Source organism: Pongo pygmaeus, chromosome 7 (assembly GCF_028885625.2).
Source record: "Pongo pygmaeus isolate AG05252 chromosome 7, NHGRI_mPonPyg2-v2.0_pri, whole genome shotgun sequence".
NCBI classification, from domain to species: Eukaryota; Metazoa; Chordata; class Mammalia; order Primates; family Hominidae; genus Pongo; species Pongo pygmaeus.
In genome coordinates, this window is record NC_072380.2 from 77,599,964 (window position 1) to 77,672,052 (window position 72,089).

The window sequence follows — 72,089 nt, forward strand, 5'->3', positions numbered from 1 at the left end:
CTTCATTGCAACAAAGTTTGTTTTCATTACCCAAAGGTTATTTTATAAATTTATTACAAGTATTTCACAACAAGTAATTTATTACAAGTATTTCACAAGTAATTTTGTACAACAGATGTTTTCCCCTCATCCTTGTCCATTTAACAGTTGTCCTCTATGATGAGTTACTTCATTCTATGTTCCCAGTAATTGCAGGCCAGGCAAACCGAGTAAGGTTGCTGAGCCATTGTAACCAACCTCTTTACCTCTCCACTGGCCTCCAGCAAGCAGCAATTCCCCTTAATCTCCTATTCTTCTCCCTGTAAAACATTTCAATAGGTTTTTTTTTTTGCTTTTTTGTTTTGTTTTGTTTTGTTTTTTTGAGACAGAGTCACTCTGTCGCCCAGGCTGGAGTTCAGTGGCGTGATCTCGGCTCACTGCAACCTCCGCCTCCCAGGTTCAAGTGATTCTCCTGCCTCAGCCTCCTGAGTAGCAGGGATTACAGGCACCCGCCACCACACCCAGCTAATTTTTATATTTTTGGTAGAGATGAGGGTTTCACCATATTGGTCAGGCTGGTCTCGAACTCCTGACCTCATGATCCGCCCACCTCAGCCTCCCAAAGTGCTGCGATTACAGGCATGAGCCACCGCGCCCAGCTCTCAATAGGTTTTTTAAAAACAAACTCATAAGTTATTTACTAAATACATACACGTTAAGTCCAGAAGAAGGCACTGGGTAAAGGTATTGTCTGTGTAATACAAATTCGCAGTCCAGGGCAGTCTTCCTCAGGAAGCCATATTTGCAGCACTTCAAAGCAAAGACTGAGCCATGCAGGCTTCAGTTCCCATCCTGATCCCTCCATGCATGAGCTGCACAACTCAGGAAAGACACCGTATCTCTGAACTTCACCTCCAGCCACTGGAAAATGGAGTATAATAGCAGTAGTTACTTCTCATGATGTTTGTAAAGGTTAAATGCAATAGGTGCAACTATAGCTCTAAGTTCTGTGCCCATACACAGTAAAATGTTTGATAAGAATTTATGAAGTATACTAATAAATAATTATTTGTATTATTATTATGTAAGAGGAAGAAAAAGCAGCAGCAATATAAAAATCAATCATCACTCTTGAAGTGGGGAGATTAAATTTTAAACTGCACCCTTTCACTAACAAACTGTGAGTAGGAAAAAAACTGCTTAAGAATTTGATCACAGTCTGAGCAACATAGCAAGACTCTGTCTCTACAAAAAATTTAAAAATTAGCCAGGTGTGGTGGTGCATGTCTGTAGTTCTACCTACTCAAGAGGCTAAGGTGGGAGGATCCCGTGAGCCCAGGAGTTCAAAGTTGCAGTGAGTCACGATCATGCCACTGCACTCCAGCCTAGGTGACAGAGTGAGACTCTGTATCCAAAGGGGGAAAAAAAATGATCATCAAGAATTTGATTTTCTTTCTCCAAAAATCAAAGCTTTTACCAGTTCTTCATATCACATTTCCACCACGCCCAGCTAATTTTTTTATTTTTATATTTTTTTAGTAGAGATGGTGTTTCACCATATTGGGCAGGCTGGTCTTGAACCCCTGGCCTCAGGAATTCAAGAACTCGATCTCCCAAAGTGCTGGGATTACAGGCATGAGCCACCACACCCAGCCTAATTTTTGTATTTTTAGTAGAGATGACGTTTCACCATGTTGGCCAGGCTGGTCTCAAACTCCTGACCTCAAGTGATCCGCCTGCCTCGGACTCCCAAAGTGCTGGGATTACAGGCATGAGCCACCTCACCCAGCCCCTACAACTTTCCTTACAGTCTGTTGTACACATTTCCTTGTCGGTGGTGCATGAGGCAATGAGGAAGCAGGCGCTGAGGCCGATCTGGGGTCATGTGGGCAGGAAAAAGCCAGGAGCCAAAGGACAGGAGATTGGTAAGGAGAAAATGAAATAAAAGAGCTAATACGAATTATGAGTTAAAAAGGCAGGAGAGAATAGAAGCTCTAACAGGAATCCTAGAAAGTACTGGGGAGGGCACTAGACAGACAACATGTGATGGGATGAAAGCTTCAGTTATGCTGTTTGGAACAGATGTTAAAGAACAATAGGAAAGCTAGAGGACTCGGGGATGCTATGACTACAATTGTTAATTCACATATCTGCTACTAACTTAAAATTTTATGCAACTGTTCACTTACATTTGGTCAGATCTAATTACAAAATGTTAGCTAAGAATCATCAGTTAGGAAGTTAAAATTTACAAGGATATTTTACTTAAAACATGTGGACCAGGTGATTATTTGATCAAAACTCTTACATTTAAATAAGTGCAAAAGTACAAATCAGTAACTATTTTAAAATATCATATAATACATTAAAAGCATGCCAGGCGTGGTGGCTCACACCTATAATCCCAGCACTTTGGGAGGCTGAGGCTGGAGGATCGCTTTAGCCCAGGAGTTCGAGACCAGCTTGGGCAAGTCTCTACAAAATTTAAAAATTAGCCAGGTGTGGTGGTGTGCACCTTTAGTCCCAGCTACTCAAGAAACTTGAGGCAGAAGGATCACTTGAGCTCAGGAATTCAAGGCAGTGAGCTGTGATCACGCCATCACACTCCAGCCTGGGCAATAGCAAGACCCTGCCTCAAAAAAATAAAATAAAAACTAATATGCATATATATGTGTGTGTGTATATACATGTATTTGTGTGTGTGTGTGTGTGTGTGTATATATATATATATAGAGAGAGAGAGAGAGAAAGCAAAATTGATGAAAATTGCTGTAGGAATCAGCCTAAATCAATGCAAATTTCAGTTTTGCTGCTTTGTGTGAGTTGGAAAACTCACTTAAGCTGGGGAACTTCCATAAGTCTTATCTGTCAGTGAGTACAAGGAAGCCCTGGTCTGTCAGGCTGGACATACACAACCTTCACACCTGACCCCACCATTCAATCATCAGTGGGCTCTCTCCATTACTGAAGCTGCCATCTCTCCAGCCCTCTTGGATTTTTTTGGAATCTCCAAAATCGTCTGTGGATTTTTTTTAACTTGAACATCCCTTAAGAGTCTGGGCCTGGCTCATTCATTCAGTTTCTGCAGCTCCTTCACTCCACCCCTCCCCACTGCCTTGGACGTGGACTTCCTACTGCAGACACCATTCCTTCCACGGCACCTGCTCATGCCCAAGAAGCCCAGCCTCAGGAAGTAGACAAGATTTTGACAATAACACCCACCACTAGGTTCCCATGATAATCAAATGAAATCATGTCTACAGAAGTTTTGTATAAAAATAAGGCTTTAGAACATGATTTTGTATTAGTCGTCACAAAAAGATGCCTAAATACCCCATGTTTTATATTAAGTCCTTCCAGCTTGGATTTAAATATATATATGCTAATCTAGATAGTGTGCTTTCAGTTGCTATTTCTCTTGTGATGACATTCTCAACAGAATCCTCCTTAACTAAGATTTTAGCACCTTAGTCCAGGACATAAGTTCTACTAGATGGTTCCCGGTGCCAAGTCATTTGGTAGCTGTAACTGAGCAACCCATCATCCCTGAGGTTTGTGTAAAGTTGATGTACTGGGGTATTCTAAGTAAGAAACAGAATTTTGCCAATCATTGAAAGTTAAAATAGCTGAGCATGGTGGCTCATGCCTGTAATCCCAGCATTTTGGGAGGCTGAAGGAGGCGGATCACTTGAGCCCAAGAGTTTAAGACCAGTCTGGGAAACATGTCAAAACCCTGTCTCTATAAAAAACACGAAAATTAGCAGGGCATGGTGGCATATGCCTATGGTCCCAGCTACTCAGGAGGCTGCATTAGGAGGATTATTTGAGCCCCGGGAGGCGGAGGTAAGGTGAACTGAGATCTCACCACTGCACTCCAGCCTGGGTGATAGAGTGAGACTCTGTCTCAAAAAAAACAAAAAAAAAGGTTAAAATTATTTTAAAATTGTCAAGACATTTAGTATTAAATTCATTACTGAAGAAAGAAATAGTCAGCATAGCATTTGTGGAGGGCAGTTACGAGCACTCTCTGGGAAACTAAGTCTATTCTCACAGACTCTGGTTAGCCGGTTTCATTAAGGCTGTCTTTCCTACCCAAACACTGTCCCGTCTGTCAGTTACAGTCACTGGCTGACTCAGCCACAAAAGCTCCCTGTCATTTCTGGACAGGATTCCGACAGCTTCCAGAGCATCAATTCTGTCACTAACACTTATTTCTCTCCAACCTACATAAGATTATATTAACTTAACCAGGCTAGAGACCTTCTTGTTCTGTTAAGATCAACCTTTAGGCCAGACCTGTCCTCGCTCTGAGTTTTTCTGCAGGGTCCACTTCAAGGCCTCTCCTTCCTGCTCCCTCTCAGCTGCCTCAGTCAGTGACTCAGTTCGTGGTAGTCACGCTCAAGAACACACAAAAAAAAAGTTTCCCTCAGTTAACACTCCATTAGCTTTGGAGGTGGATTACTTTAGAGGTGTGCTTCTGCTAAATTATAACTGGCACATTCAGGTCAATTTCCCCTCCTCTATCTATTCTGACATATTTCTCTCTGGGGCAGTAAGAACTGCCACTTCTCTCCCAGAACCACCCGCTGTGCAGAGAATTCCTCAGCCAGGTGACTGCCAGAGCTGCCCAGGTTGGGGAGCATTCCAAACTATCTCCCTTGAAGAACACTCATGCTTCCAAGTGTCCCTCATGTATGTCATGAAAACTCACGCTGAAGATGCATCATGGTTATTTTCCACACAGAGGATACCCCGGGACCTTTCACTGATTTCTGTAGAAATAACACAATATGCGTTAGTGTTTGTTAATAATAATTAAGCTCAGTGAACTAGTCCATATAGGATATCATGTAAAATTGACTGGACTTGGAAACTAACTGGAAATGGAGATGAGAGAGGTTTTACGTAAGGTTGAGTAGAGTGAGGAGGCAGGTGGTGAAGCCTTTACATGAAAATGGAATTTCACGAGTGGGAGCAGGATGGGAGAGGGATTGAAAGGTGGAGGAGCAGAGGAATAGCAGGGAATGAAATTGATTTTAGATATGTTGTGTTTGAGATATCTACAAAATAAGAATTGAGAACTGAAATGTAAAAGAAAGGTAGAGGCTGGAGAAACTGATTTAAGAATGATCATCATAAGAGATTATTCCTGAAGCCAGGGAAGTAGTTGAGCATTGCAGAAAAAAGAAGACAGAGGAAGAAAAGAGAAAGCTAATCTGTAAGACATGTTGCCATGCTTCTTTTGTCTGTCCCCTTTTGGGCACAAGTCTATTTATGGAAGAATGAGTAAGTGTTGTGACTAGAGAGAGCTTAGGATGGATGGAGATACAGAGCACGGTACAAGAACAAGACTGAGGAGGACACATTTCAGTTAAGGAAGTCCTTATTTTCTCAGCTTTATCATTAGAAGTTAAGCCATTCTCTTAACACTAACCAGGAATTCAGTAGTAAATTAATTCCCAGAATATGAATCAGTCAGCATAGCAATTGTGGAGAGAAATTGCAAGCACTTTATGCTAAGTCTACTCTCATACCCAGTAAAATACACAAGTCCTGCTAAAACTGTCTGCATCACCCATGCCCCCACAAACTTATTTATTCACACTGGACAAGGAAGCTTAGTAATCTACTAGAGAGATCTAGAAAACAAAACTCTACTCTGTCTGTGGTTAGACAATAAAAACCCAATTTATTTTTTTTCTACAAGATCTCAGAAAACTCCACCTAAAATTTTGCATGCAAGCATTGATTTGTTCAATCAAAATCATTATTTTCCCCATGATAACAAAATCTGGATTGGAAATGTTAACTTTCACTTTAAAGTTATTCAACTGTACTCGATACTAGCACCAAGGAACATGGTTTCTACCTGCTATTATATCAATCATACTGTAAATTTCTAGAATTATAACAGTCTTTTGTCTAGGTTAAGTCTGTACTAGTATTGCCCAATAAAAAACACAGATTACTGGTTCAGTAATCTGTGTTTCATCTCACTGGACACTCAAGGTTCTCCCACATGGGACTTTTGCCAAGCCCTACAACAATTCGGTAAAGTCTCACTGAAAATTGCTATTCTGTGCATCTCCTTTTGTTAACATGACTATAACAGAAAAGAAGAGAATGAAATACAGGCATGAGGCCAGGCACGGTGGCTCACGCCTGTTATCCCGGCACTTTGGGAGGCTGAGACAGATGGATCACCTAAGGTCAGGAGTTGAAAACCAGCCTGGCCAACATGGTGAAACCCCATCTCTACCAAAAATACAAAAATTAGCCAGACGTGGTGGTGGGCTCCTGTAATTTCAGCTACTTGGGAGACTGAGGTGGGAGGATCACTTGAGCCTGGGAGGTTGAGGTTGAAGTGAACCGACATTGTGCCACTGCATTCCAGCCTGGGTGACAAAGTGAGACCCTGTCTCAAAAAAAAAGAAAAGAAATACAGACATCAGATACATCTATTGTTTTTCTTGCCCTCCTCTCTGCTTCATCTTCTCTCTCCTTGAATCTGACCCACTCACACTCCCAGATTTTCTTACTGGGCTGGTTTGTTATTAATAGTTTCAGGCTCAGCTGTTTAGCATAGAGACTCCTAAACACAACTCTTTTTTTTCTCTCTCTCTCACACAACCTGATGATGGACAGTCCTGAGAGTCAGCAGCTCTGCTCCCTGAGATCATGCAGGGACCCACATTCTTTCTACCTTCTTGTCCCCACTATATCCACAAGTTGCTGTTTACATACCCATTTTCAAAGCTAGCTAACCACCACCATGGCCTGCAAAAGGAGGAAGGAGAAAGTGGAGGTAGCACATTTCACTTCTGCTCACCCCCCACTGGCCAGAGGTTGGGAAATATAGTCCCTAGCCAGACAGCCTGTGCTCACCGAAATTAAGAGGTATATAGGGGTTTTTTAACTGAAGGAAGAAGGAGTGAACGGACTTTGCAAGACAATGAGCAATCTCTACAGCAGCTAGTTCAGATTTAGGCTTAGAAATGCCAGGCTCAGCTGGGCACGGTGGCTCACACCTATAATCCCAGCACTTTAGGAGGCCAAGGCAGGTGGATCGCTTGAACCCAGGAATTCGACACCAGCCTGGGCAACATGGCGAAACCCCATCTCTACAAAAAATACAAAACTTATCTGGGCACAGTGACGCACACCTGTAGCCCCAAGTGAGAATCGCACCTCAGCCCCCTGATCCCCGAGAACAGGGGCCCGAGTACAGAGGACAGGGGTCCAAGTACAGGGGTCAGCAGGCCAAATACAGAGGTCAAGGGGCCGAGTACAGGGTTCAGGGGGCCAAGTACAGTGGTCAGGGGGCTGAGGTGCAAGGATCACTTGAGCCCAGGAGGCAGAGGTTACAGTGAGCTAAGATTGCACAACTGCACTCCGGTCTGGGTGACAGAGTGAGAAACTGTCTCAAAAAAAAAAAAAAGAAAATGCCAGGCTCACCCAGTCAGATCACAAAGACATAGACATTTTTCATATTAGATCTTTGAGAAGCCTCAGCTATGGGTGCAGTATTAATCATGTCTCCAGGAAAGATATTATGTCTCGGGTATTGTGCCAAATACTTTATATACATGAACTCATATAACCCTCACAGCAAACATGGGATGTGGATACCCTCACAGCAAACATGGGATGTGGATACCACCATTCTCATTTTAGAGATAAGAAAAGATGTATTTGGAGTGGTAAGGCAACTTTCCCAAGCTCAGACAGCTAAGTGGCAGCATCACGGGACAGGGTAGAGGGAGGTGGTAGATTTGAAATAAACTAGACAATTGGGCAAAGCTTAAAGCTAATAGGAGTGGGATTGAAAGTCAGGCCTCCATGAGGTACTACAGTGTGGACCAGGAACCAAGGACAATGGCAGAAGGCCATTCAGCTTGAATGACCCATGATGCCAGGATTAAATAAATAAGCCCTGGCCTGATTCTCACTAAGACACTGAGCAAGGGATGTGCTTACCCAGGGGCCCACCAAACCCTGAATCTAGTAGTAACTCACCTCTTCTGCCCCAGCTCACTGGGTGGGGAAACTCCTGCATGGTGCTATGATCAGTTTCCACATTTCAGAACCAGGAAGGGACTCTGCCCCTATTCAGTCATTCAGCACATGTACTGGGTGCCATCCTTTGATCAGACCTTGGGAATATAGAGGTAAACAAGAACAGAATCATGCCTTCTCTCACAGAATGCATGGAAGAGAAAGCAGACACTAGATATTGTGCTCACAGTAACGGGTAGCAAATGTTGTGGTAGGGAAAGTGCTGGGCCATGGCCTTTCTGATGTGAAGAGAGAGGTGCCCTCCAACAGGGGGGAGGGGCCCATTCACAACCAGGAGAGAGGGATCGTTTCACAACCAGCAGGGAGAAGCCCATTCATAGCCAGGAGGGAGGTGTCCATTCACAACCAGGAGAGGGGCACTTCATCAGGAGGAAGGGGCCCATTTATAACAAGGAGGAAACGGTCCATTCACAACCAGGAGGGAAAGCCCATTCTTTCCAGAGAACTAAAGGAGAATGGTTTAAGCAAGTGGCCAGGAAGACTGTAAAGACTGAGAACAAGGATGAGCTGAGACAATAACCAGAGAAGTATTCTGTGTAGACCACAGAACACAAGTACTGCTGCTTTAAGCCACTGTTCTATGGTTGCAAAAAGAAGATGGCATAAGAGTTTTTAAAAGGACCCAATAATCAAATTATTGTACCACTGACTTTCTTCTTGAAACCTCATTTCCAAGATCCTGACTCTGATTTATTTTAATTTGATCTTTTATCAAGGACTATCTTTTTCTGGTGACCCTTGCCTCCCTGGTATTGATGCTTTCATTTAATCCCTTCAGCTTCACGGATCTGATTCCTTTCCCCTACCACTTTTTCCTGGGGCAACCAGTGCTTATGACAGACAACATCCTCTAAGCAAACAGTTGCTACAAAATGTTAGTGACAATCACTACTGCTGATGAAAGTAAACTACAAGAATATTTGTATCATCAGTCTAACTGTCAGAGGCGTTCGAAAAAGAGCAACTCCATCTTGAATATGGGCTGGGTAAATTAAGGCTGAGACCTACTGGGCTACACTCCCAGAGGGTTAAACATCCTAAGTCACAGGATAAGGTAGGAGGTCTGCACAAGATACAGGTCATGAAGACCTTCTGATAAAACAGGTTGCAGTAAAGAAGCTGGCCAAAACCCACCAAAACCAAGATGGCAATGAGAGTGACCTCTGCTCTCCTCACTGCTACATACTCCCACTAGCGCCATGACAGTTTACAAATGCCATGGCAACAGCAAGAAGTTACCCTATATGACCTAAAAAGGGAGGCATAAGTAATCCACCCCTTGTTTAACATATAATAAAGAAATAACCATAAAAATGGGCAACCTGGGCCAGGCGCAGTGGCTCACACCTATAATCCCAGCAGGTTGGGAGGCCGAGGCAGGCGGATCACCTGAGGTCAGGAGTTTCAGACCAGCCTGGCCGACACAGTGAAACCACATCTCTACTAAAAATACAAAAATTAGCCGGGTGTGGTGGTGGGCGCCTGTAACCCCAGCTACTTGGGAGGCTGAGGCAGGAGGATCACTTGAACTCGGGAGGCAGAGGTTGCAGTGAGCCGAGATCACACCACTGAACTCCAGCCCAGGCAACGGTGCGAGACTCCATTTCAAAAAAAAAAATGGGCAACCTGCAGCACTTGAGCTGCTCTGCCTATGAAGTACCCATTCTTTTATTCCTTTACTTTCTTAATAAACTTACTTTCACTTTATGGACTCGCCTCAAATTGTTTCTTGCATGAGATCCAAGAATCTTCTCCTGGGGTCTGGACTAGTACCTTTTTCCAGTAACACAACTATAGCACTCCTTGAACACTTTCAGTTTAAAGTATCTTTCCCACATGTTCTTAGGATCAGAAACATACACTATTGTAAAGGAGAATTAAGTGACATAATGAACAGTGTTGGTGTCATTACCCACACGAGCTAAGAATGCAGGCTGTTAGGTAAAGAATGGGGAAGACAGCCAGGCTCAGTGGCTCACTCCTGTAATCCTAGCACTTTGGGAGGCTAAGGCAGGCGGATCATTTGAGGTCAGGAGTTTAAGACCAGCCTGGCCAACATGGTGAAACCCCATCTCTACTGAAAATACAAAAAATTAGCCTAGCGTGGTGGCGGACGCCTGTAATCCCAGCTACTCAGGAGGCTGAAGCAGGAGGATGGCTTGTACCCAGGAGGCAGAGGTTGCAGTGAGCCGAGATCGTGCCACTGCACTCCAGCCGGGGCGACAGAGCGAGCTCCGTCTCCAAAAAATAAAAATAAAGAACGGGGAAGGCTACATAGTGTGTGTCCTGGAGTGTGGACCCTCATTATTGACTAGGTCCAGAATTAACTCAGTTCAAAGAGCAATGACAGAACAAAAAACCCCTTGGCAAAAAGTAAAAAACAGCAAAAAATTTAAGAAGCAGTGTTTGCAACTTCAGAGGGTGCTAAGATTTGAATATTTGTCACCTCCAAAAACTCATGTTAAAATTTAATCTCCAATTGGCAGTATTATCAGGTTGGGCCTTTAAGAGGTAATTGAGCCATGAGGGGTCTGCTCTCATGAATGGACTTGTCCACTCATGGATTAATGGGCATCATGGGAGTAGGACTGTTGGCTTTATAGGAAGAAGAGAGAAGAGAACCAGCACTCTCAGCCCCTCACCGTGCAATGCTCTGCACCACCTTGAGACTCTGCACAGAGTCCCCACCAGCGGAAAGCCCTCACCGGATGTAGCCCCTTGACCTTGGATTTCTCAGCCTCCGTAATACAAGAAATAAATTTCTTTAATTTGTAATTTACCCAGTCTCGGGTATTCTGTTATAAGCAACAGAAAATGGGCTAAAACAGAGAAGTAAGTTCTCCATTTTGGGGTACTTTACACCTCGGACTGTGTTGCTGTATACACCACAAATATTTCATCCCACAAGTACTTATTGAACACCTACTATGTACCACACCATCTGATGGGTACTGAAAATGACACAATAACAGATGCAGTTCTTGCCATGTGGACAGGTAGACATTCAAATAAATCTATGATCGTAAACTGTGATAAAGGCTATGGAGGAAAGTTAAAGAGTTTGATGAACAGTTTGAAATGACAGTAATTTAGATTAAGAAGCCAGGGAAAGCATCTATGGAGAAAACATTGAAGCCCAAAATAAATAGGAACAGGCCAACAAAGTGACAGGAAGTGAGAATGGTGGAGAGCATTGAACACAGATGAACACAGAATTAGACGACCTGGGCTCCCGCAGAGGGGAGCAAGGCTCCTGTATTCTGCAGCACCTTCGCTCCCTGGGCTGCAGCAACCCAAGAGGGCTATAAAAGATCCTTTTCTAGGCCGGGGGCAGTGGCTCACACCTGTAATCCCAGCACTTTGGGAGGCCGAGGCTGGTGGATTACCCGAGGTCAGGAGTTCGAGACCAGCCTGGCCAACACGGGGAAACCCTGTCTCTACTAAAAATACAAAAAAAAAAAAAAATTAGTCAAGCGTAGTGTGCATGCCTGTTGTCACAGGTACTTGGGAGGCTGAGGCAGGAGAATCACTTGAACCCAATAAAGGGAGGTTGCAGTGAGCCAAGATCGTACCACTGCACTCCAGCCTGGACGACAGAGCAAGACTCTGTTTCAAAAAAACAAAAAATTAGCCAGGCATGGTGGCATACACCTATAGGCCCAGCTACTCAGGAGGCTGAGGCAGGAGAATCACTTGTACCCAGGAGACAGAGGTTGCAGTAAGCCGAGAGCATGCCACTGCACTCCAGCCTGGGCAACAGAGTGAGACTCCGTCTCAAAAAAAAAAAAAAGATCCGCTTCTCAACCCAGGTCACCAGACCTTCAGAGGTAAGTTGTTCTCTGCCTTTAGAGACAAGATAGGAGGAAAGAAGTTACAAACAATTTGAATTCTGACTGTGAGGTTGTCATTAAGTCAATCCTTGAACTCTCAGGTAGAATTAATCGTTAGATATTCTGAGTTCCCATAATGTTTTGACTGCATTTTTCTGTCTCACTGCTGCTGTATTATAATTACATCTTTACACATTTTTCTCCATTTTAGCTTTTGAGGTTATAGAGCATAGAAATATGTTACTTCTATTTATACTCCTGGAGTCTAGCACACTGCCTGGAAAAGAGTAGCTACTCTATAAATGTAAAATAAATAAATGCTTGAAAAAACGAATCAATTCATCAATCAGTTGTTAGGCTCTATAGAATTTTTTTTATAATTCGAGTTGATATAGGTTTACATACATTATGTATTTTTATGTGAAAGTGTCTAAAGATAATAGTTTAATAAGAAATAGCTTCTTTATTGAATGTTTCTCAAAATCTTAATGAAAGAAAAGATAATGGAAAAATATGCTGACCCAACCATTGGGTATGCTACTAGTTATTTTCTTAAAGAAATGTCAGTGCAGGCCGGGCACGGTGGCTCACACCTGTAATCTCAGCACTTTGGGAGGCCAAGGCGGGTGGATCACTTGAGGCCAGGAGTTCGAGACCAGCCTGGCCAACATGGTGAAACCCCATCTCCACCAAAAATACAAAAATTAGCAGGGCATGGTGGTGCATACTTGTAATCCCAGCTACTCAGGAGGCTGAGGCAGGAGGATGGCTTGAACCTAGGAGGTGGAGGTTGCAGTGAGCTGAGATCGTGCCACTGCACTCCAGCCTGGGCAACAGAGCTGGACTGTCTCTAAAAAAAAAAAGAAATGTCAGTGGATTATGAAGGTAAGTCAGCTGAAGATACAGAGCCCTCCACATCACCACCTGACTCCAAAAATAAATGCATCCAGCTGCAAAAAAGCAAGTCAGCACTGAGTTCTTTTGTGCACTCATTGAAAATCTGATGATTTTGACTAAGAAAAGACTTATATTCCAAACTAATAGCCTATGAATGCAATTATTCACGAAACGTCCTATTTGGAATCATTACATTTTGCACAACAATGCCAGCCACCCACAGTTGCTGAAACTCTCACCACCAACAATGGCTGGATATCAAGTGTAATAGGACCCGACGCAGCAAACAAATTAAAATGTGTGTTTTTGTTGAATGATAATGTTTCAAGGAGTGTAAGTGACATGGCAATTAATGTCTGTGAACAGCTGGTTTTAAAGATTAAAGAAAGTGATTATTTTGCCCAGGCAATGGACAGATACACCTAAATGTGCTGAGATGCTGGCATTTTAAGTCATATTTCTGTGAAATACTATGGATAAGAGCATGCTGTTTAGAAAAATTAGTCCAGTATTACAACAGAAGACCATTTTGAAATATTTCAAGAGACAACCGAGAATTTCCACATGCCAGCTGGGAATTGTGTATTGCTGTTTACATGGTTCAGAGAGTAATTACAGACTTCTCAAAGCAGGAAATTATTTTATTGCAAAGAATGATTCAGATCCTTTTTTTTTGAGACAGTCTTGCTTTGTCACCCAGGCTGGAGTGCAGTGGCACGATCTCGGTTCACTGCAGCCTCCACCTCCCAGGTTCAAGTGGTTATCATACCTCAGCCTCCTGAGTAGCTGGGACTACAGGTGCGTGCCTCCACACATGGCTAATTTTTGTATTTTTAGTAGAGATGGGGTTTTGCCATGTTGGCCAGGCTAGTCTCGAAATCCTGGCCTCAAGTCATCCACCCGCCTCAGCCTCCCAAAGTTCTGGGATTACAGGTATGAGCCACCACGCTCGGCTGATTCAGATTCCTATTGGTTTTTAAAAGGGAGAGAAAGAGAGAGAAAACATATTTCCCCATATCGGGAGGACTATCATCAGTTTTAACAGGAGCAACCCTCAAAATGGCTATGTAATAAAGAAGCACCAAGGCCATGAGTGTAAAGAATATCCAAGTCCAGTTATCAGTATCTCTTTAGACCAAAATGTCTCCACTAGCAAACTGGCATGGTAAGCATAGTGATCAAACCCATAATAGTATAGTCACAAATCCCAAGGGACACATCCTGTGAACTTCCATATCTTAAGAACATTCTAGAACAGTAGCACAGACTAGCAATAGATTGTGGGGGGTTTTTGAGGATTTTTTTTTTTTTTTTTTTTTTTTTTGAGTTGGAGTTTTGTTCTTGTCTCCCAGGCTGGAGTACAATGGCGCGATCTTGGCTCACTGCAACATCTGCTTCCAGGGTTCAAGCCATTCCTCTGCCTCAGCCTCCCGAGTAGCTGGGATTACAGGCACCCACCATCACGCCTGGCTAATTTTCAAGAGTTTATTCCTTGGAAAATGAGGCCAATTCATTCACATAACAAATATGTATTAAGGTCTTTCTTTTGCAACTCAGATGCCTCCAAATGACAGTTTCACAATGTTCTTGACTCCACACTCCGGCAAATGTACAAACTGGGGAGTTGCTTCCACACAGCCAATGCCCATGTTATTCTTTCATACATATAAACATTTGTAGAAGATTTTTAAAGAGATGATTACACACTTTAAATTTTCCTGAATTTTATTCCTTATTTGGAAAAATGTGACAAATGCATTGCCCTGAGGCCAGTCAAGACCTAATTTCAGACAGCATGCATGACCTTAAACAACCCTCTTTCTTGCCAAGGCAGGCCCTTTTTAAATTTTTTTAAAACAATTAACCTTTGCTTCTCCTCTTCATAGAGATATATTTATCTCAGGTCTCTCAGGGGCCCAACAATAAGCCCACAAGCTGTCTTCACTGCAGAAGACCTAGGAGACTCTAGGACTCCTAGTCTTGTTATGGGAATAAGTTGTCTGCTATTAGCACTGTTATCTCAGATTTCTTAAAGACACACTTGCCAATTAGGCCTCATCCATGCCCTTGTTTCATAAGAAATAGCTGAAGAAATGCAAGTAAGTATATGAAGTGAATTAGAAATTAAGTCTTTGAGACAATAAGTCTTGACCTTAATCATGAAGAAGGTGTCAGGGCAATACCTCAAACAAAGGTGGGAACAAGCACCTCTTTATTGTAAGCCTTGCCTGAAAAGAAGAGGCCATGACAGAGGAATGGCAGGCATAGGTACAGAGGCAATAAGCTGGTCGGTCTCCCTTAGTGTAAAGCAAAGGAACTCAGATTTGATCAGGCAGGTAAATTCTTCAGTAGAAGAATAGCAGACTAACAAATATCTGAGAAAATTTGATCTATTAAAAAAAAAATCCAAGAAAATGAACCGAAAGGAAACTGAGTTACAGTATTATCTCGATAATTTGAACACACAGGGATGAAAACTGGAAAGGTCTACAGTTTTGCAAACAATGAGAGAGAACCCCATCTAAGTGATACTGTCCATAGTGAATCAGCAGACACTGGAAACTGCCCAGATAGAAGCCTGAAGCAGGGACTAGCACCAAAATAACTCCAAAATGTTGACCCAGGAGCATACTGTAGAATTTAATACAAAAGGAGGTTGAACCAGATAACCTCTAAGGTCCAGTTCAACTCTTACTGTTACGATTCCAAAAAAGGCGAAGACCTCACGTTTTTAAAAAAACAAGGAAGTCATCAAACTTTCTTAAAAGTATTTACTGAGCACAAACGATGTACCAGGCACTGTCCAAAGCCCCAAAAATACAATGGTACATAAGAAAGGTCTTTGTCTTATACAGACTATACTCTAAAGGGGGTGCACGTAAAAAAAGTCACTGAAGGGCTTAAACAGAGATTGATCCAATCCAATTTATGTTGTAAGATTACTTTTCTGCTGGGTAGAGAGTAAGTTAAAGGGATCAAAGGCTAAAGAGGTAAGATTTTTTTGAAGGCAGTTAGAGGGATAAAGGGGGTCATATTGAAGATGTAAAGAAGTAAAACTTTAAAGATATTTACAGATAGAGTTTCTACTTGGACTGGATATGGTCAATGAGAATAATGGTGGAATCTTGAATAATTGCTGTATTTCTGGCTGAAGTAATCAGGGGTATGTGATACCTTTTACTGTGATGTGGAAAATTAGGGGGAAGTTGGAAGAATGGAAGTTTAAGGGGGGAAAACAAACCTCCTAAGGAAAACATTAGTGTTGAAGAAGGTATTATTGACTGACAAGTAAGTAAGAAAATGTGTGTCAATTCGTCCGTCAATGGACATTTAGGTTGTTTCCTATATATCTTGACTATTGTGAATAATGCTGCAATGAATATGGGGGTACAAGTGTCTCTTCAAGATCCTGATTTTAATTCTTTTGTAGAAATACCCAGAAGTGGGATTGCTGCATCATATTGTAATTCTATTTTTAATTTTGTTATACACACTGACTGGCATATTATTCAGCCGTTAACTAAAGGAAAATCTGTGAAATGCAACAACATGGATGAACCTTAAGGATGTTATGCTAAGAAAAATAAACAAGTCACAGAAGGACAAATACTGAATGATTCCATTTATATGAGGTATTTAAAGCAGTAAAGTTCACAGAAGCACAGAGCAGAATGGTGGATGCCAGGGTCTGCAGGGAGGGGAAAATGGAGAGATGTTCAATGGATGTAAAGTTTCAGTTATGCAAGATGAATAAGTTCTAGAGATCTGCTGCACAAAATTGTGCTTGTAGTTAACAATACTGTGTTGTACATTTAAAAATTTGTTTAAAAAAGAAAAAAAATGCTGCTGGGCACGGTGGCTCATGCCTGCAATCCCAACACTTTGGAAGGTCGAGATGGTAAGATTGCCTTAGCTCAGGAGTTCAAGACCAGCCTGGGCAACATAGGGAGACCGCGTTTTTACTAAAAATAAGAAATAAAAATTGGCACAGCGTGATGGCCTGTGCCTGTAGTACCAGCTGCTCGGGGGGAGACTGAGATAGGAGCCCAGGAGATAGAGGCTGCAGTGAGTTGTGATCATGCCACTGCACTCCAACCTGAGTGACAGAGAGAAACCTGTCTCAAATTTAAAAAAAAAGAAAAAGAAAGAAAAAGAAAAAGAAATGCTGCATTATTGATGATCTTGATGGTCCAGAGACTGATACCCTGTGAAAAAGATAGGATTTTCACATGTAATTCAGAGGGATAAAATATAAATGTGGAGTCATTTTAGGAATATTTTAACCAACTTATTGAATTTATATTTTACTTCTTTTGAACGGAAATTAAAGCTCTAAATAATAAAAATCTATTTCCAAGTTGTTTTTTTTTTTAAATAAAAAGAAAAGGTGTATTAAGTGTCAGGTATTTGAGCCATGCCAAAGGAGTTTCCAGCTGTGTGGGACTCATCCCTCTACAGTGAGCATCAACATTTAGGGTTTGATCTGTTGGCTTTTTGAGTATCCAAGAGCAAGTATTTGGGGTTTCAGTGGGCAGGGTGAAAGTGAAGCTTGCGAATTGAAGCTGAGTAGATCTTTCATATGTAAGTCAGAAAAAAATTACAAAATATTTATGCATCATCAAGTAGCTTATTAGCGCTGTCACACCACATATTGATGACAGTGAAGAGTCTAGGCAGGGATGTTCTTTACCATCTTCGTGCCACAGGCAAGACTTAAAGGCAAACAGAAATGTTTTGGGGGGAAAATTAAGTGACTTCCCTGTAATATGTGAGTCTTAACGACAAACTCAATATCCTGCCCCATAAGCTCGTGTAATAGAAAATCTTTATTTACAATATTGGTCTCCATTATCATTGCTTTAATTGTTATCTAAAAGTTACCATTTCTACTTTAATCCTTACTTAGAAACATCCAGTGCTGAAATATACTCATATTTGCCAGAAACAGCTAATCAATGTTGTAAAGATTTTTCTGACATAGAAAATCAGAACTTGACAGATTAATGGACTTTCTGTCTTGTCTCTAATCAATAGGTCAACTGGTTCTGGCACCAAGTATTCAATATATGTTTAACCTAAAAATAATAGACTCTTTTTTTTTTTTTTTTATACTTTAGGTTTTATGGTACATGTGCGCAATGTGCAGGTTAGTTACATATGTATACATGTGCCATGCTGGTGCGCTGCACCCACTAACTCGTCATCTAGCATTAGGTATATCTCCCAATGCTATCCCTCCCCCCTCCCCCCACCCCACAACAGTCCCCAGAGTGTGATGATCCCCTTCCTATGTCCATGTGTTCTCATTGTTCAGTTCCCACCTATGAGTGAGAATATGCGGTGTTTGGTTTTTTGTTCTTGCGATAGTTTACTGAGAATGAAGATTTCCAATTTCATTCATGTCCCTACAAAGGACATGAACTCATCATTTTTTATGGCTGCATAGTATTCCATGGTGTATATGTGCCACATTTTCTTAATCCAGTCTATCATTGTTGGACATTTGGGTTGGTTCCAAGTCTTTGCTATTGTGAATAATGCCGCAATAAACATACGTGTGCATGTGTCTTTATAGCAGCATGATTTATAGTCCTTTGGGTATATACCCAGTAATGGGATGGCTGGCTCGAATGGAATTTCTAGTTCTAGATCCCTGAGGAATCGCCACACTGACTTCCACAAGGGTTGAACTAGTTTACAGTTCCACCAACAGTGTAAAAGTGTTCCTATTTCTCCACATCCTCTCCAGCACCTGTTGTTTCCTGACTTTTTAATGATTGCCATTCTAACTGGTGTGAGATGGTATCTCATTGTGGTTTTGATTTGCATTTCTCTGCTGGCCAGTGATGGTGAGCATTTTTTCATGTGTTTTTTGGCTGCATAAATGTCTTCTTTTGAGAAGTGTCTGTTCATGTCCTTTGCCCACTTTTTAATGGGGTTGTTTGTTTTTTTCTTGTAAATTTGTTGGAGTTCATTGTAGATTCTGGATATTAGCCCTTTGTCAGATGAGTAGGTTGCAAAAATTTTCTCCCATTTTGTAGGTTGCCTGTTCATTCTGATGGTAGTTTCTTTTGCTCTTTGACAAACCTGAGAAAAACAAGAAATGGGGAAAGGATTCCCTATTTAATAAATGGTGCTGGGAAACCTGGCTAGCCATATGTAGAAAGCTGAAACTGGATCCCTTCCTTACACCTTATACAAAAATCAATTCAAGATGGATTAAAGACTTAAACGTTAGACCTAAAACCATAAAAACCCTAGAAGAAAACCTAGGCATTACCATTTAGGACATAGGCATGGGCAAGGAATTCATGTCTAAAACACCAAAAGCAATGGCCACAAAAGCCAAAATTGACAAATGGGATCTAATTAAACTAAAGAGCTTCTGTAGACTCTTTTAACCAAGTTCCATGAATCTCTCTAAGTTAGTAGGCTATGTCTATAAGTTATTTGGAAAAAATGGACAGGATCATTCAATGTAAAAAATGGACAGGATCATTCAATGTAAAAAGGCAGGAAATCATTTTCATACAGGATCTTAAAGGCATCTCTGGTTCATTTCTTCTCTAAGTCTTATAGCTTTCAAATTTTCCTCTCTTCTTACCCATTGCCACTCTTGGTATCTCATCCTTCAGCAGTCTTCAAACTCTCTAATACTATTTAATTAATCCATCTAACATACATTAATTGAGCAGCTACTTATGTGGCAGACATTATTCTAGGTACTTCAGAAGCAAGCAGACAAAACTTCCTGTCCTCGAGTTTACATTCTACTGAGGGGAGACAGGCAAACAAGAAACATAGTAAGTACATAAATTAAATAGTATCTTAGAAAGTGATAAGTGCTGTGAAAAAAAAAAAAAAAGACAAAGTAAAGGAAGGTAAGGAGGATCAGTATGGTAGTGTGAAAGGTTAGCTCATTGGACCAGGGAGTCCTCATGGAGAAGGAGAGATCTAAGCAGACTTGGAGGAGGAGGAGTTGACCAAGCAGATAGCTGTGGGAAGAGCATCCCAGGCAGGGGAAATAGCCAGAGCAAATACCCAAATCCAGGAGTGTGCCTGGCTTATTCCAGGAACAGCAAGGAAGCCCTTGTTGGCTATTGTGGCCAAGTGAGAGGTAGAGCTGCAGCAACAAAGTCACAGTTTCTTTTCTGTTTCCCACTCCAGGACTCAAGTCAGAAATGTAGGCATTATCATAGACTCCTCCTTCCTCCACCATCCATTCTATCATTAAATCATGTTGGTTTTGCCTCATCCATATCTTTCTAATATCTTTTCTGGCTTATCTTATCTGGGTGATAGGAATGCCAGTAAATTTTAATTTTTAGACACTTTTATTGCTTACTTTTTCTTTGTAAAATGTATATTACATTTATAAAAAATAGTAAAATAGTTTTATAATAAAAAGGTTATTAATAAGCTGTTTCACTAGGGGAAAGCCTTGCCCTACTTATTTATTGACATGGGGAAATATATGACATTGTTTAGTGAAAAAGCAATCTATCATTTTATACCACATCTGTCTTTAGAGAAGAGAGACTACAAGATACACAATAACAAGTTAGAGATGATTTTCTCTGGACATTGTGATAACAGGTGATTTTCCATTTGCATTTTTCTACACTGTTACATGTCTTATGCATTGAATATATATTATTTCTATAATTTTTTTTGAGATGGAGTTTTGCTCTTTCACCCAGGCTGCAGTGAAGTGACTTGATCTCCACTCACTGCAACCTCCACCTCCTAGGTTTAAGAGATCCTCCTGCCTCAGCCTCCCAAGTAGCTGGGGTTATAGGTGCCCACCACCACACCTGGCTAATTTTTGTATTTTTAGTAGAGATGGGGTTTCTCCATGTTGGCCAGGCTGATCTCAAACCCACAACCTCAGGTGATCCACCCGCCTTGGCCTCCCAACCTGCTGGGATTACAAGCATGAGCCACCGCCCCTGGCCTATTTCTATAATTTTTAAAAACAGCAATGTTGTTTTTTATATGTTTTATATATTTTAGTAAAACTAATACTAAAAACCTGAACAGTATTACATATTTACATTGAAGCTACCTTTGTTAATGCTAATTAAATCTTCTACCCATTCCTCCCTCTTGATATGCACTACAACCCTACTGACTGATTGGTCACATCTAGAAATCCAAGAAAAGAAGACATTCGTGCAATTGTTTCTTGTTTATACAGCCCTAAGATAAGTGAAAATGACTGAAAAAAATGACATTGGAGAGACTACATAGGAAGAATCTGCCATTCTTCTAAATGGCAATATGGTTAAGGGCTGGAACTATTAACATAAACTTGGGAATACTCATCACGTTTTTGTTCAGATTCCCAGCACCAATAATATTGTCTATTTTTCTCAGCTGTTTAATACCATTTAATTTCTATTTCTCTGACCTGAAAGCCTGTCTTCCCTCATATTGAGAAGGGTTCATTATCATTTCCATCTCTCCCCTGGGAATTGCATTCATTTGCTCACATCCTAATCATAAAGGGTTAAACTACGGACTCACCTTACCTTGTTCCTAGAAATCCTGACCAGAAAAGCTCTCTTCAATGAGCCCTCGGTGTCTTTATTTTATATCTAAGCCATCTTCCCAGTCAATGAGCCTCCCTAAAAGATTAATGTAGTTTGAACTTTTATAGAGGAATATCATTTGTGCACTGTCATATTTATCATTTGTGCACTGTCATATTTAGCACAAATGGTGCTTCAGTCACAGCTCAGTAATATTCCAGCATATTACTTCCAAGGCATTTGAGAGTTTAAAGAATTATTGAAGGGCACACTGTACTCATTTGGTAATAAGGCAGAGAGCACTGCTTTCTACATATGATTTCAGCAAATGGAATCTCTGCTAATTTCATTGCACATAGCAAAATAGTTGTGATAATAACCAAGGTAAAATATCCCACTAGAGGGAATAGATTAGACACTTTTTTCATAAGATCTCCAAGAAGTATTGAGGGGGAAGTTCTAGAATTTGAGGGCAAGATGTTGAGAAATCATCTTCTCTCACTGAATACATACCCTTGACATTGTGGTTTGTCAGCCCTGGGTGAGAAGTCACAGCCGTTACTCAGCCATTATTTGGCTGCAGAGTCCACTGAGCTACACAGGCACCATGCAGAGGGATGGGGGCAGCACGAGCATTAAAGAGAAATAAAGGAGTTAATATCACTTAGAGAAAAAAATGTAACTACACCAAAGCCCAGGTATTTGGTGAGAAAATTCCCTATTGCAGCTTTGTAAAGAGCATAGATGAGATAAGTTTGGGTATTTCTTTAACATTTAAATTGATAGATATGTTTTAGAGGAAGGAAAGATCTTGCTCTCTGTCAGGTGTCACCAAATAGTAGTTTAAAGGTTTCTGGATCTGTGTGAATCAGAAAGAAAGAGAGACACCTGCTGTCATGAAAGGACCTTTTCATATAGATCCTGTTCCAACTCTATCTCAGGTGTTAGCCTTATTTCTTTACCAAATTATACATTCTAAGCAATTATAACATTTACGTTAATATCTCCTAGTTATGAGAATCCCAAGAGCAGAAGTGGAACTCCCATTTCTAGGTAAAGGAAGGCCTAACTTTGCCACTTGGGGAACAAGCATATTTGAAATCCATTACAATTTCTTCTGCTTATTAAAAGTTACTCTCTGGTATTAGAATCAACTTGCTGAGACATTTTGAGAATACTCAGTTATTTGTATTAGTTTGAAAATATCCAACCCTTAATTTAGAGAGCAAACAGCTGCGCTCCTCTCTCCTCCCACTGCTTCTCAACAGTGTTGAGCCCTTCTACTCCACTGCTGTCTTTACTTCTGACCAGAGGAATGTCTGCCTTTTAAGTGGATGCTCCTGGGATATTCTGTGGGCAGCATCTTCATGTCTCTTACTAAGGGAATGTGAAATTATTTCTGCAACATTTTGGTATCACCCACCACTTAGAAAAAGTAGTCAAAAGTACAGGTAGCACATGAAGCTCCTTAGATTTTCAACCAGATATAAACCCAATAAAAACCTTACAAAGTATACAAATGCCCAAAATGACTCATCTGACTGCTGCTGAGGTGACAATATGCCAAAATCCTTAAAAGTATAAAAAGATGCTTTTACAGACTTTTTTAAATACAGAAATTTTATTGTATAGTATTTAGTATCTTGTACATAAGACTATATATATATTTCTTTTTTTTTTTTTTTTTTTGAGACGGAATCTTGCTCTGTCACCCAGGCTGGAGTGCAATGGCGCAATCTTGGCTCACTGCCACCTCCGCCTCCTGGGTTCAAGAGATTCTCCTGCCTTAGCCTCCTGAGTAGCTGGGATTACAGGCATGCACTGCCACACCCAGCTAATTTTTGTATTTTCAGTAGAGACGGGGTGTCACCATGTTGGTCAGGCTGGTCTCAAATTCCTGACCTCGTGATGTGCCCGCTTTGGCCTCCCAAAGTGCTGGGATTACAGGCATGAGCCACCGCACCCGGCCAAGACTACAATTTTTTTTTTTCAGGTAACTTACTCCTCTCCAGGTATCCTATGTTGACGTCAACAACCAACATATTATATTTCCCTGCATATGTCATTGTTCAGGGATGACCATGGGCCTTTACAAGAGCCGGTAAACATGAAATTCAGAATATTGGTTCAGATGTATTCTTTTCCCCATTAAAATAAATTATAAAAACACACAGCACTAAGAGTTACTGGACGTTATCTTGCAAGCACTAGGGAGAATCAGACTTGGGATAAAGCTGACACCTTAAAGGCCGAAGTAGAGGGAAGAAAAACAATGCCCTCCCCCCCCCCCTTGATAATATTATTAAGCCTCTACACCACGTTCTGAAGCCCAACTTAGCTTTGTTTTACAGCAACGTAAACTAATTGGCCCCTTTGAATAATAAGGTAATTTAAGACAGGTTTTCAGTTTTTTGGGTTTTTTTGTTTGTTTGTTTGTTTTGAGAAGGAGTCTGGCTCTGTCGCCCAGGCTGTAGTGCAATGGCACCGTCTTGACTCACTGCAACCTCCGCCTCCCAGATTCAAGCAATTCTCCTGCCTCAGCCTCACGAGTAGCTGGGATTGCAGGCGCCCACCACCACACCTGCCTAATTTTTGTATTTTTGGTAGAGACGGGGTCTCGCCACGTTGGTCAGGCTGGTCTCGATCTCCTGACCTCAGGTGATCCTCCCACCTCAGCCTCCCAAAGTGCTGGGAGGACAAGCATGAGCCACCATGCCTGGCCAGTTTTCAGTTATTTATAACAACATAAAGTGCTAACTAATAAAGATCTAACAGATCCAGAAAAAAAATATTAAAACTCTAATCAAGAAGCACATTGTCAAAGACTAAATAAAGCATTTTTTGGCTTATAATTTTATATAGTACTCATCACCAGGCCACCCAGGCTCTGTGACAAATGAGCAAGTATGATAATTTAGAACAAGACACCATACCATTTCTCAGGTTCTGCCTGCAAAAGACCTTTCTTACTTTTTTATCTTCTTCTTTTTTTTAAATCTCTGAACAAAACTGGAATCAGGATTAGATGCAATTTTCTCTTTCATTCAGGGCCCAGATGGCAGATTGCAAGAACTTAATTTCTGGTCTCTTGGTAGAAATTTGAGGACTGTCAGCTCTTAAGATTTTAAGTAATTCTGTTAAGTGACTATAAGCTCTGAGGTTTGAGAACTGTGCTGTCTTCAGTTTTGTGGTTGTTGTGTTGTTTTGTTTTGTTTTTAATCATTGTAACATATCTCAATATTCATAGGCCATCCTTGGAGAAAATTGGCAGGGCTCTCCCCTGTGTCTGACAACACGGATTTGTGTACAAGCCAAAGATCCCCACGGATCTGAATTGGAGCAGCTGGAGCTTCTAAGGACTGGTGTGATGGAGCTCAGTGAACATTTGGGGAACTGTACCATGAGATGTTTCCTTGAGAGAGGCTTGAGAATAGAAGAATGATGACACAGCAGAGGCAGACCAGGGTCCAGAGGAATGTAGGTTGTCCATGGTACTCTGGAGAGACTTTTAAAGCTCACAGATTCAATGCACCATAGGGTTGCGTGTGGGGCAGCAGGCAACATGCTAAAATGGTCACCAAGATTTCCTGCCTCCTCACCCTCCTCACCCCCCTCTCTGTACACACCCTGCAGGATCCCCAGTACTGTTAATGTGATGAATGTTTCCCCCGTGATTCCATTATGTAATATGGCACAGGTGACTATAAGAAAGAAGGATTATTGAGATGTACATAACCCAATGACCTGAAAGCCTTAAAAGCAGGGAGTTTTCCCTAGCTAGTGGCAGAAGGGAAGATCAGAGACTAGGAGCATCAGAGGGATTTGCTTTATCATTGCAGGTCTGCAAATGGAGGGGCTACATGGCAGGGAATGTGAGCAGGATCTGGTTGCTGAGAGCAGCCCCAGCTGACAACCAGCAAGGAGATGGAAATCCTAGTCCTGCAACTGCAACCAAGGGAATTCTGCTAACAACAAGCATAAACTGAAAAGTTGATTTTTCTCTAGAGCCTCCAGACAAGAACTCAGCCCAACTGACACCCTGATTTTGGCCTTGAGTTCATCCTGCACAGAGAACCCCGCCTTGCCATGCTGGACTTTGACTTATAGAACTGTGGGCTAATAAGTGGGTGCTGTTTTAAGCCTCTAAATTTGTGGTAACTTGTTACACAGCAATAGATAATGAATGAATCTCTCAAATCAAAACAGTAAACAGAGGAAACTATTTTGGCAGGAACAGTGAAGAATGAATGCAAGGAGGTACAGCCACATGTAGGAAACCTACTGAAATCATCTGGGGTTTCCATGCATAATAAGAACCAGTGGCAAATGGTAACATAGTTCAGACCTGCACATTTTGATACTAATCATATTACTGAGTTGGAGAGGAAAGGTTATCAACACAGAAGATGTATAAAAATCACATGGAAAGGGATATCATCTTCATAACGTCCAAAGCTCAGCCCTTATGCAGTGTTGGTGGCAACACTGGGAATGAATAACTGATTTATAATTGTATTTGTAACTCAGCCAAGTGAGTATAAATTTTTTGGCTATACAGATATATATATATGTGTGTGTATATATGGGTGTATATATGGGTGTGTGTATATATATATTTTATATATATACATATGTTTTTGACAGATATTTACTAACGATGGGACAAATATGTAAGAAGAACCTTGAGACTTACTGCCAGATTCCTAGCTCAGCAAATGGTCCCATGCATGTGGGTTAAGAAATCAGAGGTGATAGGATAAGCTAATTTTTATGTTTCTTGGTTTTCACATTAGCCCCTCTATCAATTGTTTTCTGGTTTTGTTTTTATTTCTATTGAGTGATCTTGAACTATTTTCACCAGCTAGAGATTGACAGATTAAATGACAGACAAATAGACAGACAGAGGCAGCTTTGTTGTTTACTAAAGAATTGTATCTGATTATGTACAGCTTTCTACATGTGAATCTTCAAGCCTTATTTTAAAGAATAAAGTGCAGCTGTCATTCACAAAAAGTTTTATTAATAGGTATCATTTTTAAAAGCAGTTATAGATTCACAGCAAAATTGGGTGGAAAGTGCAGAGATTTTCTATATATCCCTGCCCCTACCCATACACAGCCTCCCCCACTATCAACATCCTCCACCAGAATGGTACATTTGTTAGAACTGATGAACCGATATTGACACATCATTATCAACCAAGGTTTATAGTTTAGACTAGGTGTTGTGCATTCTATGAGTTTGGACAAATGTATAATGACATATGTCCACCACTGTAGTTGATAAAAAACAGTTTCACTGCCCTAAATATCCTCTGTGCTCCACCTGGTGCTCCTCCAAACCCCTAGCACCCACGACTTTTTTGTACAGTCTCCATAGTTTCACCTTTTCAAGAATTTCATCTAATTGGAATCATACAGCTTCTTTTACTTAGTAATATGCATGTCAGTTCCCTCCATGTCTTTTCATGGCTTCATAGCTCATTTCTTTTTAGCACTGAATAATATTCCATTGATTGCGTGTATATCTTGGTTGTTGCCAAGTTTTGACAATTATGAATAAAGGTTTAATAAACATATGTGTGTAGGTTTTTGTGTGGACCTAAGTTTTCAGTTCCTTTAGGAAATACCAACGAGTGCAATTGCTGGATCTTATGGTAAGAGTGTGTTTCGTTTTGTAAGAAACTGTCAACTTGCTTTCCAAAGTTGGGGTACCATTTTGCATTCCCAACAGCAACGAATGAGAGTTCCTGTTGCTTCACATCCTCACCAGCATTTGGTGTTGTCATTGTTCTGGATTTTGGCCATTCTAATAGGCGTGAAGTGATATCGCATTGTTATTTTTAGTTTGCCTTTCCCTAAGGAGATGTAATGTGGAGCATCAATTCATATGTTTATTTGCCATCTGTATGTCTTTTTTGGTGAGGTGTGTGTTCAGATCTGTTGCCCATTTTTTAATTGGGCTGTTTAATCAGGTTGCTTAATTGGGTTGTTAAGTTTTTAAGAGCTCTTTGTATATTTTGGATTGCAGTCCTTCATCACATATGTCTTTTGCAAATATTTTCTTCCAGTTTGTGGCTTATCTTTTCATTCTTTTGACAGTGTCTACTGTCTTTTGCAGAGCAGATATTCTTTTTTTTTTTTCTTTTTAGGGATGGGGCCTCACTCTGTCACCCAGGCTAGAGTGCAGTGATGCAATCATGGCTCACTGCAGCCTAGACCTCTGGGGCTCAAGCAACTCTCCCACCTCAGCCTCCCATGTAGCTGGTACTACAGGCATGTGCCACCACACCTGGCTTTTTTTTGTTGTTATTTGTAGAGACAGGGTCCATGATGTTGCCCAGGCTGGTCTGAAACTCCTGGGCTAAAGTGATCATCCTGCCTCAGCCTCTCAAAGTATTGGGATTACAGGTATGAGCCACTGTGCCCAGCCAAAATTATTCATTTTAACGAAGTCCAGCTCATCAGTTCTTTCTTTCATGGATCATGCCTTTGGTGTTCTATCTAAAAAGTCTTCATCAAACCCAAGGTCATCAAGATTTTTCTCCTGTTACCTTCTAGTAGTTTTATAGTTTTGTATTGTACCTTTAGGTCTATGATACATTTTGAGTTAATTTTCATGAAGAGGTGAAAGTCTGTGTCTAGGTTCATTTTTTGGTATGTGAATGTCCGGTTGTTTCGGCACCATTTGTTGAAACACAAAACACTTTTCCTTTCCCTACCAACCCAAAGAAGACAAAAGTGGGGTGCCCTAGTGGTGGGGAGGACGCATCTATGGAGACAGTCTCAGATTTGTCATATATGAGCTGAGACTTTAGACAAGTTTACTCACATTAATTCCTCCCCTGTACGTTTTGTAGAGGGATTAAATGATGCACTGCACATAAAACATACAGTATTCCATGGAAAAACAGATGTGGAATTGATAGGTATTTTATTTCAGCCAAGCCATTTAACCTCTGTGCCTTTTTCTTAATCTTTAAAACGGTAGTGGTAGTATGAGTAGCCATCAATGGAAATGAGAGAAAGCATGCAGGGTGTGTAGTCAGCAGTGAGTACTGCGTGAACAGCAGCCCTCCCATCCGGGACCAATATAGGGATTACCACCTGACAGAAGTTGTGTGATTCTGTGATTGTTAAAACTTACACTTTTTTTTTTTAGATGGCCCACTCTGTCGCCCAGGCTGGAGTGCAGTGGTGCAATGTCCGCTCACTATAACCTCTACCTCTCAGGTTCAAGCGATTCTCTTGCCTCAGCCTCCGAGTAGTTGCGATTACAGGCACACACCACCATGCCCGGCTAATTTTTTTGTATTTTTAGTAGAGACAGGGTTTCACCATGTTGGTCAGGCTGGTCTCAAACTCCTGACCTGAGGTGATCTGCCCGCCTTGGCCTCTCAAAGTGCTAGGATTACAGGCATAAGCCAAAGCCCCCAGCCAAAACTTATACTTTTTTTTTTTCAGTAATATTAAGGGTCTTTAATTAGGTACTGCTCATTTGAGGCAGTGTCCCATTTTTCACTGTCTTGGTTAGAAAAATACAGTGACCTTTGTTTATTTGTTTGTGAATTGATGAATCACAATTGAGTTTAAGATCATTGCAGTTCCCCACTCATGGACTGGTACCTCCTGATACACACATCGAAGACTTTGACATCCAGTCAACATCGAGAAAAACTGCTGTGGAAAGTTCACATGGATTCTGAAGACACCATCCATTCTGGATTTTGACACGTGGTTTGACATAATAATTTCTACTCCACAATAAACCAAATCTTATTCATTCCTCCCTGAAGCCATATGCACTTACTAGGCCATAGGTGGCCAGAAGGTACAAGGCCTCTCTAACCACAGAAAATCTCCATCAAGACTTCTGTGAGATCTGACCTGGGTGCTGAATAGTTCCAGTATTCTAGCACAATGCAAGGCACTCATTTGACACTCAATGTAAGTTTTTTGAATAAATGGCATTTTCAAACTTTGCAGGTTAGTTATAGGTAACTCTATATCTATTTTATATATTATTGGAATTCTGACAGTGACTGCATTCAAATTAGCAAGATAATCTCTATGCTTCTTTCTCACTTCATCCTTTTGTACTGTTAGAAGTAGTATTATCTAGAGTCTGACCAAAATAATACCTCTAACTGGACTGGTGCTTAACAACTCCTCTCAGGGGTCTTTGAAACTTATTAAAATGAGTGGCCCAATTGTATTCGTGTTCTACTGCTGTTATAACAAATTACCAAAAACTACATGGCTTAAAACAACCAGAAGTATCCTCTTACAGCTCTGGAGGTCACAAGTCTAAAATCAAGGTGTCGACAGGGCTATGCTCCCTCTGGAGGCATCAGGGTACAATTTATTTCCTTTTCCTTGCAGGACTTCTAGAAGCAGCTGCATTCCTTGACTCATGGTCCCCTTCTCACATCACTTCAACCTCTTACTTCCATCATCATATCTCCTACTACTGATTCAGGTCCTCCTGCCTCCCTCTTTTAAAGACCCCTGCAATGACATTGGCTCATCTGGATAATCCAGGATAATCTCATCTTAAAATTCTTGACCATATCTGCAAAGTCCCCTTTACTATATAAGATGACATATTCATGAGTCTCAAGCATCAGGGCATGAACATCTTTGGGTGGCCACTATAACAGCCTACTACATCAATGATTTCTCAATTCATCTAAAATATGTATTGACAGATTGACTATCTAAAATGTACAAGGCACACTTGGGTATTGTCAGGATCATAAGGATAAGACCAAGTTCCCAATCTTAAAGAATTTATTACCTAATAAAGCAAAATAAGATACATTCATAAATGACTCTCAGTTTAAAGGTTCATATAGGCAAGCACAAGGGACAGAACAATACGGCTCTCAGAGCCCAATACAGGAAATTAAGTAGGACACTAAATTCAGAAAGTGCCAAAAGTTAAGGTTGTCATGGCAACATGAACTCAGCAACACAGCAAAACCTGTTCATCAAAAGTATACACTTAACAGTTTTTCACAATTATGATCTGCTGAAAGAGCAGCTTTCATTCAATGATCCAGAACCCCTTACAACTATGGATTAGCTCTTGTTCTGTGGCTATAAGATAAGAAATTGTTTCACTAACCAAACTCAATTTCACAAATATTTAGATGTCATCGACTATGTGTGAGACGTGTAAGACAAGAAGCTAAGGTCTGAGGGCATGAAAAGATAGATAAGACATCATTCTTGATCCCAAGGAACTTTTCATCCAGGGCTATGGGCATGCAAATTATGGTAGGGCAAGTCCACTAAGCAGAAAATTGCTAAGGAAGGTAAAGGGATGAGAGGGGTCAGACGGCTGGAGGAGAAGAAAATTCTCCTAGATTGTGTGGCATTTGAAATAGGCTTCAAATGATGAATGGGATATTTGCAAGGAAGTGGTACAGTGAGAACAGCCAAATAAAAGATCCAAAGCTGGAAAGAGCAAGGCATGTAGGGAAACAGTAGCAGTCTGGCTGAAATAAAGACTACAGGAAAGAGTCAAGTTGCTTGAAATGTGAGATTCTTATTCGTCTTATAAAGCCAGGGCCTGGAATGATATGTAGTAATGTATTTAGCAGATAGCAGTGTTTTTCATAAAGACATTACCAAATTTAAAAGATCAAAGGCCTCTTTCCTCTGTCTACTTTCCCTGATTCCCTACTGTAAAAATTTACTTTCAGAAAACCTCATATCTGATTTTCTCAAACTTCTTACTGTCCATGCCGTTTTGTGGCCTATATTGTTCCCCCGAAATGCAAGGCAAAAGTTATATCCATTTTCAAATAAGGAGACTGAAAATCAGAGGTAAATTTCTCAAGTTTACACAAGGAAGGCAGTGGTGACGCAGCTTATCTGTGCAACTAAAAACCCCAAGCCACTTTTTTTTACTTTGTTGACCTTATCACACTGTATTGCAATTGCTTGTTTGAATGTCTCTCTCTCCCAAGTTAAACTGTAAGGATCTTTTGGATAAGATTCCTATCTTGCTCAATTTTGTATTTTTTTTTTTTTTTTGAAATGGAGTCTCGCTCTGTTGCCCAGGCTGGAGTACAGTGGCATGATCTCGGCTCACTGCAAGCTCCACCTCCCGGGTTCACGCCATTCTGCTGCCTCAGCCTCCCGAGTAGCTGGGACTACAGGTGCATGCCACCACGCCCGGCTAATTTTTTGTATTTTTTTAGTAGAGATGGGGTTTCACCATGTTAGCCAGGATGGTCTCGATCTCCTGACCTCGTGATCCACCTGCCTCAGCCTCCCAAAGTGCTGGGATTACAGGCGTGAGCCACCGCGCCCAGCAATTTTGTATTCTTAGAATCTAATTCGACAAATGACACAGAGCCAGACCCATGTAAGTTTTGTCAAATAAAGAATTATGGATTTTAGGCAAGCAGTTACTGAAGACACAGAGTTCTTTTCTTTGTGAAAATATAGCAGTAATGTCAATTGTATGACCTGTTATAGCAAACACTTAGTTGGTTTTATTCATCACTTGGCTATTTATAAAAATACAAAAATAGGTATGAACTTCATGGATGTCTCTTCTCTCATGTTAATTCACACTTGCATCTTTCTCTTTTTCTTTTCTGCCCAAAACTTGTTCCCAGCAATACCGAAAAAAATAAAATAATCTCCAATCCTGCTGGTATCCTTGGAGGACAAGACAAAAGTCTAGCTTCCTTGCCAATTGCGTTGTTATGGCCCATGGTCCAGAGACCCCACATCAAACTTCTCTGTAACTTGTGACACCACAGAGCACCATCGGCCTCTCAGCATCCTGTTTGAGCGGGTGCCCAGTGAAACTTTGGCCTGGATTGCGGCTTCCCTCAGCCTTTCTGTCCTCTCCCGGAAGCTTTTTATCATCTAAGAGCACTGCAATGACCATTTCCTTTTTCTAATTAGGATAAGAGAAAATCATTTGCTCTTTGGCTATTACTTGGCCTGACCCCACTAAACCCCCCAATCTCCTTTATCCTGAATTTTCATCCCATGAGTTTATGTACTCTGCCTAGTGCTTTTTCTATAAGAACTGTTATATTAAGCATTTCTCAAGAGACACATTACCTACTCTTCATGCGTGGCCCTTCCCTGGTTCTAGTTTCCAAGTATTGGAAAGACTGCCAGCATCTCTTCAAAGCTACAAAGTAGAAACCTTGGAATAGTATTGAATTTATCTCCTAGCCCATACTCAGAATGCTAAATTAGTTGCCAAGTTCTGCCAATGTTTTCTGTAACAAATTTTTCATAACTACCCCTTCCCTTCTATCCCTCGCTCACTACAGCTTTGTTGAGTTTCTTATATTTTCCCAACACTCTTTGCCTTTAGACTAGCCTTATTACTGCTGACGAAGGTATTTTCTCCACGTTCTGCTATAAATTGGGGGCTATTTCACTCTTAAACCATAATGGAATCGCACAGGCCTTTCGATCACATCAAAAGTCTTTACCGTGTGCTTCATCAAGATGCTAGGAGTTACTGGAATTCTTAGCCTCCTCCCAAAACTCTCCCTCCCTTGACAGGATTATCTCCTTAATGATCCCACCCCACTCTGCTCTTTTAAGTTTTTTCTTCTGCTTCTCCATTCACTTAAATTGTTTTAGAAATTCTCTCCTTCCTTGGAGCCTTGCTAGGTAGATCCTGTACTATCAGGAAAAATTGATTTGGTAGGTCAGCATCACCTTCAAAATACAGGCACAATCTCTATTTCCACTGCTACCCTTGGGACAGGCCACCATCACATCTTTCTAGGACTGCAGCAATCAGTTCTATAGGTCTCCCTGTCTGCCCCTCTGTCCATCCTCAATACAGCAGCTCCACTAACCCTTTTAAAAATCAAATCAAATCACTTTACTCCTCCACTTAAAATCCAAAATGGTTCCCCCAAGTTACTCATAGTAAAGTCCTGTCCAGCCTACACAGGCCCATGTAGTCCAGCCCTCTTCCCTCCCTGAGCTGGCATCATACTCTCTCCTTCCGCAATCCACTCCCACCACAAAGGCCTGGCCTCATACTTGCCAGGCATTTGCCAGCCGTCCTGCTTGGGGCACTGCTTTCCCTTCCATCCACTCCTTCAGATCATTGTTCAAATGCCATCCCACTCATCCATGAGTAAAACCTACCCTGATGTCCCACCTAACAATGCAATTCATCCCCTTTCCATGCTTTGTTTTTCTCCTTGGCACTGATCACCACCTCATATACTAAGAATGGTTAATTTGCTCACTGTCCCTATGTGCTAAAAATTGAGTACCCTGAGGGCAAGAAGTTTTATCTCTTTTGCTCATAAAACAGTGACAAGAACAATACCTGGCATACAGCAATTTCTCAATGCAAACTCGTTGAATGAATGAACTCAAAATATTAATTTACTACAGGTTTTCTATTTGGCCATTGTTACTATTCAAACTTCATAGAGTTACAGAACATTTGGCCATTGTTACTATTTGGCCATTGTTACTATTCAAACTTCATAGAGATACAGAACATATAAAACACAGCCTCTGCAGTGCAGAGGGCACATTCAATGCTTTAACTTTCCAATGTTTTGCTCATAAGCAGCAAAACCATATTGCTTTTTTTTTTCTGTGGTCACCAACAATGCATTTGCTGCCTTCAGAACCTAAAGGGTGCCTCTCAAACACTAGACCCACATCTAGGAGTCCAGTCTACAAAACTAGACACAGTTCAAAATGCAGCAAGAAGAGGCAGACATTATTGTAAAAGAATAATGAGGGCCAGGCTCGGTGGCTCACGCCTGTAATCCCAGCATGCTGGGAGGCTGAAGCGGGCGGATCATAAGGTCAGGAGTTCAAGATCAGCCTGGCTAAAATCCTGAAACCCCATCTCTACTAAAAATACAAAAATTAGCCGGGCATGGTGGCACGTTTCTGTAATCCCAGCTACTCAGGAGGCTGAGGCAGGAGAATCACTTGAACCTGGGAGAGGGAGGTTGCAATGAGCTGAGATCAAGCCACTGCACTCCAGCTTGGGCAACAGAGTGAGACTTCATCTCAAAAAAATAAAAAATAAAAAATAGAAATAATGAGAAAATGGCTGCCTTATATGGTAAGAAAATGTTGTGTCTAATGGTCTTGTTTACAAATCCTAGGACCTTATAAATGGAAGAGTCCGGATCTTTTTTAAGATCCTAGTTACCCAGGATATTTTTAAATATCACCTAGTTGATAAAGGTTGAGATCACCCATTGCTGCAATCCCAGAGACACCCTCCAGACCCCCAAAAAAGGCCAGATACTCGGTTTATATAACCACTGGGATACAAGATTCGATTAAAAAACACTCTTGGGACTTGAAAAGGAGTTCCGAATGTGAAATGTTACACCTGTTGTCTTGTATTTGAATTTCCATTATTTGTATAAAATGTTTTCCTTCCTTTTCAAGAAATAAATAAGAGTCTTAATCCCTTGGCTGAGAAATCCTGTCATAAAACAATACTTTGCCAGCGTTCGCCCCTCCGTGTGAAGTGGCAGAGATGATGAGATGATCTCCGCAGCTCGGCGGGCCTGCGGGTGAGGGGGCCGCCATAAGGCGACCACTCAAGAAAATGCTGGAGCAAACAGATGGGGCCTCCGCTGTGCCCCGAAGGCAAACAGTCCCGGCCCTGCTGGACCCGGGCGGAGCGCATTCCAGAGTCCTGCGTGCCTCCTTGACAATGCCCTGCCCCTGGCTTCCCAGACTTCAGACCTTCCCCTCCTTGATCTCTGGCACCGTGGAGGAATCGAAGAGAAAGAGGGTCCCCAGGGAGAGCGCATTTCAATCCTGTCTGGCTGTGTAGATAAAAGCCAACACCTGCTGGCGCAGCGAGGTGCGCCTGGAGCCGGTACTATCGGGGCCTCACAGGTGTGAAGACCGCAGCGGAGGGCCGAGCTCGGGGGAAGCCGTGGCCGCGGAGTGCCTGGTGCAAGCTGAGAGCGGGCGAGCGCTGCCGTTGTTCACACACAGGCTTCATCCTAGTGCTCTCAAAAAAAAGAGAGCTTCACCAACATGTTCCCACGTGTAATGTACCAGCTCTGCCCATATGGGTGTCATCATAGGACTTTATTACTAATTTCAATTGTGGTGTTCCACTTCTGAAAATGCTATTTGGTCAAAAGTTTAGATTTTAAATACTCACAGAGAAACATACAAAATTGCTCCGTGCAGCATTGTAATTATAGCAACAAAAAACATGGAAAACAATATCCATCAATAGAGTTAGTTTAAAACATTATGTCACGAACATGTAATGGAATAATCTGTGGCTTATAAAAACCAAACATGGAAAGATGTCCATGATAGAGTAAATTTGAAACCTAAATTGCAACGCAGTATCCGTGCTGTATGATCTCATTTGTTAAAATATGTAAATGTGTTCATCTTTCCTTAGAGAAATATCTGCAAGAATATTCACAAACTACCTCAAGGGATTGTGGGACTCTTAATTTTCTATTTCATATATTCCTGTATGATTTAAAAGTTTGCAACAAGCATGTCCTATTTATATAAACAAAAAGCACATTCAAGCGTGCGTATGTGTTGTGTGTGTGTGTGCTTGTGTGTGTGCGCGCGTGTGTGTGTAATTAAGTTTCCAAGCTTCAGGCATAATGAAATCCAAAGTAATAAATGATACAGAGTAGTGATAATTAATTTGTTATTAATTATATCTGTAGAACAGACTTATATTGTGCCTTTTATCACTTCATAAGAAATACATGACACTAAAATTAGAAAATTGAGGTCATTTATAGGAAAACAATTTTTCTTCTGAATAAAAAGCACCTGCAACTATCTATTGTTAACTCCAATTACTCCCTCTAACAAATAAGTGAAAACGTAGCTGATAATGTAAATATAATACAAATTTAGGTGAAAACTGCAGTCTCTATGGAAATATCCTCTTTCTCCACACTCCCTCTCTTCTTACCCCACTCACCACCCACTCCCCCACCTAAACTCAGGCTCCAATACCTGAAAACCATCTCTTTTCACTTTCTTGTTTGTTCCTAAAGGATGGTGGCATCAGGTTGTAAATCACCACAAAGAACACTCTTAGTGATATCCCAAAATTTATCGTTCCCAGCTTTTCTAAGATTACTTATGAGAATGCTCACTGTGAAAGAAAAACATAGCCCGGCAAGTACATTTCCAGGCGTTTAGACCTGGTTCTTGCTGCAAAATGTAGTGAGCAAGGAAAACAACTTTAAGACCAATAAAAATTAAAATAAAATAAAATTCTCATTACGTCTCTTATAAAAGACATGAGAAATGACTTAAAATTCTAACTGGTTATTCTATGTTTAGAAAGGACCAAATTACAAAGGTTAGTCTATTTTTTGTTAAAGTGCACTTGTAGCAACCTCTCCATAGATGATAAATTTAAATGAACATTTCTCTGCTGCCATCTCGTGGATTATTTAGGTAATGTACTCAAAGGCAAAGGCAAATCTAAAGTCCTTCCCACTAAAATTTTACCGGATGTGAAAAGTCATATTGATTACTTAGTCATTTATTTGACAGAACAAAACATAACTTAATGTATATAGCATGCTACATATAACATATTAAACCTCATCCTAAGAACAAGGTTTAAGATCTTTTCACTTTTAAATGTTGTTAACCTTAATAGAGAAAACAAAATGCTTTTGCAATTGCATAAGCAATAATTACTACAAAAGACATTATATCTCTATGCAATAATCACTAAAAGTAAGGAGATCACACCATTGCACTCCAACCTGGGAGACAAGGGCAAAACTCCATCTCAAAAAAAAAAGATAAGAAACAGGTCACTGCTTTACCTTTGGTTGTAATTTAGATGGTTCTGTGGGAAGAGAAGGGTGTTCACAATGCACAATACACAATGTTGGCATTATCTCGACTTCAGAGGTGCTCTCCTCTGCAAAGGCTGGGACCAGAGAAGGATGGGAAAGGGGCCATCCCTGGTCAGATTCTGAACATGGTCCCAGTAGCAAATGCTACTGTGATGAGAGGGGATATGTTTAATAAGTGGCTGTCACACCCACTACCAGGCAGTGTTAATGATTCATGCTGCACTTTCCAAACCGTTCCTGGATCTTCAGATATTCCTTGGAGTAACCAAGTTTTAGAGTCAGCAATAAACCCAGAAAGGAATAAAGGGGGGAAAAAGTAGAAATCCTTGTCAGTCATAATGCATGCATTGGCGAATCAAGGAAAAAAACTGGAAAAAAATTTTGTCTACCTATCCCCTCAATTATTTCCGTAATGAATCAGAAATGTATAAAAATTTTCCATTTGGGAAGAATTTTCAATTCTGTATGAGAAATTTCAAATCTTTTTGAGGCACTTCAAGTTTGTTCTTCAGAAGCCCATGAACACGATCTAAGAGTTGTATTTCTTTTTTTTATATATACTTTAAGTTCTAGGGTACATCTGCACAACATGCAGGTTTGTTACATACGTACACATGTGCTATGTTGGTGTGCTGCACCCATTAACTCATCATTTACATTAGGTATATCTCCTAACACTATCCCTCCCCCATCCCCCCACCCCACAACAGGCCCCCTTGTGTGATGTTCCCCTTCCTGTGTCCATGTGTTCTCATTGTTCAATTCCCACCTATGAGTGAGAACATGCGGTGTTTGGTTTTCTGTCCTTGCGATAGTTTGCTGAGAATGATGGTTTCCAGCTTCATCCATGTCCCTACAAAAGACGTGAACTCATCATTTTTTATGGCTGCACAGTATTCCATGGTGTATATGTGCCACATTTTCTTAATCCAGTCTATCATTGTTGGACATTTGGGTTGGTTCCAAGTCTTTGCTATTGTGAATAGTGCCGCAATAAATATACGTGTGCATGTGTCTTTATAGCAGCATGACTTATAATCCTTTGGGTATACACCCAATAATTGGATGGCTGGGTCAAATGGTATTTCTAGTTCTAGATCCCTGAGGAATCGCCACACTGTCTTCCACAATGGTTGATCTAGTTTACAGTCCCACCAGCAGTGTAAAAGTGTTCCTATTTCTCCACATCCTCTCCAGCACCTGTTGTTTCCTGACTTTTTAATGATCGCCATTCTAACTGGTGTGAGATGGTATCTCATTGTGGTTTTGATTTGCATTTCTCTGATGGCCAGTGATGATGAGCATTTTTTCATGTGTCTGTTGGCTGCATAAATGTCTTCTTTTGAGAAGTGTCTGTTCATATCCTTCGCCCACTTTTTGATGGGGTTGTTTCTTTCTTGTAAATTTGTTTGAGTTCTTTGTAGATTCTGGATATTAGCCCTTTGTCAAATGAGTAGATTGCAAAAATTTTCCCCCATTCTGTAGGTTGCCTGTTCACTCTGATGGTAGTTTCTTTTGCTGTGCAGAAGCTCTTTAGTTTAATTAGATCCCATTTGTCAATTTAGGCTTTTGTTGTTATTGTTTTTGGTGTTTTAGACATGAAGTCCTTGCCCGTGCCTATGTCCTGAATGGTATTGCCTAGGTTTTCTTCTAGGGTTTTTATGGTTTTAGGTCTAGCATTTAAGTCTTTGATCCATCTTGAATTAATTTTTGTATAAGGTGTAAGGAAGGGATCCAGTTTCAGCTTTCTATATATGGCTAGCCAGTTTTCCCAGCACCATTTATTAAATAGGGAATCCTTTCCCCATTTCTTGCTTTTGTCAGGTTTGCCAAAGATCAGATAGTTGTAGATGTGTGGTATTATTTCTCAGGGCTCTGTTCTGTTCCATTGGTCTATATCTCTGTTTTGGTACAAGTACCATGCTGTTTTGGTTACTGTAGCCTTGTAGCATAGCTTGAAGTCAGGTAGCATGATGTCTCCAGCTTTGTTCTTTTGGCTTAGGATTGTCTTGGCAATGCAGGCTCCTTTTTGCTTCCATATGAACTTTAAAGTAGTTTTTTGAACTTTAAAGTAGTTTTTTAAAAACAGTAGTTTTTAAAGTAGTTTTTTGAACTATAAAGTAGCTTGATGGGGATAGCACTGAATCTATAAATTACCTTGGGCAGTATGGCCATTTTCACAATATTGATTCTTCCTATCCATGAGCATGGAATGTTCTTCCATTTGTTTGTGTCCTCTTTTATTTCATTGAGCAGTGTTTTGTAGTTCTCCTTGAAGAGGTCCTTCACATCCCTTTTAAGTTGGATTCCTAGGTATATTATTCTCTTTGAAGCAATTGTGAATGGGAGTTCACTCATGATTTGGCTCTCTGTTTGTCTGTTATTGGTGTATAAGAATGCTTGTGATTTTTGCACATTGATTTTGTATCCTGAGACTTTGCTGAAGTTGCTTATCAGCTTAAGGAAATTTTGGGCTGAGACATTGGGGTTTTCAAAATATACAGTCATGTCATCTGCAAACAGGGACAATTTGACTTCCTCTTTTCCTAATTGAATACCCTTTATTTCTTTCTCCTGCCTGATTGCCCTGACCAGAATTTCCAACACTATGTTGAATAGGAGTGGTGAGAGAGGGCTTCCCTGTCTTGTGCCAGTTTTCAAAGGGAATGCTTCCAGTTTTTGCCCATTCAGTATTTCTACACTCATTGTCCCACTACCACCTTTGAGCAGGTTGCTACTCAGGCATAATATATACAATAAATCCCTTTTAAAGAAAAATGGGAGGCCAGGTGCAGTGGCTCATGTTTGTAATCTCAGCACTTTGGGAAGCTGAGGCGTGTGGATCACCTGAGATTAGGAGTTTGAGACCAGCCTGGCCAACTTGGTGAAACCCCGTCTCTACTAAAAATACAAAAAATTAGCCGAGTGTGGTGGCACGCACCTGTAATCCCAGCTACTCAGGAGACTGAGGCCAGAGAATTGCTTGAACCCCAGAGGCGGGGGTTGCAGTGAGATGAGATCACATCATCCAGCCTGGGCAACAAGAGCCTGGGCAACAAGAGCGAAACTCCATCTCAAAAAAAAAAAAAAAAAAAAAAAGGGAAAGCAGAGCGCTGCTGCTGTGTGCTCTCAGTTGGATATTTCTTTACCTTTGGTTGTAATTTAGATGGTTCTGTGGTAAGAGAAGGGTGTTGGCCTAACAGATCATGTCTTCTGAGCTAGATCCTGGCCTCCAAGATTCTATTTCTCTATTAGATTCTAGAACCTAAGTTTGGAAGGCTTCGACATGGAATATTGGATACTCCAAGAGTAGAGCCTGGGATTGGTAGAGTTAGGGGGAAAAAATAGAACACCCAGTTAAATTAAAATTTCAGAAACACAACAAACAATTGGGACATATTTACCCTAAAAAGATCCTTGTTATTTATCTGAAAGTCAAATTTCTAATGGACATCCTGAATTTTATCTAGTAACCCCATATAAATTTTCTCCTTCCCCAAAGTACTGTTGATGCCAGTTAAAGAAAATGGATATTGTAACTAGGAAAAATAGACTGGTTCTCTTTCTAACATAAAGTTATTTTTTAATCATTAAGATAAAATAGCAGCATGGTGGCTCACACCTGTAATCCCAGCACTTTGGGAAGCCCAGGCAGGAGGATTGCTTCAGCTCAGAAGTTTGAGACCAGCCTGGGCAAACCCTTTCTTTACAAAATAATTTTTTTAATTAAATTATAAAAAGATAAAATAGCGTAAGAATACACTGAGTAAGAGGTTTTTCAAATATGGGGAAAAAATAAGGCAAATTATATCAAGGTTATAATTTAAAGGTAGAATTGAAGGTTGGTGGAATTATCTAGTTTAGGCATTCAGATATTTGGTAAGCACCATGTTAGATGGGCACCATCCATGCTGGGTACGGGGAAGAAGATGAACAAGGCACAGCCCCTGTTCCCAAGAAGCTCACAGTCTAGTAGAGGAAAGAGACAAAAAGAGATGGTGAACATGTGATATAAATAGAAATATAAAGGAAATGGGGATTTCATGCCTGTCCTCTCCCTTCTCCCCTGCCCCCAGTAAAGCCTACAGTGCCTGGTCTCATCACTAATGAGATGTGACTATCAGGTGAAGAGATTTATTTAAAAGAAATAGACTAGAACTGTCTGCACTGATTCTTGGTAAACATCAGAACCTATACATTGTCTGCCAGATAATAAAATGTCAAAGCTGGTAATAACCTTGGAGATCTCATCCAGCATGTGCGTTTTATGAAACAGAAGCCTGCCATACCCCAGCCAGCAGGCATCAAAGCAGCTGACTCCTAGTCTACAAATTTCATCTAGAGTTTTTCCTAGCTGCTGCTTCCTTAGGTGAGGTCTAGCAATGAAGATGGTTTGGCCCATATCTCAGTTTCCAAATAATTTATTAATTCATCCTTCCAGGGAACAAAACTATTAAAGCAGAGAGAATTATGAAAAGAGTTACAAGAAAGCCTGCTGCCTAAATTGGAACTAACACTCCAACCAGCGTAACATGAAGAGTGAGCTTAGAAAAGTAAAGGAAAAAAAATTATTAACATCAGAGGTGATGCTTCCACCTTATTCAGCAAATAAAATCTACTCATCCCATCCTTTGTCCTCATATAGTTGCTTCTAAAGGCTAATCTCTGGACTTTGATACAAACTAACCAGAAAAATTCACATTGTGTTGACAATTAGTTCACAGAAGCAGGTAGAGGGTAGACATGGACTGATAAACTACTCATGTTAGTTATTTATGCTAAAAGTCCTACTTGTTACGTTAACTTAAAAGAATAAAGAGGGGGAAAAAGAAAGAATAGAGACTGGATCTCAGAGATCCAGTCTCTGAGAAAAGGAGAAAATGGCATCAAAGTAGCAGAGGATATGTCTTCATTTTCCTCTTAGTTCCAGTTCTTCCAATCTCCCTTTCCCTAGGACATCCTCCTCTTTGAAGTCCTTGATGTCATGTTGAGAAAGTCTTCTCTCCCTCTCCCATGTTCCCATATGTGTAAGTATAGTATAGGCTGATCTCTTCTAGAAATAGAAAAATTGATTAAGACCATTCTCAATGAAATGTGAGTGATTAATAGTTTTCAACCTTCTCAATCCACCCAGTAGCACCTCCCTGTTCTAAAAAAACTGGTGAAATTTCAGATATAAACACAGACATACTTTTAATCATCAAGGGTTTAGGCTGGATGCAAAAGCTCACATCTGTAATCTCAGCTCTTTGGGAGGTTGAGGTGGGAGGATGGCTTGAGCCCAGGAGATCAAGGCTGCAGTGAGCTGTGTTTGCACCACTGCACTCCAGCCTGGGCAACACAGCAAGACACTGTCTCAAACACACACACACACACACACACACAAACAAAAGGTTTATTTCTCTGCCTACCCCTCCACACATACTCACATACATCTGTAACAGTGAGATATAAGGGACCTCTGGACAATTTTTATGGTACATACTTACCACTCCCCAGTTTACTACCCTCCATCTCAGCAAAATGCCTAATACTCATTTACCCTTTGCCCCTACTTATTCAAAACGCTCAATATTTATCTATATTGTATTATTACAGAAAGTATTTGTTATGTATTATGGCTAGGATTCCCTGTCCTAAGGTTACCCCATTTTGCTCTGTTCGGCCGTATCCTGCTACATTCAGCCTTTGTGTTTCAATCTACTCTGCAACCTAGGCCAAAACTCTATGGTCAGACAGGCTCTTCCCTAACGGAAGAAAGATGACTATGGCTGCACTAGTGTACACCTTCCCACTTCCATTCCCACGGCAACTGGAATTTGTTCAGGAATGTGTCCAGTCAGAGACAGCACACTGCAATGAGACCCCTACTGGGAACTCTAGGAAGAGGACTTCACTCATTCTCATGGAACTTTAGCTTGTGTGGGTTGAGCCTGCTGCTGTCTATTGCTACCATGAAGGGAGAGTGAGAATGGAGCTACAACAAGCAAAGGTAAGATGAAAATGGAAATCAGGTCCTTGTGACATCATTTAAGCTCCTATATCAAACTAAACTACACACAAAGTAAGCCCTACTACTGAACTTTTTAGTTTTATGAGTTAAGTTCCTTCTTTCCTTATGCAGTTTAGGAAGTGATTTTCTATCACTTGCAATCAAAAGAAGTTGATATCATTAGTATACTTAGGAATAGCTGAGACAATAGGTGAGATATGCACCTCTAAAAACAGGATTGAGTGCCAGAAAGATTCCTTAAAATCAAAAGTATTGTTTCCTTAATTAAAATTTCAATAACAGGCCTAGAAGAGAAAGTTGGGAAAATGTCTCAGAATGTAAACCAGAAAGATGAAACCATGGAAAATACAAGAAAAAAGTTGGAGAATGGAGATCAACTGAGGAAGCCCAATATTAGTCAAACAGTCATTACAGGAGGAAAAAAGAGACAACTAACTGGGAGAAAAATAGAAGAAAATTCTTAGAGCTAAAAAGATGTAAGTGTACAGCACAAAATGCCATTAGGATAAATAAAAAGATTTATACCTAAGTGTATCCTTATAGAACTATAGGACTCCAAGCAAAAGGTGAATATCCTAAAGCTTCTAGACTAAAAACAGTTTCCCTACAGAAGAATGGAATTTTACGTAATATTAGATTTCTCAACAGAGTCCCTGAATATTAGAAGACAATGTCTTTAAAATTAGGAAGAAAAAAAATCGTATGGACCTACAATTCTATACTACATAGTACTGGACGTTCTGACCAATGTGACAAAAAAAATATAAGGACTGGAAGGAAAAAGATCAAACTGATTATTTGTAGATGCTTTTATCTCCAAAGCAGTTAACTCTTAGACCTAATAAGAGAGTTGAGCAAAGTTCCCAACTAAAAGATCAACTTATCAATAGTGTTGTTCTGCACTCATCATTTAGAAAAGATAATTGAAAGTAAGCTACCGTTCACAGCAGCAACAAAATCAAGTGTGAGGAAAAAACGCTTTATAGATATAAAAGTACTATTTTGACACACCCTTCTGGAAAAATTACATAGCATCTGAAAAAAATGACACCAACCCAGGGAGTGCAATGAAAAGAAATGCCTAGATGGCAGCTCTGTGGCTGGAACACAAAGTTAGAAGGTATAAAAAGAACGTCTATGCAAATCAAAACCACAATGAGATACCATCTCACACCAGTTAGAATGGCGATCATTAAAAAGTCAGGAAACAACAGGTGCTGGAGAGGATGTGGAGAAATAGGAACACTTTTACACTGCTGGTGGGACTGCAAACTAGATCAACCATTGTGGAAGACAGTGTGGTGATTCCTCAGGGATCTAGAACTAGAAATGCCATTTGACCCAGCCATCCCATTACTGGGTATATACCCAAAGGATTATAAATCATGCTGCTGTAAAGACACATGCACACGTATGTTTATTGTGGCACTATTCACAATAGCAAAGACTTGGAACCAACCCAAATGTCCAACAATGATAGACTGGATTAAGAAAATGTGGCACATATACACCATGGAATACTATGCAGCCATAAAAAATGATGAGTTCATGTCCTTTGTAGGGACATGGATGAAGCTGGAAATCATTCTCAGCAAACTATCGCAAGGACAGAAAACCAAACACCGCACGTTCTCACCCATACGTGGGAATTGAACAATGAGAACACATGGACACAGGAAAGGGAACATCACACACCAGGGCCTGTAGTGGGGTGGGGGGGGTGGGGGAGGAATAGCATTAGGAGATATACCTAATGCTAAATGATGAGTTAATGGGTGCAGCACACCAACATGGCACATGTATACATATGTAACAAACCTGCACATGTACCCTAAAACTTAAAGTATAAAAAAAAAAAAAAAAAAAAGAACGTCTTCAATGTCAGAATGGACTTCATTCTACAAATCATAGATTAGGAGGCTGAAAAAACTTAGTGAGATGGCCAAGAAGCATTATTTTTTTCTCAACAAGAGTTTAAAAAGCCACTCTAGAACTCTGAGAAAAATTTGAGAAATTACAAAAAAGTCATCAGCCAAATAGGAAGCATTCTCCTTCAAAGGCACAGGTTTAGTGAAGCAGGAGTATATTTCCTTCTCTGCTGTTCCAATCCTACTGACTCAGTGTTAAATAATATTACATGTTTACATAATAAGACTATATATTTAAATTTCATAATGCTAATAATTTAAATGCTGTATTTATTTCTAACTTGTTTATTTGTTTGTTTGTTTTAGAGCTAGGATCTCACTATGTCGCCCAGGCTGTCGCCCACGCAGTGGCATGATCATAGCTCACTGCAGTTTCCAACTTCTGGGCTCAAGCTATCCTCCTGCCTCAACCTACTAGGTAGCTGGCATTACAGGTGCTGGCTGTACCTGGCTTATTTATTTTATTTTTGTTTTTTGAAACAGAGTCTCACTCTGTCACCCAGGCTAGAGTGCAGTGGCACAATCTTGGCTCACTGCAGCCTCGACCTCCCGGGCTCAGGCGATCTTCCCACTTCAGTCTCTCAAGTAGCTGGGATTACAGGCTCACTCCACCATGCCTGGCTAATTTTTTGTAGAGACAGGGTTTCACCATGTTGCCCAGGCTGGTCCCAAACTCTGGGCTCAAGTGATTCTCCTGCCTAGACCTCCCAAAGTGCTAGGATTGAAGGTGTGAGCCACCATGCCCAGCTTATTTTTTTATTGATACATACTATTTAAAAATCAATGGGGTACATGTGATATTTTGTAACATGCATAGAATGTGTAATTATCAGGTCAGGTGAGGGTATTGAGGTGTCGTCCATCACTTTGAGCATTTATCATTTCTACATATTGGGAACAACTCAAGTCCTCTCTTCTAGCTACTTTGAAATATACAATACATTGATGTTAATGATAATCACCCTTCTCTGCTGTGGAACAATAGAACTTCTACCTTTTATCTAACTGTATGTGTGTACCCCTTAACTTAACTCTTTTCATACCCCAACCGCACCCACCCACCTTTGATACCTACCATTCTACTGTCTATCTTTATGAGATCAACTATTTTAGCTCCCACAAATGAATGAGAACATGCAATATTTGTCTTTCTAGGCCTAGCTTATTTCATTCATCATAATGACCTCCAGTTCCACCATGTTGCTGCAAATGACATGATTTCTTTTTTTTTTTTTTTTTTGAGACAGCATCTTGCTCTGTTGCCCAGGCTGAAGTGCAGTGGCACAATCTTGGCTCACTGCAAACTCCACCACCTAGGCTCAAGCAATTATTGTGCTTCTTGGTCTCTGCAGTAGCTGGGACTACAGGCGCCCGCCACCACATCTGGCTAAGTTTTGTATGTTTAGTAGAGATGGGGTTTCACCACGTTGGCCAGGCTGGTCTCGAACTCCCAGGCTCAAGTGAGCCTCCCAATTCGGCCTCCCAAAGTGCTGGGATTACAGGTGTGAGCCACCAAGCCCAGCCTTATTTCATGATTTTTTAATGGTTTAATAGTATTTCATTGTATATATATACCACATTTTCTTTATCCAGTTATCCATTGATGGACAGTTAGGTTGATTACATATCTTTGCTATTGTGAATAGTATTGCAATAAACAGGCAAGTGCAGGTCCCTTTGATATACTAATTTCTTTTCCTTTGGGTAGGTACCCAGGAGTGGGATTGATGGAGCCTATGGTAGTTCTATTTTTAGTTTTCTGACAAATTTCCATACTGTTTATCATAGAGGTTGTACTAATTTACATCCCCACCAACAGTGTATGAGAATGCCCTTTTCTCCACATCCTCACCACCATCTATTATTTTTCTACTTTTTAGTAATAGCCATTCTAACAGGATAAGCTGATATCTCATGGTGGCTTTGATTTGAATTTCCCTGATGACTAGTGATGTTGAACATTTTTTCATACACCTGTTGTCCATTTGTATGTCTTCTTTCGAGAATAATCTATTCATGTATTTGCTCAATTTTTAATGGGATATTATTATTATTATTATTGAGTTCCTTGAATTCCTTGTATATTCTGGATATTAGTCCCCTATCAGATGAATAGCTTGCAAATATTTTCTCCCATTCTACAGGTTGTTCATTCTATGACTGTTTCCTTTGCTGGCAGAAGCTTTTTAGTTTAATTAAGTCCCATTTGTCTATTTTTGTTTTAGTTGTCTGTGTTTCGTCTTTTTTTGTCTTAATCACAAAATCTTTGCATAGGCCAGTATCCTGAAGTGCTTTCCCTGTTTTCTTCTATTCATTTTATAGATTCAAGTCTTATGTTTAAGTCTTAAATCCATCTTGGTAGATTTTTTTGTATGTGATGAGAGGGGTCTAGCTTTATTCATTTGCATATGGATATCCAGTTTTTCCAGCACCATTTATTGAAGAGGGTGTCATTTCCCCAGTGTATGTTCCTGGTGCTTTTGTCAAAGATCAGTTGGCTGTAAATATGTGGCTTTATTTCTGGGTTCTCTATTCTGCTCCATTGATCTGTGTGTCTATTTTTATACCAATAACATGCTGTTTTGGTTACTGTAGCCTTGTAATATATTTTTGAAGTCAGGTAGTATGATGTTCCAGCTTTGTTCTTTTTGCTCAGGATTGCTTTAGTTATTTGGGCTCTTTCTGTTGTTGTTCCATATGAATTTTCTAATTATTTTTTTCTAATTCTGTGAAAAGTGACTTTGGTGTTTTCATAGGGATTGCATTGAATCTGTAGATTGTTTTAGGCAATATAGTCATTTTACTAATTGGTCAATGTGGTAATTTCCATTCCACGAACATGGAATGTCTTTCTATTTGCCTGTGTCCTCTTTAATTTCTTTCATCAGTGTTTTGTTGTTCTCCTTGTAGAGGGCTTTCACCTTCTTGGTTAAATTTACTTTTAGGCTTTTTTTGTAGCTATTGTAAATGGGATTGCTTTCTTGATTCCTTTTTTGGCTATTTCATTATTGGTGTATAGAAGTACTACTGATGTCTCTAAAACAACCACTGGATTTTTTAGAATTTTAAAAATAAAGAAATGCTATTGATTTTTGTAATGTTGACTTCATCTGCAACTCCTAGCCTCAAGTGATTCTCTCACTTCAGCCTCCCAAGTAACTGAAATTACAGACACACTATATGTTGATTTTGTGTACTGAAACTTTTCTGTATTTGTTCATCAATTCTAAGAGGTTTTTGGTGGAATCTTTTGGTTTTTCTGAATGTAAGATCATGTCATCTACAAAGAGGGGCAATTTGATTTCTTTTTTTTTTTTTGAGACAGAGTCTCACTCTGTTGCCCAGGGTAGAGTGCAGTGGCATGATCGTGGCTCATTGCAACCTCTGCCTCCTGGGTTCAAGTGATTCTCCTGCCTCAGCCTCCCCATTAACTGGGACTACAGGCACACACCTCCACGCCAGGCAAATTTTTTGTATTTTTAGTACAGACGGGGTTTCATCGTGTTAGCCAGGATGGTCTTGATCTCCTGACCTCATGATCTGCCCACCTCAGCCTCCCAAAGTGCTGGGATTACAGGCGTGAGCCACTGCACCTGGCTGATTTCCTCTTTTCCCAATTTGGATGCTGATATGGTTTGGATGTTTGTCCAAATCTAATGTTGAAATAGAATCCCTAATTTTGGAGGTGGGGCCTGGTGGAAGGTGTTTAGATCATGGAGGCAGATCCCTCATGAATGGCTTAGCACCATCCCCTTGGTGATGTGTGAGTTTTTGCTCAGTTAGTTCACATGAGATCTAGTTGCTTAGAAATCTGGGATCTCCCTCCTCTTCTTGCTTCCTGTCTCACCATGTGATACGTCTGCTCCCGCTTTGCCTTCCACCATTATTGAAAGCTTCCCGAGACTCTCACCAGGAGCAGATGTCGGCACCATGCTTCCTGTACAGATTGCAAACCATGAGACAATTAAACCTCTTTTCTTTATCAATTACCCAGCCTCAGGTATTTCTTTATAGCAATGAAAGAATGGACTAACATAGATGCCTTTTATTTCTTTCTCTTGCTGATTGCTCTGGCTAAGACTTCTAGAACTATGCTGAACAGGGGTGGTGAAAGTAAGCATCTTTGTCTTGCTCCAGTTCTTAGAGGAAAGGCTTTCAACTTTTCCCCATTCACTAAGACATTAGCTGTGGGATTGTCATACATGGCCTTTATTATTTGAGGTATGTTCCTCCTGTCTACATTGTTGAGCATTTTATCATGAAATAATGTTGAATTTTACTAAATGCTTTTCTGCATCTATTGAAATGATTACATAGCTTTTCTTTGATTCTGTTGATGTGATGTATCACGTTTATTTATTTGCACCTGGGCACGGTAGCTCACACCCAGCAAGCACCTTAGGCAGCTAAGATAGGAGGAATTCTTGAGTCCTGGAGTTCAAGACCAGCCTGGGCAACAGAGCAAGAACCTGTCTCTACAATACATTTTTTTTTTTATTAGCTGGGCATGGTGGTGTGCATCTGTAGTCTCAGCTACTCAGGAGGCTGAGGCAGAAGGATCACTTGAGCTCAAGAGGTTGAGGCTAAAGTGAGCCATGATCATGCCATTCCACTCCAGCCTGGGTGAAAGAGAGAGATCCTGTCTCAAAAAAAAGTTTTTAATTAAAAATTTAAAAATAAAAAATAGTGATTTGCATATGTTAAGCCATCTTTGCATCCCTGGCATAAATCCCAAATTGTCTCGATGCATTATCTTTTTATATGCGGTTGAATTTGGTTTAACAGCTTGTTTTTGGTTTCTTGTGTTTTTGTTTTGTTTTGTTGTTTTGTTTTGAGACAGAGTCTCACTGTCAGCCAGGCTGGAGTGAAGTGGCATAATCTCGGCTCACTGCAACCTCTGCCTCCTGGGTTCAAGTGATTCTCCTGCCTCAGTCTCCCAAGTAGCTGGGATTACAGGCATGCACAACCACACCTGGCTAATTTTTGTATTTTTAGTAGAGACGGGGTTTTGCCATGTTGGCCAGGCTGGTCTCAAACTCCTGGCCTCAAGCGATCTGCCCGCCTGAGCCTCCCAAAGTGCTGGGATTACAGGTGTGAGCCACTGTGCCTGGCCGATTTGACAGTATTTTTTTAGGATTTTTGTATCTATGTTCATCAGTGATTTGGCCTGTAGTTTTCTCTTTTTGTTGTATCCTTCTCTGGTTTGGTATCAGGGTAATGCTGGCCTCACAGAATAAGTTAGGAAGAATTTTCTATTCTTCAATTTTTTGGAATAATTTTAGGAGGATTGATATTAGTTCTCTATGTTTGGTAGAATTTGGCAGTAAATTCATCCTGCCCTAGGTTTTTCTTTGCTGGGAGACTTTCTATTACTGATTCAATCTCACTACTCATAATTAGTTTGCTCGGGTTTTCTGTTTTCCTCATTCAATCTGGGTAGGTTGTATGTTTCAAGGAACTTAACCATTTTCTCTAGGTTTTCCAGTTTCTTAGTGTACAGATGTTCATAATAGTATCTGGTGATCTTTTGTATTTCCATAGTGCCAATTGTAACGTCTTCTTTTCCATTTCTGATTTTGCTTATTGGGTCTTCTCTCTTCTTTCCTTGGTTTGTGCAGCTAGCAGTTTATCAATTTTATTTATCTTTTCAAAGAATCAGCTTTTTTTCATTGATCCTTTGAATTTTTTTTAAGTTTCCATTTTATTTAGTTCTGATCTTTATTATTGCTTTCCTTCTAATTTTGGACTTGGTCTGTTTGCTTTTCTAGTTTCTAAGATGCATTATTAGATTGTTTATCTGAAATCTTTTTACTTTTTGATATAGGTGTTTATTGCTATAAACTATCCTCTTAGTACTACCTTTGCTGTATTACACAGATTATAGTATATTAATTTTCATTTTCAAGAAATTTTTTTATTTTCATCTTAATTCCTTTATTGACTCAATGTTCATTCACGAGCATGTGTTCAATTTCCATGTATTTGTATAGTTTCCAGTTTCTCTTGGTATTGATTTCTAGTTTTATCCCACTGTGTCTAAGAAGATACTTGATATGATTTCAGTTTTTCTAAATTTGTTGAGACTTGTTTTGTGGCCTGACATATGGTCTATCCTAGAGAGTGTTCCATGTGCTGATGAAAAGAATGTGTATTTAGCAGTTGTTAAATAAAATGTTCTGTAAATGTCTGTTTAGAGCCATTTGGTCCAAAGTCCAGTTTAAATCCATTTTTTTTTTGCTGATTTTCTGCCTAGATGATCTGTCTAATGATGAAAGTGGGGTGTTGAAGTCTCCCACTATTATTGTATGGGAGTCTCTCTCTTTAGATCTGGTAATATTTGCTTTATGAATCTGGGTGCTCCATTGTTGGGTGCATATATATTTAGCTTGTTATTTCCTTCTGGTGAATTGATCCCTTTATCATTACATAACGACCTTCTTTGTCTGTTTTACTATTTTAGCTTAATGTCTTGTTTACCTGATATAAGTATACTTACTACTGCTTGCTTTTGGTTTCTGCTTGCATAGAATATCTTTTTCCATCTGTTTACTTTCAGTCTATACATATCTCTACAAGTAAAATCAATTTCTTCTAAACAGTGTATAGTTGGATCATTGTTTTAATCCACTCAGCCAGTGTATATCTTTTAAGTGAAGAATATAATCCATTTATATTCAAGATTATTATTGTTATGTGAGGTTTTTTCTGTTACATTTTTTATTATTCACTGGTTGTTTTGTACATTCTTTGTTCCTTTCTTTTTCTCTTATTGTCATTTTGGTTTGGTGGTTATAGCGGTACCATTTGAGTACTTCTCTTTCTCATTTATGTGTTTGCTTTGCTAGTGAGTTGTTTACTTTTGTGTGTTTTCATGATGGTAAATGTCATCCTTTTGCTTCCAGGTTTAGGAATCCCTTGAGCATTTTTGTAGGGCTAATGAATTCTCCTACTTTTATTTGTCTAAGAAAGACTTTTTCCCCTTCATTTATAAAGGATAATTTTGCTGTATATGTTATCTTGGCTGGCAGTTGTTTTCTTTCAGCACTTCAAATACATTACCCATTCTCTCCTGGCCTATAACATTTCTGCTGAGAAACCTGCTATTAATCTGTTTCCCTGATGGGGGTTCCTTTAAAGGCAACTAGACACTTTTCTCTTGCTGTTTTTAGAATTTGTCATTGACTTTCTACATTTTGACTATAATGTGCTGTAGAGATCTTTTGCATTGTATCTGTTTGGGGATTACTGGGCCTCCTGTATCTGGATGTCTAAATCTCTTGCTATACTTGGGAAGTTTACATCTATTATTTCATCACATTGATATTTGAATGCTTTCATTCTCTCTCCGCCTTCTAGGATACCAATAATTTCTTTATTTGGTCGCTTTATGGTCTCCCATGTATCAAGAAGGCTTTGTTCATTCCTTTTTATTATTTTTCTTTATTTTTCTCTGACTGGGGTATTTCAAAAGATCTGTCTTTAAGTTCTAAGATTCTTTTTTCTTTTTTTTTTGGAGACAGGACTCACCTGTCACCCAGGCTAGAATGCACTGCAGCCTTAAACTCCTGGGCTCAAGTGATCCTCCCACCTCGGCCTCCCACAGGTTGGGAATACAGGTGTGAGCCACCATGCCCAGTGATTCTTTCTTCTGTTTGATCTACTCTATTGTTGAAGCTTTCAAATGTACTTTGTGATTAAGTAAATTAATTCTTTAGTTCCAGATTTTCTGTTTGGTTCTCTTTTATGATATCTATCTCCTTGGTAAATTTCTCATTCATATCCTGAATTGTTTTTCTGATTTATTTGTATTTGTATTGTTTTTTCAGTTAGGTGCAAACCACCTGCTTGTCCAGCCTTGTGCCTCAGCCCCTGGTGCAATGGCTTATGGTTGCTTGCACCTGAGAGTCTCTTGTATCTCATTGAGCCTCTTCAGAATCAATAATTTTAATTCTTTTTACAGGCTTTCATGAATTTCTTTTTGATTTGGATATATTCCTGGAGACTGTGTTCCTTTGGAGATATCATATTTTCTTGCTCTTCATGCTTCCTGTATCCTTATGTTAATATCTGCACATATGGCGTATTAGCTGCTTCTTCCAGTTTTTTGAACTTGCTTTCATAGGGGAGGACTTTCTCCTGAGGATGAATCCATGATGTCAGCTGGGTAAAACACTTTGACTTTTATTCTGGGTCTGTGCAATAAGGTCGTCTCTGTATGATTTCTTTTGCTGTAAACAGTATCAGGGGTAACCAAGATTTCTTTGGTGGCTCATAGTGCGGTATTTGTGGAGGCTGTGTACAGTTTTACTAGGGACTGGGATGTCAGGTAGCCCAGTCTTTGGGCTCTAGTGGTGGGAGCCATGGGCTGAGCATGCCTGTCCTTTGGTGGCATATGCTGGCACCAGTGTTAGCAGGTACATGTGGATCAATTTTTGGGCCTCCACATGGCTTACTCAGATGCTGGTGGTGGCATCCATGGACCAGGCAGGTAGGCAGGTTCTCAGGCCCCTGGGCAGGCAGTGTGGTGGGGGTTGTGGCAGTGACAGGATGACCCTCCAGGTCTAATGCCATGCAGTGTGCACTGATGTTGGTGGTGGCTGCAATGGGCTGGGCAAGCCAGTCTCCAGGCCCACAGGTGGCACATGCAGGTAAGTGCCAGCTGTGGTTTTAGTGGCCAGGTGTGTAGGCCCAATCTCAGACCCTCAGGGGAGTGTTCAGGTACCAATGATGGTGGGCTGGGCTGGGTAATAACCTGGCTCTGATTGGGTGCTCTGGTATGACGTGGGATGACTTGTTCTCAAAATCCCCAATCATGTGTACAGGAGCTGGATGTGGTAGATAAGGACAAGACAATCTCTAAGCCACCAGCAGAATGCTCAGCTGGCGGACAGCAGCAGCTCTGCTATTGCTCTGCCACAGGGTGTAAGGGAGTGCTATCTTTGGTGATAGCAGCCTAGGCCAGCAGCTGGGGAGCAAACATGCCATTTATGCCTCAGCCCCTGGTGCAGCAGCCCACAGTTGCTTCTACCTAAGCACCAGGGTTAACAGCCAGCTCTTCTTGTACGCCTCAGTCCCAGCACCAGTGGGCTCCAGAACAGTGAGCAGTTTGTTGGGGATGGGGCTCTAGAATAGCACCTCACTTGCAACTCAGTCCTAAAGGCAGCTGCACACCTCAGCCATGTCTTCACCCCCAATGCAGTAGCTACAGTTGCTTGCACCTAAGCCCCAAAGCCACAGCCTGTGTTTCTCTCACACTTTAGCCCAGCACCACGGGGCTCCAGGCAATCTACTGAGGATAGAGTTCTAAAATGGTATCTCCCAAAAAACATCCCATGCTCTGTTCTCACTCATAAGTGAGAGTTGAACAGTGAAAACATGGGCACAGGGAGGGGAACATCACACACTGGGGCCTGTCAGGGGGTAGGGGGAAAGGGGAGGGGTAGCATTAGGAGAAATACCTCATGTAGACGACGGGTTGATGGGTGCAGGAAACCACCATAGCACATGTATACCTATGTAACAAACCTGCACGTTCTGCACATGTATCCCAGAACTTAAGTATAATAAAAAAATCTCAAATTTTAATTGGAAAAAAAAATCCCATGCTCATAATTAGAATAATTAATATCATTTCAATGACCATACTGCCCAAAGCAATCTATAGATTCAATGCAATCCCCATCAAAATACCAATGTCATTTTTCTTTTTTTATTTTTTATTTATTTATTTTTTTTTGAGACATAGTTTTGCTCTTGTCACCCAGGATGGAGTGCAGTGGTGCGATCTCAGCTCACTGCAACCTCCACTTCCAGGGTTCAAGTGATTCTCCTGCCTCAGCCTCCCAAGTAGCTGGGATTACAGAGGCCCACCATCACACCTGGCTAGTTTTTTTGTATTTTTAGTAAAGACGGGGTTTCACCACGTTGGCCAGGCTGGTCTCAAACTCTTGACCTTAGGAGATACACCCGCTTTGGCCTCCCAAAGTGCTGGGATTACAGGCATGAGCCACGGTGCCCAGCCCAATGTCATTTTTCATAGAATTAGAAATAACAATCCTAAAATTCACATGGAATCAGAAAAGAGTCCAAATAGCCAAAGTAATCTTGAACAAAAAGAACAAAGCTAGAGGCATCACATTACCCAACCTCAAATTATACTCCAAGGATATAGCAACCCAAACAGCACAGTACTGGCATAAAAATAGACACATAGATCAATGGAATAGAATAGAGAACCCAGAAATAAAGCCACATATTTACAGCCAACTGATTTTAGACAAAGGTGCCAAGAACACACACCGGGGAAAGTACACCCTCTTCAATAAATGGTGCTGAGAAAATTGGATATCCATATGCAGAAGAATTAAACTAAATCCCTATCTGTCACCATATACAAAAATCTACTCAAGACAGATTAAAGACTTAAATGTAAGACCTGAAATTATTTAAAAATACTAGGGGAAAACTTTTCTGGACATTGGTCTAGGCAAAGAATTGCCTTTGGAGGTCTTAGAGTGCCTAAGACCTCAAAAGAATAAACAATAAAAACAAGGGACAAATGGGACTTGATTAAACTAAAGAGCTTCTACACAGCAAAAGAAACCATCAACAGAGTGAACAGACGACATGCAGAATGGAAGAACTTTGCATTCAATAGAGGACTAATATTCAGAATATACTCAACTCAATAACAACAAAAAAACAAGTAACCCCATTAAAAGTGGGCAAAGGACATGAATAAACATTTTTCAAAAGAAGATACACAAACAGCCAACATACATATGAAAAAATACTCAATACCACTAACCATCAGAGGAATGCAAATTTCAACCACAAAGAGATATCATCGTACATCAGTGAGAATGACCATTATTAAAAAGTCGAGAAATAACAAATGTTGGCAAGTGTATTAGTCCGTTTTCATGCTGCTGATAATGACATACCCAAGACTGGGAAGAAAAATAAGTTGAATTGGACTTGCAGTTCCACATGGCTGGGAAGGCCTCAGAATCATGGTGGAAGGCGAAAGGCACTTCTTACATGGTGGCAGCAAGAGAAAAATCAGGAAGAAACAAAAGCAGAAACCCCTGATAAACCCATCAGATGTCATGAGACTTATTCACTATCACGAGAATAGCATGGGAAAGACCAGCCACCATGACTTAATTACCTCCCCCTTGGTCCCTCCCACAACATGTGGGAATTCTGAGAGATACGATTCAAATTGAGATTTGGGTGGGGACAGAGCCAAACCATATCAGTGAGGATGTGGAGTAAAGGGAACACTTATAGACTGTTGGTGGGAATGTAAATTAGTACAATCTCTATCAAAAGCAGTATGGAGATTTCTGAAAAAAAAAATAAAAATAGAACTACTATTTGATCCAGCAATCACACTAGCCAGTGGAAAATCATTGTATCAAAAAGCTACCTGTATTTGTATGCGTATCAGTACTATTTGCAACAGCAAAGATATGCAATCCACCTAACAGTCCATCAACAAATTATTGGATAAAGAAATATGCCAGGCAGCTCGGTACAGTGGCTCATGCCTTTAATCACAGCACTTTGGGAGGCTGAGGCAGGTGGATCACTTGAGATCAGAAGTTCAAGACCAGCCTGGCCAACATGGTGAAACCCTGTAATCCTAGCTACTCAGTTGGCTTAGGCAGAAGGTTCACTTGAGCCTAAGAGGCAAAGGTTGCACTCCAGCCTGGGTGACAGAATGAGACGAGGAGGAGGAGGAGGAGGAGGGGGGGGAGGGGGAGGGGAGGGGGAGGGGAGGGGGAGGGGGAGGAGGAGGAGGAGGAGGAGGAGGAGGGGGAGGAGAAGGAGAAGCAGAAGCAGAAGCAGAAGCAGAAGAAGAAGCAGAAGCAGAAGAAGCAGAAGAAGAAGAAGCAGAAGAAGCAGAAGAAGAAGAAGCAGAAGAAGAAGAAGCAGAAGCAGAAGAAGAAGCAGAAGAAGAAGAAGCAGAAGCAGAAGCAGAAGAAGAAGAAGAAGAAGAAGAAGAAGAAGAAGGAGAAGGAGGAGGAGGAGGAGAAGGAGGAGGAGGAGGAGGAGAAGGAGGAGGAGGAGGAGGAGAAGAAAGGGAAGAAGGGGAAGAGGGAGAAGAGAAAGAAGAAGAAGGAGGAGGAGGAGGGGGAGGGGGAGGTGAGGGGGAGGAGGAGGAAGGTGCAGGGGAAGGGGGAAGAGAGAAGAGAAGACAGAGGAGGAAGAGGAAGAAGAACTATGCAAAGGTTGCCCTTCAGCCTGGGTGACAGAATGAGACAAGAAGAAGAAGAGGAAGAAGAAGGAGAAGGAGAAGAAGAAAAGAAGAAGAAGAAGAAGAAGAGGAAGGGGAGGAGGAGGAGGAGGCAGGGGAAGGGGAAGGGGAAGAAGAAGAAGCAGAAAGAGGAGGAGGAGGAGGAGATAGAAAAGGAGGGGGGGGGAGAGGGAGGGGGAGGGGGAGAGGGAAGAAAGAAGAAAGAAGAAGAGAAAGAGGAAGAACTATGCCAGGCACACTTGTAATCCCAGCACTTTGGGAGGCCAAGGCAGGAGGGTCACTTGAGTCCAGGGGTTCGAGATCAGCCTGGACAACATAATGGGATCCCCATCTCTACAAAAAATTAAAAATTAAAAAATTAGCCAGGTGTGGTAGCACATACCTGTAGTCCCAGCTACTTGGGAGGCTTGAGGTGGGAGAACTACTTGAGCCCAGGAGGTCGAGGCTGTAGTGAGCTGTGACCACACCACTGCACTCCAGCCTGGGCAACAGAATGAGATCCCCATCTTAAAAAAATAGAAATTAAAAAATTACTAAAAAGAAATACATGTGTATTTATTATATACACACACAATGAAATATTATTCAGTCATTTAAAAAAAATAAATCATGTATTTTGCAGCAACATGGATGGAATTGAAGGCCATTATCTTAAGTGAAAAATCTCAGAAACAGAAAGCCAAATACTACATGTTCTCACTTGCAAGTGGGAGCTAAATAATATGTATACATGGACATAAAGTGTGGAATAATAGACATTGGAGTCTTGGAAGGGTGGAAGGGCGGGAGGAGGTGAGAGATGAAAAGTTAGTTAGTGGGTACAATGTACACTGTTCAAGTGACAGTTATGCTAAAAGCCCAGACTTCACCACTGTGCAGTATATCCATTTAACAAAATTGCACTTGTACTCCATAAATTTAGACACAATTTAACATTTAACCCTTCATTTTAAAAAATTGAGGCTGGGCACAGTGGCTAACACCTGTAATCCCAGCATTTTTGGTGGCCAAGGTAGGTGGATTGCTTGAGCTCAGGAGTTCGAGACCAGCCTGAGCAACAAGATGAAACCCTGTCTCTACAAAAAATACAAAAATTAGTCAGGTGTGGTGGTGCGCACCTGTAGTCCCAGCTACTTGGGAGGCTGAGGCAGGAGGATGGCTTGAGTCGGGGAGGTGGAGGTTGCAGTGAGCCAAGATCAAGCCACTGCACTCCAGCCTGGGTGACAGAGTGAGACCCTCTCTCAAAAAAAAAAAAAAAAAAAAAAAGAAATTGAAAGAGTGGGAAAAAAGTAATCAATTGAGCAATAAAAAATATATTTAAAAAGGAGGGAATCCCCAAAACAAAAGAATAAAATGACACCTTGCTGTAGCTGCTTAGACCTCAGGAATGTGAAGGACCTAGTGCAAGCTTCCTCCCTGAGGAAGGGGCAGTGCAAGTTTTTTAGGGCTCTAGGATCAACTTGGCATTAACTCTCAAATATAGTCAACCCTCTAGAGGGTTTGTTTTTTCAGGCTTCTTTATGGATTATAAAACTGTCACATTTCACTTTTTTCATGAACATCATCTAAAACCCACACTAGAAGTTAATTCGCAAAACAGAGGCCTCACTGTGATGATAGGACACAAAGAGTGTAGAATCAGGAACGTACTGTTTGCCATTGAATTATCTGGCTGGGCCACACATGTGGACAGGATGAGATTCTGACCATAAGAGGACAATTAATCAAAGATGCCCCTAAGGCTGGGTGCGATGGCTCACGCCTGTAGTCCCAACACTTTGGGAAGCCAAGGCAGGCAGATCACTTGAGGTTAGGAGTTCAAGAGTAGCCTGGCCAACATGGTGAAACCCCATCTCTACTAAAAATACAAAAATTAGCCTGGCGTGGTGGTGGGTGCCTGTAATCCTAGGTACTTGGGACGCTTAAGCAGAAGAAACGCTTGAACTCAGGAGGCAGAGGTTGCAGTGAGCTGAGATCATGCCATTGCACTCCAGCCTGGGTGACAGAATGAGACATTGTCTCAAAAAATAAAACTAAGAAATAACAAAGATGCCCCTAAAAAACTATTCTGGGGTCAGCCCACCTAAAAGAGGAAGTACTGCAAGGCATAGTCACAGCAAAACACACCTCCAAACAAAGTGCTACTACTTTAGAAACAAGGGAGAGAGGCCAATCTAATGCATCAGTCAGACACGTAGCAACTAATTCTAAACCCAGGAAAATTATACAGGTGAAGATCCTTGACTGCAGATATAGACAGGGCCTAAGAATCTCACATTATTCCTAACTAAAGGATGCTTATCCTTTTACCAGAGAGCAATGAGGAGCAGTGGCACAGATGTGACCCTGGGTGATCGCTGGCAGCTGCCCCAGTTTGTCCCCAGTGTGTACACACAGGGTCGCATCTGTGCACTGCTCCTCACTGCTCTCTGGTAAAAAAGATCTTGCCTCTTCCTGGCTCCAGAGATGGGCACATGGTTAGGTTAATCCCAGAGCACCTCTGCATCCCAGCCACATTGCTGGGCAGGGTTGGACAATGGCCAACCTGTAGCTAAGAAGCGGACCTCCTGTTGCCTCCCACATTGCAGCTGTGGATGGCCTGAGCATTGGTCCCCACCACTTGGGAAAAGCCCTTCCACAGTAGTCTATAGAGGCAAAAATGAAGCCAACATGTGCACAAGTTCCAATGGCCTTTACATCTCTAGATCCAGCGGACCCTGGGGCAGGTTCTATGTCTGCCCTTTCTGCAGTTTATCTACAGGAACTGATGCATTCTTTTTGGCTTTAACTAAAGTTGGGTGAAAGAGCACTAATGCCTTTCATCTGCATAACAGTTTTATTGAAGAGACTCACCTCTTTGGGGAAATAAATGTAAAATAATCTTTTTTTTTTTTTCAAATGACTGCCTCAAGCTGTACTACATTGAGCCTCCCTCTCATCTTTTAAAAATATGCACAGATTAAATGCCTTTCAGTTGTTATAGGGGTCAGCAAAGTTTTTCTGTAAAAAGCTAGATAGTAAACATTTTAAGCTTTGTGGGCCACATATGATCTCTATTGCATATTCTTGTTTATTTTACAATCCTCTAAAAATGTCAGAACCAGGAGCTGGGCTGCATCTGGCCCATGGGTTATTAAAACAGCTCAGCTTTGGGCTTCAATCTCATTGTTAGGATAGGCGCTTTGGGCCCTGAGAGCCCCGACATGTTCCTGCTAAGTGGACTGGACTGCCAGGACTACATGTCCTTTGACACTGAGAAAATTCTGTAGCTAGTCTCACAAGCAGCTGAATAAGTCAGTAAGTCAGTGGGAAGTCCAGTAGGACAAGCAGAGCTAGGAAGAGGGTAGGGCAAGCAAGTCCCCCAGGGCATAAGATTTAAGGAAGCTCTCCCTCTCAGGTGCCAGTTCTGCATTTGCACAAACCTGAGAGTGAGTACCACCTTATGTTGTCTGCCTTGGGCACCATCCCTTGCCTCATCCTCATCCCAGAGCGGATGACCACCACCTAACTGCTCGTTCTTGAGGCCAGGGGAACCAGCTTGCCTGCGGTTTGCTACAATGTGTGCTGCTTGATCAAAAAGCACTGGGCTCTTGGCCCTGGCTTCTCCTGGAACAAAACCCACTGCCAGTGTTTGTGTTATCTCAGCCCATGAAATCACCCTCATGGGACTTGGGAACAAGAAAAACCAATGAATACCCTGAGGCTCATGCTTTCATCATGCTGTGAGTATGAAAAGCCACTTGTTTCTGACCCAGGAGTCTGACCTCTTCTGCTAGCAGATATGAAATCATAGCAGGCTAGTAAGTTGGGTAAAATCATACCCTTCATACTTCTTGGCTCATATCTGATGCAAAATCTCCACCCATCCCTACTCCTATGACCATCTCAATCACGGGCTGGATGCCAACTCCAGGGTCTCATAGCAGGGTTGTCTGTCTTTGTAACACCTTCTCTCCTTTCATCTTAAGGCTGGAGTTGGGGGAAGGGAGGAAGGATTAGGGAGACCAAAATGTAATGTACTTGCCTGCCTGCCTCATGGTGGTAGGAAGGGGCCCTCATGATTGGACTTGGTTCTCCCTGATGCTGGTGATCTCCAAACAGCTATCTGTTTGTTCTTGGGTTACTGTAAATTTCACCATGGCTCCTTTGGTTGCTGAGAAGCCCCTCAGGGAGGAAAAGCCTAGTCCCCTTTGACCCTGAGAGTGGTAATGTCCTAACCCCCTCTTGAGATGGGTTGCCTTCTCACTTGACCTAGGCGACTCTACAGTTCCTGCCCTTCCTTAAACCTCCAAGCTCCTTCACAAGAAGCCCAAAGAACCTCTGGATACCTCTTCTAGAGACTCTGAGGACTATGGACACTTAGAATGGGGTGGCAGTTGCCACCTTCTATCCAGGCATGCCACATCAAGGTCCTTTCAAGCTCTGCTGACACAGGCTACTTGTACTGATCTCACATCTTCGGAAGCCTCTGGATAGACACACGGGTATTGGTTTCTATGTACACATTACTGCCCCAAATTCATATGGGATATATTGCAAGTTCTCTCTAGGCTCTGTCCATCTCCACTGAAGCGACAATACAAGAAGGGCCTGTAAGCACTCTTGGTCTCAAGATTGATTCTCTTGAAGCCACCCTCCTCACTCCCTGGGCTTGGGGAAAACCCTCACTCTTCTCCCCATGAGGAGAGGAAGTGGCCTTCTGCTACAGAAACTGTTTTCCCACAAGGCCAAAGTGTCACTCCTCCTTCCCAAGACTTTCCTTATATACACCTGGGGGTGAAGGAAGTGGTTTATAATGTAAATTTGGAATTCGGCAGTGCTGGGCAACAGAAACGAGAGAATCTAGAATCCTTTGCTCTCAGGTTTGGGCCTTCCCAGCAATTCCAGAATAGTAAGAAAGGCCCATCTTAGTTCATTTTCTGTAGCTATAACAGAGTACCACAGATTGGATAATCTAAAAAGAAAAGAAATTTATTTCCTACAGTTCTGGAGGCGGGGAAGTCCAAGGTCAAGAAGCTGTATCTGGTGAGGGCCCTCTTACTGTGCCATAACAGGGCACAAGATATCACATGCTGAGAGAAGAAGAGCATGCCAGCTCAAGGTCTCTCTTCCTTTCTCATAAAGCCACAAGTACCACCATGGGGACCCAACCTTGATGACCTTACCTAATTCTAGTTACCTCACAAAGACTCCACCTCCTAATACCATCAGTATATAAATTTGAGGATTAAGTTTTCAACACATGAAATTTGGGAGACATATTCCAACCATAGCAGGCCCCATTGAATATCCTGACACAGGTATTTGTAAGACATGTGTTTTTTTTTGTTTGTTTGTTTGTTTTTTGAGATGGAGTCTTGCTCCATCACCCAGGCTGGAGTGCAATGGCACAATCTTGGATCACTGCAACCTCCACCTACCGGGTTCAAGCAATTCTCCCACCTCAGCCACCAAGTAGCTGAGATTACAGGCGTGTGCCACCACACCTGGTTAATTTTTGTATTTTTAGTAGAGATGGAGTTTTGCCATGTTGGCCAGGCTGGTCTTGAACTCCTGACCTCAAGTGATCCACCCGCCTTGGCCTTCCAAAGTGCTGGGATTAGAGGCGTGAGCCACCACACCCAGCCAGACATAGGTCTTTTGAAACCACACTTGAAATGCTCATAGGCAACAATACTGCATTGTTAGGTCTCACTCTAACAACAGGAAACCTCATGCTATTTTCTTTTTCTTTTTCTTTTTTCTTTTTCCTTTCAAGATAGAGTCTTGCTCTGTCACCCAGGCTGGAGTGCAGTGGTGCAATCTCGGCTTACTGCAACCTCTGCCTCCTGGGGTCAAGTGATTCTCCTGCCTCGGCCTCCAAAGTAGCTGGGATTACAGGCACACGCCACAATGCCTGGCTAATTTTTGTAATTTTAGTAGAGACAGGGTTTAGCCATGTTGGTTAGGCTGGTCTCGAACTCCTGACCTCAAGTGATCCACCTGTCTCAGCCTCCCAAAGTGCGGGGATTACAGGCGTGAGCCACCGTGCCCGGCCACGCTATTTTCATAGTTTTTAGTATATATGTTAATAGCACAAATGAAAGCTGGTCTCAAATTTAAGGAGCAATTTTCAAGAGAAATTTAGGATGCATTCAAACATATTAAACAGAAAAGTCAACTTCAGAAATTGGAAAAGCAAACATTTCCTTACTAGAAGTATTAAAACTATTTTCTGACTCAATAGAGTGCTTACAGCTATTTCAGTGCTCAAATTACTATCATGTGCACCAATGGGAACATTGCCAAAAGTAGCTATTTGTATAGTTTTAGGGTTGGCCTTAAAGGGGTCTAGATTTTTAGAGCAGCGGTTCTCAAACATCAGAATCCCCTGGAGCACTTGTTAAAACACCAAATGCTGGGTCCTGTCCCCAGTTTCTGACTCAGTAGCAACTGTCAAGTGGGGTCTGACAATGTGCATTGCTAACAAGTTTCCAGTGACGCCATGCTGCTGGTCCGGGAATTACACCTTGAGAACTGCTTAGGGAATCATTTTCTAGCTCTGAAAAGCCAGTCGGTCAAATCCAATCTGTCACATGTTCGTATAAATAAAGTTTTATTGTAACAATGAGATAATAATATATATATATTGGTCTCTTCTCCCAGTTCCTGACATAGAGGTCCTAAATCTCTTGGAGTTTCCTGGATGGTAGGACAATCTTTTGTTCTAATGCAATGACTCTTGGTGGGCTCCTGGATAGCCTCAAAACGATGGGCTGGTTGACAGGTGAATTAACTATGTGATTAGAAGGTTTGAACTTTAAACCCCACTCCCTGACCCTCTGGGGAGGGGAAAGGCGCTGAAGGTTGAGTTGATCACCAATGGCCTGTGCTCAATCTGGCTATGTAATGAAGCCTCCATTAAAACCCTCCAAAAAATGGAATTAGGAGAGCTTTGGATTGATGAACACATCCACATGCTGAAGAGTGAACAACTACATGAGGACAGAAGCTCCTGCTCTTGGGACCCTTCCAAAGTTCACCCTATGCATCCTTTTATCCTGATAAAAGGATGTTCATCTATATCCTTTGTTATATCCAATATTAATATGATAAGCTGATAAATGTGTTTCCCTGAGTTCTGTGAGTTGTCCTAGTAAATTAATCAAATTTGCTAAGAGGGAGTCATGGGAATCCCAACTTATGGCCAGTTGATCAGAAATACAGGCCAAAACCTGGAACTTACAAATGGTATCTAATGTTGGAGCAGTCTTGTGGACTTGAGCCTTAACCTGTGGCATCCAACACTATCTCTAGGTATAGTGTCAGAATTGAACTGACTTATCGCACACCAAGTTGGTGTCCACTGGAGAACTGGTTGTTGGTGGGAAGAAATCCCCGCACATTTTGGTGAGCAAAGGTGAAGTGGTGAGTGATGTTTCTACTGTCTCATACACAGTCACACTTACCTGTTTACATATTGTCTGTGACTGCTTTCTCAGTACAACTGCAGAACTGAGCAATTGCAATAAACTTTACACCCTGCAAAGCCTTTTTGATCCTTTACAGAAAAAGTGTGCTGATCTCTACTCCAGAGCATCATCTTCTAGTCCACAGCCAGCCCTGTCAACCTCCTGGAATGGACAATTACAGATGATAACTCTATAAGGCTGCTGCCATGACCAGGGCTTATTCTGTTAATTTTATAAATGACTTTGTATGAGTCATTTATAGTTACATGTAGTTTTTAAATGTTTGCACAAAGCCCTGCTTTATATTCAGATCACTTAATTCTCTTAATGAATTTTTTTTTTTTTTTTTTTTTTGAGTTGGAGTCTCACTCTGTCACCCAGGCTGGAGTGCAGTGGCACAATCTCGGCTCACTGCAACCTCCACCTGCTGGGTTCAAGTGATTCTCCTGCCTCAGCCTCCCGAGCAGCTAGGACTACAGGTGCACATCACCATACCCAGCTAATTTTTGTATTTTTAGTAGAGATGGGGTTTCACCATATTGTCCAGGTTGGTCTCGAACTCCTGACCTCATGATCCACCCGCCTTGGCCTCCCAAAGTGCTGGGATTATAGGCATGAGTCACCGCGCCCAGCCTATGAAAAGATTTTTTTAAGAGGTATCCACTCACCTTGGAAGATAAAGAGCTTTTTTGATTGTCTATGTTAACTGGTAACAAAGGAAAATTGGAAGGATGCAGCATTTATTATAGTGGTTGCATCTCATAGAGTTGTACACACAAGAAAAAAAATCTCAAGGAGTCCAAATTATGCTTGAAAATCTAAGTCACCTTTAAAATACAGTATACAACATTTACAGACTATGTTGGAGGCAGATTCTCAATATGTCCAACACAGCCAGTTTTTCTTTCAGTGTTCAAACAGATGGCTCATTCTCTGGGTGAGCACCAGATGAAGTAGTTGGCTTGCTTTTGAGGCCATCTTGTACAAAAAATCCTTATCTTTAAACACTAGAATCACACCCTGCACAGTGAGAAGCTCACACTGCAAGCCACAAAGAATCTATGACCAATTGAGGGAACAGCAGATTAATGTCTCCCTTTTAACATTTACGCTGGGAAATACTCTTCAGAGAGATAGGCAGGCAGAAGTGACTGCACAGCTTAAAGTCTCAACCATTCTCTCTCTTTCTCTCAGCCCCAGCACATATAGTTGGATTCCAAAACCTCGAATATGCCTCAGATGGGACTATGATCATAAAGAAACTAGTAACAAAATAAAGATCTTAAAATAGTTTATTATATCCCATTCTTGGTACCAAATTCTGTCACTGACATGCTCAGATTACAAATAAAAGATAAGCCCAGGCAAATTTATAAGCAAAAATATGTATTTTTAAGATATGTCAGGGCCAGGGGCAGTGGCTCATGCCTGTAATCCCAGCACTTTGGGAGGCCAAGGTGGGCAGATCACTTGAGCCCAGGAGTTCGAGATCAGCTTGAGCAACATGGTGAAACCCCGTAACTATCAAAAATACAAAAATTAGCCAGCTACTTGAGAGGCTGACGTAGGAGGTTTGCTTGAGCCCAGGAGGCACAGGCTGCAATAAGCCAAAATAGCACTACTGCATTCCACCCTGGGCAACAGAGCCAGACAGAATCTCAAAACAAAAAGAGGTAAAATTTTATAAACAACTTTCAAATCTTTAGGTGAAATAGAAACTATTCCTTATAGAGTACACAGGCACCGAATCTTTGTTTTATATAAGCTTGTATTCAAAATAAACCAATATTCATTACACTTATGTATTTGATAGTTACAATGTACATTATAGATACTTGCACCTACATATGCACACAAACTGGCTATAATTTCTTTAATAATGAGATTGCCTCTGTAAAGTAAATGACACAATAAATGTTCAACTATTTTGAATGGTTGCTATTTCCATTTTATGGTCAGTAATAGGTCTTCACTGTTTTGAAAATGTAGGCATTTGAAATTAAGTAGTCTACAGCATTCATCTGTAGTAAGTGCTAAGTATGTTATACATGAACAAAAACACTTATAAAAGCATCTTACGCATTCCTTTGAAACAGGTGAAAAATAACAGACATAACTTGCTTTAAAAAGTCATAAAATAGCTGCTTTTCTACTGATAACATTTTTGCTTTTAGCATTTCAGATTAGTATTTTTCATTTGGAGAATTTATAAATGTACAGGAAACATGTACATTTAACCAATATTTATAGACCAACATAATTTTGTTTGCATAATAAGTTGTAATTTGTAAGATACCAATTAACAATGCAAAGTTATTACAACTATCAATGGCTTCTTCATACTAAAGCATTTATATTCATGCTTGTTGATTAGTTGCTAGTGCTAAATTTTTTATATTCATTTTGTTAAGTATTTGACTACTCAAACTTAAGCATTCTGGCCAGGATTGTCTTGAGAAAACTTTGAAGTATATTCTTACTTTTTACTCTGATGATGGTTTAGATTCTGGATATCTGGAGAATCTAACCATTTTTGGATATATGTGTTGCTAAACCACCTATTTTAAAATAATACTAGTTGGAGCTAAAATGGAGTTTCAAGGTTAAGAAACTTCAAATCTATGGTCTGAGTGCAGTGATGTTTACATCTCACAACCAGTTACAGATTTCTTTGTTCCTTCTGCACTCCCACTGCTTCACTTATCTAGACTTAAAAAAAAGATTGAAAGAAATTTCAAATCTAGGAAGAATATCTGCCATCAAATAGCTGATCAGACATAAGCACAAGGGTAAAATGAGCACACTAAAAGCCATACAAAGCCTAGTAAATAATGAAATAGCAAAGATATCCAACTAACATCAAAGGTTTTGTATACATGTTTTTGTTCTAATTCATGATTTGTGTAGTTTCTGAAACCAGCTGGCTGGAAGAAGGAGCTTTACTAAATGGAGCAAAAGTTTAAGGTAACAGGTCTCAGAAGATCTTTAAATATTAGATGTACACTGTATGTTAATACAATGTTGAAAAGAATACAAAAAGAAAAAAATCAAAATAAAAATCTTTGATGTGCAAGAACTACGTCATGCTTTTCAACCTGGGCTGCATATAAGCATAACCACAACATGGTTACAAAATACCCAAGCCCCTGCCCCATCCTTAGAAACTCTGGTTCAGTTGTCTGCAGTGGGAATACAGACTGCTATTTAACAAAAATATGCTGGCCAGGTGTGTTGGCTCACGCTTGTAATCCCAACACTTCTGGAGGCCAAGGCAGGAGGATTGCTTGAGCCCAGGAGTTCAAGACCAGCCTGGGCAATGTAGTGAGAGCCTATCTACATAAAAAATACAAAAATTAGCCAGGCATGGCCATTTACACCTGTAGTTCCAGCCATTCAGGAGGCTAAGGCAAGTGGATTGCTTGAGCCTGGGAGGTTGGGGCTGCAGTAAGCCATGGTTGTGCCACTGCACTCCAGCCTAGGCAACAGAGACAGACCCTATCTCAAAAAAAAAAAAAAAAAAAAAAAAAGCCACACACACACACACACACACACACAAAGCATTTAGGAAATTCTGATGTATCAACAGGGCTGAGACCCACTGAACTAGATGAAAGGATTAAATGAAAAGAGAAAGGTCGGGCGCTGTGGCTCACACCTATAATCCCAGCACTTTGGGAGGCCGAGGTGGGTGGATCACTTGAGGTCAGGAGTTTGAAGCCAGCCTGGCCAACATGGTGAAACTCCATCTCTACTAAAAATACAAAAATTAGCTAGGTGTGGTGGCACGCACCTGTAATCCCAGCTACTGAGGAGGCTAAGGCGAGAGAATTGCTTAAACCCAGGAAGTGGAAGTTACAGTGAGCTGAGATCACACCACCTGCACTCCAGCCTGGGTGGCAGAGCGAGACCCTGTCTCAAAAATTTTAAAAATAAAAAATAAAAAAAATTAGCTGGGCATGGTGGCATATGCCTGTAATCCCAGCTACTCGCAAGGCTGAGGCAAGAGAATCACTTGAACCTGGAAGGTGGAGATTGCAGTGAGCTGAGATCGCACCATTGCACTCCAGCCTGGGTGACAGAACGAGACTCTGTCTCAAAAAAAAAAGATAAGAGAAAAAGAGAAAGCAGATGACAATCTAGAAGTCTGAAGATCTGTCATGCAAATTACCTCATTCATGCTAATGTAAAAAATATTAGTGACTAAATTATTAAGATTGAACACATTCTCACTGTGCTTAATTTTTTTTTTTTTTTTTTTTTTTTTTTTTGAGACAGTGTTTCGCTCCTGTTGCCCAGGCAGGAGTGCAAAGGCATGATCTAGGCTCACTGCAACCTCTGCCTCCCGGGTTCAAGCGATTCTCCTGCCTCAGCCTCCCGAGTAGCTGGGATTACAGGCATGTGCCACCAAACCCAGCTAATTTTGTATTTTTAGTAGAGACGGGGTTTCACCATGTTGGTCAGGCTGGTCTCGCACTCCTGACCTCATGTGATCCACCCACCTCGGCCTCCAAAAGTGCTGGGATTACAGGCGTGAGCCACCGTGCCCGGCCAAACATTCTCTTCTATATCTGATCTATCTCCTGAATCCATCCCACCAGCATTTAAATACTTGTCTCTCCCCCATCTTAAAACATGCATCCCTGGACCTCCTATTGGTAACCTTGCCTACAATCCTATCCTAACAGTGTCTCCTTGCTCAGTGCGCAACAAGACCATCAGCACAGCTACTGAGAATCCTGGGAGTCTTCCCTCATAACAAATCATCACATTCTTCTGTGATATGGCCTTAAAATATAATCTCCCAAACATGTCACCTCTCTCCACGTTCACTGCTACTTACCATCCAGCATTGCCCCTGTACTGTATGTGTTAGTAAAAGCCTTGTAACTTTGTAGCCTCATATCCACTTTTCTCCTCTCCAATCCACTCTCCACACTGTAGCCTGACTAGTCTCATCTTAGGCAAGTACTGAACCATGCTCCATGTTTCCCATATGTGAAGTCCACTTTTTTTTCAAACAGAGCTCATAGGATTGTTGAGAAGATCAAATACTAGACAAAACCACTTAGCAACTGCAAAGCACAATAAATGGTAGCTATTATTAGTTTAACATCCAAATATTTAACACCAGTTGAACTACTGACATTAGGAGAAGAAATACTATAATATTCAGGGACTCGAAGAGCCTGCAAAATCTTGTTCAATCTAGCCTCCACCAACATTTCAGTATCATTTTAGATTTGACCCAGCAGCCTCACTCGAAGCTGTCACAATGGGGGTCCCTTTGCCTGGAATGCTCTCCCTGCCCCCACTTGGCCAACTAACTCCTGCTCATCTTTCAAGTCCTGGCTGAAACCATAATTTATCCAGAAAGCCTACCCTGACTTTCCCACTGCCCAACCCCACAAACACTAGGTCTTCCAAACCTACTGTGCAACTTTCTGATACAACACATTTGTGGTTATCTGTCCTATGACCTTCCTTCCCACAAGACTATGAATCCTGTGAAGATCTTGTCTATAATTCCACCAAGTAGCACCACGAATGGAACAATATAGGTTTTCAAATATTTGATAACCGACTTTAATGAGATAACTGAAAAAAAGATACCCTTTAAGTGCTATACTTAAAGGTGCTTTAACAGCCACTGTGCCCAGCCCTTGGCCTATTTTATTATAACATTAGGAAACTTTATAGTGAAGGAAAAATACTGACTTGCTTTCCCATCTTAGATTGCAACTAATTGATCAGGATCTCAGTTTTTCTTTAACTCATTACCTTACAGTTGCCTATACTTGTTATTTACTATTGAATTACAGGAGAAAAGATTCCTGTAGATTTCCATCTCCAAGAGTTTTACTATATATACTACTTCCACTAAAAGTTAAATAAAAGGGCTGGGAGCAGTGGCTCATTCCTGTAATCCCAGCACTTTGGGAAGCTGAGGTGGGTGGATCACCTGAGGTCAAGAGTTCGAGACTAGCCTGGCCAACATGGCGAAACCCCATCTCTACTAAAAATATAAAAATTAGCTGGGCATGGTGGCAGGCGCCTGTAATCCCAGCTACTCGGGAGGGCTGAGGCATGAGAATCGCTTGAAACTGGGAGGTGGAGGTTGCAGTGAGCCAAGATCGTGCCATTGCACTCCAGCCTGAGCAACAAGAGCAAAACTCTATCTAAAAAAAAAAAAAAAAAAAAAGAAAGTTAAGTAAAAGATCAGGCCGGGTGCAGTGGCTCACACCTGTAACCCCTGCACTTTGGGAGGCCGAGGCAAGTGGATCATGAGGTCAGGAGTTCGAGACCAACCTGGCCAACATGGTGAAACCCCATCTCTACTAAAGATACAAATAATTAGCTGGGCATGGTGGTACGCACCTGTAATCCCAAAAACTCGGGAGGCTGAGACAGGCTAATCACTTGAACCTGGGAGGCGGAGGTTGCAGTGAGCCAAGATCGCACCATTGCACTCCAGGATGGATGACAGGGCGAGACTCCATCTCAAAAAAAAAAGAAGTCAAATCAAAACTAAAAGTGTAAATACCCATATAAGCAAAAGTTTATTGTATACATCTTTATTTTTACATACAAGTTATCTTAAAGCAGTGTACTTTTTCTCTGAGCTTCTGCACTGAGAGGTGATGACTCATTTTTCCCTCGAAGTTTATTTTCTAAAACTGAGTCTGGCTTCTGGCTCACCTCTTTCTCAGTCTGCCTTACGGTTTCATCTACATTTGCTATAACTCTGTTTTAAGGTAGGTAAAGTTGATTTTCCATGTATTTCATTTCTTTTTCCATCTTCTTTTATTCCCTACTATCATCTTCAATTCATTCTATGCCACTTTCTTACCTATCAGTTTTCCAATTCATTTCTAAAGTAAAATTTCTCCTTTTCAACCAATCACATACATACTTTTTCCCCTGAAAGTGCCTTTTCCATTGCCCAATTTTGCTCCTTCTGCATAATTGGAATATTTCTATTTGCTACAGATCACACACAGAGTATTAGCGTTAATGTGTTCTAATGTACTATCTTCCACCAGAAATAACTAAACATGAGAAAAATAGTACTTACACAACTTATCAGCTTAAACTCCTTACCAGAGGGGAATTGGTTAGAAAAGGACTTCAGAGTCAATAAGGGCCAGAAAGAACCTCAGGATACAGGCTGGTCCTGAAGCAACCAGTAAAGAGGAGGCTTGGGGTTAGGCTTCAATTTGGCTTGATAAGGAAGGGGGCAGTGCAAAAGGGGAAACACAGGGTTTGAAAGAG

General features: G+C 41.0%; 1 long non-coding RNA gene across 1 annotated transcript; it reads right to left on the reverse strand.

The window, feature by feature from the left end:
• Positions 1-324: 324 nt before the first annotated feature.
• Positions 325-37,194, reverse strand: LOC129043108 (uncharacterized). The gene is made up of 5 exons (XR_008504298.2): positions 37,134-37,194; positions 7,996-8,132; positions 4,687-6,394; positions 3,845-3,878; positions 325-900 (listed from the first exon to the last, which is right to left on the reverse strand). It is a non-coding gene; the product is annotated as an uncharacterized LOC129043108 (long non-coding RNA).
• Between the last annotated feature and the right edge of the window lie 34,895 nt (positions 37,195-72,089).